The 72,089-nt window shown below is 35.2% G+C and overlaps 2 protein-coding genes, 2 long non-coding RNA genes and 1 pseudogene across 6 annotated transcripts; 2 read left to right on the top strand and 3 right to left on the bottom strand.

The window, feature by feature from the left end:
• Window positions 1-17,023: 17,023 nt before the first annotated feature.
• Window positions 17,024-20,286, bottom strand: LOC108333404 (uncharacterized). 3 transcript variants are annotated; one of them, XR_008246235.1, is made up of 5 exons: window positions 19,932-20,285; window positions 19,203-19,325; window positions 19,021-19,118; window positions 18,810-18,923; window positions 17,024-17,220 (listed from the first exon to the last, which is right to left on the bottom strand). It is a non-coding gene; the product is annotated as an uncharacterized LOC108333404 (long non-coding RNA). The 3 variants fall into 3 exon arrangements; XR_001832555.2 differs by having other exon boundaries at window positions 18,810-18,929; window positions 19,021-19,325; window positions 19,932-20,286; XR_001832556.2 differs by having other exon boundaries at window positions 19,021-19,325; window positions 19,932-20,284.
• A 7,401-nt stretch (window positions 20,287-27,687) lies between these two features.
• On the top strand, window positions 27,688-35,569 carry LOC108332669 (glutamate receptor 2.8). The gene is made up of 4 exons (XM_052870205.1): window positions 27,688-27,943; window positions 29,494-30,737; window positions 31,368-31,456; window positions 35,323-35,569. The coding sequence occupies exons 1-4, from the start codon at window positions 27,688-27,690 to the stop codon at window positions 35,567-35,569; spliced, it is 1,836 nt and encodes a 611-aa protein (XP_052726165.1).
• A 2,701-nt stretch (window positions 35,570-38,270) lies between these two features.
• Window positions 38,271-38,961, bottom strand: LOC108332668 (pathogenesis-related protein 5-like). Its single transcript, XM_017567983.2, has 2 exons — window positions 38,938-38,961; window positions 38,271-38,720 (listed from the first exon to the last, which is right to left on the bottom strand). The coding sequence occupies exons 1-2, from the start codon at window positions 38,959-38,961 to the stop codon at window positions 38,271-38,273; spliced, it is 474 nt and encodes a 157-aa protein (XP_017423472.2).
• Window positions 38,962-43,284: 4,323 nt separating this feature from the next.
• On the bottom strand, window positions 43,285-43,829 carry LOC108332667 (NAC domain-containing protein 30-like; annotated as a pseudogene).
• Window positions 43,830-46,509: 2,680 nt separating this feature from the next.
• Window positions 46,510-46,876, top strand: LOC128194708 (uncharacterized). Its single transcript, XR_008246039.1, has 3 exons — window positions 46,510-46,584; window positions 46,687-46,735; window positions 46,819-46,876. It is a non-coding gene; the product is annotated as an uncharacterized LOC128194708 (long non-coding RNA).
• Window positions 46,877-72,089: the final 25,213 nt, after the last annotated feature.

The following is a 72,089-nucleotide window of genomic DNA, read 5'->3' as shown; positions in this document are numbered from 1 at the left end:
GGGGGAACTAAATTCATTTGTTGTTGGGGAAGATGTAACCTTTAAACTATCTTGTATTTGAATTGATTTCGATTTATATATGCTTCTTTTATTAATTGTTAGGGTTATTCTCCTTTTCTCTATGCTTGTTATTTTTAACTCATTCATGGCGTGATTTTTGGTTTTCTTTGTTATTGACAAATACTTAGAAACCTAGAACTGGGAAATTTCTCCCATGGGAACTATTGCCTAGACATAGGGATAGAATGCTTGGTTGTCTTAAGCTTCCGTTCGTAATGCAATATTAATTATTGTGATCTAGTAATTAAGGATAGGCTTCTTTCGTCGAGACATCAGGTTCTAAGTAATTTAGAAAGTGACATTAACAACTAATAAAGAAGAAGAATTCATATATACATAAGAGTGATTAGGTGAAATCTAAACCCCAACAACATCTTCATCTCATAATACCAACATCATCATTAACTTTTTGCGTTTCTCTTCAATTGATCAAAATTGCATTCATATTTACTTTTCTTGTTTTTATATTTAAAAACCCTAAATTGTTGTTTAAAGTCTTAATTAGTTAAGCGATTACATGACTGTTTAGTGTCGTGAGTCTCTTGGGAAACGATACTTGGTCTTACCATTTATTATTACTTGATACGATTCGGTACACTTGTCGAGGTCGTAACAACAAGCAACGTAAGTTATCAACCGTATCCATACAAACTTGAAATGTGCGATATTTAGAGATCTTGCTTCTCAAGATCAACTTCTTGCTTTTGTCAAACACTTCCACTCGATCATTGTTTCCCATGATTACCATGAAGCCTTTCTCTACCAATTGATCAAGACTCAGCAAATTGCGCTTCATTTCTGGCACAAGAAGAACGTTTTCTATGGTTGCATGCAATCCATCCTTCTTCTTTATGACAAAATTTCCCATTCCTTCTACTCTTAATGTGTTGTCATCTGCAAATCTAACCTTGCTTTTCTTTGATTCATCCAAATTGATAACCTATTCTCTATTACACGTCATATGGTTTGAGCACCCTGAGTCTAAATATCACGATTTGCTCAAAGACGCAGAGCACTCAGGAAAAGTTGTAACCATGAGAATTAACGGCTCTGAATCAAAATCTTCCTTTGCAAGATAAGCCTCCTTATTCTGATATTTCTTGTTCTGCCTACCCTTATTCGAGTAGCACTCATAGGAGAAATGTCCCATCTTGTGGTACGTGAAACATTCTATGTTTCTCTTGTCTTTCTTCTTAAAACTCTTGTTCAAACCGCCTTTTCTTTCTGATGAATTAGTCCTATCTTCTTGATCATCTACGTTGTTATCATTCTTCCACCTTCCTTTTGCAGTAGACTTACCTTTTTAATTCTTAAACTTCTTCTTTCCTTCATTTTTGACATGATGAACCTTCAACGCCTGCTCATCGTGTTTGATAGGGTCTCTATCCAGAAGTCTCATTTCATGAGCCTCCAAGGAACTTTGAAGTTCCTCAATCTTTAACGTCTCTAGGTCTTTGGATTCTTCGATTGCAACAACAATAAAATCAAATCGTTGAGGCAATGATCTCATTATCTTCTCCATTATCATTAAATCACTTAACTTTTCTCCACATCCTTTCATTTGATTGGTAAGCACCAAGATTTTATTGAAATAATCATTGACCTTGTCATTGTCATCCATTTGTAGAAGCTCGTATTGTCTCCTAAACTTCTGGAGCTTTACCTTCTTAATTTTCTCCCCTCCAGCATGACAGTGCACCAAGATGTTCCACACTTCTCTAGTTGTAGCCACATTTTGTATCTTTTCAAAATGCATATCATCCACGCATTGATGGATAATTAGCAAAGCTTTATCATCTTTCTTTCTAAGCACCTTCTTCTGATCCTCTGTGTCACAGAAATCAAACACAAAATCCATTCTCTCTACCACACTGTTGACGTCTTGAACGCGAAACAAAACCCTCATCTACGTACTCCACTTGTTCCAGTTTTTGTCTGAGAACAGGGAGGTTTGTGATAGAGAAATCAGCCATGATCCACCCTTCTTTTATGCTCAAGAACTTCTTTCTTTAATCGTTCCAACCACGCTTGGCCAGCCGCACTGTACCAGATATACGAAGCTCTTTAGGTCCTTTCTCGACCAAGGCTCCTGATACCACTGATAGAAGTAGAAAAAATATGTGCAGAGAATGTAACTGGTAAACACAGAGAGGAAAGTGCAGAGAATGCACAAGAGAGAAATTGAAAGTAATACAGTAAGAGAGTTGTTTATTTCATCAGAGACGTAAAGTTTATATACACGAGTGAAAACACAGTAAAGTGGTACAACAGAATTAACTGACAAAGTCAAACTTAACAGACTTGAAGTATATATCTAATATTAATTAGGTACATGCTTAGTTATCTAATTTTTGTTTAATCTTCGCTTAGTTGATTAGAGTCACATATGCTTAATTTGTGGTGGCGTTAAATTGATTGAATGCGTGCAGTGCGTTTACTTAATTTGCATTTATGAAAACTAAATTGATCTTCACTTCGTTGATTACTTTGTGTTGGATTAGAGGTGAGAGGAATGAGTAATTATTGTTAATCTGTGATTAGAAATATTGTTATCGAACTAGTGTCCAACCATTTTTAATTAGTGTTTAAATTGAATTTGTTATTGAATTAATTTTATTTAGCACAATTCTTCATAAAAACCCCCCATTACGTGTTAATACTTTGACAGAGAGAATTGGTCCTTGAGAGACGACCTAGGAGTCACTTCCTAGTATACTACACTTAGTTTGCATATTAATTTTGATTCGGGTACGACCTCGATCAGCCGGCGACCGCGAAGCAAGAGAGAAACACCCTCACTCAACGGGACGCGTTCTCCCGGCCACCGACGAGGCCAGTGATAACAGTTGAAAAATTGTTGTTTTTATACTTAAAATTGACTTCAATTACAACCTTTATGACTTAAAAATTAGCTTGAACTCATGATTTTGTTGAATTATTGGAAATAACAAAGTTAGACAGGTTTTATGCTTGATTTCCTTGTTTTTGCAAGTTTTTAAATGAAATTGATGAAAGAAGTGAAGTAGGAAAGAGATAGAGACAGAAAAGGACACAAAAAGTGCAAAAGAAGAGAATCAGTAAGTACCGCTCAACGCTAATTACCGTTGAGCGGCACTTTTCAGTACTCGTTGGCACTACTGAGGGGAAAAATGGCGCTGAGGGAAAGAATTGACACGTTCTACTACCGCTGAGCGACACTTTTCTAGGCTTGGGCCTACTTTTCTGTATTTTTTAGAATAGTATATAAGTTTTAGAACTTTCTAGGGTTTGTATCATTGGGAAGGACGAAGCAAAAACACACTCTTTCACCCCTTGGAGGAGGATTTTGGATGCTAAGGCTCCTTTCTCAACATTCTAGGGTTCTATCCTTCACTTTTCCATTGTATTTCATCTAGTTTCACCATGAATATGGTGAACTAAACTTATTTTGTTGTTGGGGAATCAATGTAAATCCTTAGAAACTCTCTTGTATGGAATTTGTTCTTCAAGATGATTTTTATGATACATGCTTTATTTCATTAATAGTTAGGGTTTTTCTTCTTTGCTCAAAACATGCATTGTTTAACTCATTCGATGTCATGATTATTGGTTTTGTCGATATGGACACATACGGGGAAATCTAGATCTGGGGAATCTCTCCCATCAGTATATTACCAACCTAGACATAGGAGTATGATAGTTGGTTGCCTTTAAGCTTCTGTTCACTATAATGCATGATTAATTGCTAGGGAGACAAGACATTGTAAACTAGTGATTATGATTAAGCTTTCTTCGCCGAGACATCGGGTTTTAAGTAATTTAGACAGTGGCATTAACATTAATGAAAAGAATGATGAATTCCTAAATACAAGAGAGTGGATAGGATGAAATTGATAAACCCCAACAACATATTCATCCATATATTTCAATTGACGTGTTTTGTTTCTTCTTGCCCATTGATCATCACATGCATACATATTTACTTTTCAGTCTTTTGCATTTGAAACTTACAACAATTTGTTCACAAGTCTTAATTCATCAACAAAATCACACAACTGTCTAGGCCATGAGTCCTTTGGGAGAATGATACTTGGTCTTACCAGGTTTATTACTTGATACGATTCGGTTACACTTGCCGAGGGTTAACAAGTTTTTGACTCCGTTTTCAGGGATCGAAGATTTGTTCATCAGCCAGCCACGCCGGTGCCTCCAACGAAAGAACCTACGCCCTTCACGGCGGACCGACCTCTCCCGGTCGCGAACCCTAACGCCTTGGCACCCCAACCACCGCTAGCCAAAGACACCGCCGGTGACACTAAATACTTATGACATTCGTTCTCCCAACTAAGAAGGTGACACTGATCGTTGCCGCTGACAGAGGTTCCGTCAACGCCTTCGTCTTCATTTTTCACTTCTCTACGCGAGTGTCATCATCTTTCATTTTCAGGTGGATAACTAATTGTTTAACTGTTAAAAATCTTTTGCTACAGGTACAGTGCAGCCTCTAGCAATAAGAAATCTCCCACTGGATGTGTTGGAAGCTATTCTCCCTATAATAATAGCTTAGAAGTTACAAAGAAAGACTCATCTCATGATATTCAATCTCATTCAAGCGACAATCTTCCTAACCAAAATTCAAATGGTGCTACCGATAACATTGATATGGGTTCCACTACTAATAATGCTTATGCTAAATCTGAAGTTATAAGTTTGCTAGCAGTGGCTTTAACCAAATGTTTGTACCAAACATCCACTTTCCAGCCTATAAAAAACAACCTTATTTGCATCAATAGAAGTGTTTCAAGAAGCAACAATTGAAGCAATAGCCAAAATGGGAGCAACAATAGTTAATGCTGGACGAACAAACATGGAAAGCGACAATGGACTCTCTAGAAATAGTGGTAGTGGCGATGCTAGTGGAAGTAGAACTGTCGACGTTGGCGTGGTGGAGGAGGTTCATAGAAAAAGAGTTGACTCAGTTTCAGAAAGAGAGAAAATCATGTGGCACACCGTTAGCCAGCTCAGTCTGTTTTAAACGGCGTTAGTTTTGGAAGATGAAATATTACAGTTTCCTTAAGAATAAGGATCAAAGTCTACCAAAGTTTAAAAGAGAGAATAAAAACAAAATCGCAAAATAGTTTAGGGACTAGAAACATATTTAACCCAAATATAAATTGTAAAACCATTTCTTAATAATTTAAATAATTTTAATTTAACTTTAAGTCTATTGGAATTGATTTGTTTTAAATTTATATTTTTATTTTTATTTCAAATACAATCCACCTAGGTTTCGATTAAATTTCACTAGTGCAGAATTGACCTTTAACGTCACTCCATAGACGTCCGTCCACCACAACCCCAACGTAAATAATTGACCGGTGGCATAAATGTAAATAATTGAGTGTGGAGATGTCCGTCCTGGAGGGGGCCGGATGTCTATAATATAGTAGACGTCCAACCCCTCTAACGGACGTTCAAAAGGCTGACGGGAGAGTTGAAGATTCAGCCTTTTGAACGTCCGTTCTGAAGGGGGCCGGACGTCTACAATATTATAGATGTCCGGCCCCCTCCAGGACGGACGTTCATAAGGCTGAAGCAATCAACTCTTCAACCCCACCCGTCAGCCTTTTGAACGTCCGTCCTGGAGGGGGCGGACATCTATAATATAGTAGACGTTCGGCCCCTCTAACGGACGTTCAAAAGGCTGACGGGTGGAGTTGAAGAGTTGATTGCTTCAGCCTTTTGAACGTCCGTTGTGGAGGGGGACCGGACGTCTACTATATTATAGACGTCCGGCCCCCTCTAGGAAGGACGTTCAAAAGGCTGAAGCAATCAACTCTTCAACTCCACCCGTCAGCCTTTTGAACGTCCGTCCTGGAGGGGGGCAAACATCTATAATATTGTAGACGTCCGGCCCCCTCCAGAACAGACGTTCAAAGGCTAACAGGGTAGTTGAACCCGTCAGCCTTTTGAACATCCGTCCTGGAGGGGGCCGGACGTCTACAATATTATAGACGTCCGGCCCCCTCCAGAACGGACGTTCAAAAGGCTGAAGCAATCAACTCTTCAACTCTCCCGTCAGCCTTTTGAACGTCCGTTAGAGGGGGCCGGACGTCTATAATATTGTAGACGTCCGGCCCCCTCCAGGACGGACGTTCAAAAGGCTTACGGGTTCAACTACCCTGTCAGCCTCTTGAATGTCCGTTCTGGAGGGGGCCGGACGTCTACTATATTATAGATGTCCGGCCCCTCTACAACGGACGTTCAAAAGACGTTTAAAATAAGGACATACACACCAAAACGCGAACCCGCGAGGAGTTACGCGAACCCGTGAGAATTCCCTCTGCGCCTTGCATTTCCAGGTTGGTTTTTATCTGTTTTTGACCATTTAATCTTACTTTTATTCCGATTAAATTGTTCAGTGATGAAATATCTTTCATTTGGACCGATTAAAAATCATTTTCGGTGCGTTTTGGTGCAGTTTGTTGCGTGTTCTTGGGCGGCGTTTTTTGGTCTACGTTTTAGGTCGTGCACTCCTCCATTTTCCTCCATTTTCATTTCGAATCTGCTCTTCAGACTTGTGGCAGTGCACAAACAAACGTCCAAACCCCGTAATCCTAAATAACCCGTTCAGCCATATAGACGTCCGTTCCGACACAAACGGACGTCTATATAGACGTATGTTGTGTCGGAACGGACGTCTGTAAGACGTCTGTTTGTCCCATAACGGACGTCTATATAGACGTCCGACCTAGCACAACAGACGTCTGGTTAACGTCACCCACAAAGACGTCGGGTTCATGTCGGACGTCAAAAGGCCAAAATAACAGACGTCTAAAGCCCTTTCTGCACTAGTGTTTATATTGAATCATATTTTAGATTTTGAAAATTTAAAATCACAATGCATCTAAGTTCAACTCAAGTCAAATTAAATCAGTTTGAGTCCAAAGTTGTGTTAAGTTAGTTCAAGATGAAGGTTAAACCAAATTGACTTAGAGTCTGGTATGCTAGACCAAATCTCTTTAAGTCTCTTTCTCGTAGTGCCTTTTTTGGTTTAATTGATGGGTTATGCTGTTTTTATATTCTGTGATGTTTGTGTTTTGTTCTGTGTCGAATGTAGGAGAACATTCTCGTTGAGGAGGTTTTTGAGAACCTGATATGTAGGAAAGAAGATCTTAAACTTCTTTTAGTCTAGAAGAATGAAATTTGACTTAATGAATTGAATTGACAAGTTTTTTTTGGCTACATATATAAAGGAATATATGGATGAATGATGCATAGCTATTCTTAGGTATTATGGGTAGCTTGATGTGCTTGTTCCTCTCCTTTGTTTGATGAGTAGTGGATTAGGAAAAGCAAGTGTTGATGATGGCATGCATGTGAAGATGAAGGGTACCATAGGAGTTATTACAGACAACAATTCCCGTAACGGTAAAGAGGAAATAGTTGCTGTTAAGATGGCAATGGAAGATTTCTATCATTACAGCAATCAAAGTTTTGGTTTACAGATAAGGGACTCACATGGCGATCCTCTTCAGGCTGCCCTAGCAGGTCTTTCTTCTTTCCCACTACTCTTCCATTCTTCCATATTCTATTCAACTTGGACATAACTATTATAAACCTTCTGTCATAATAAATTATTAGCTTTAATTCTACATTATGAATAGTTGATAAATTACTGTTCTGTTAATAAACTTCTAACTAATAAATATTAACTAAAAATTAGTTAGTCTGTAATTGTAAAATTATATAAAAATAATCATATAATTTTTATTATACAAATGATTTGTTTTATTTCTAAATAACAATATCTTGTTCATAATTATTAATTTAGGTTTTTTAAATAATGGCATTCGTATTGTTTTTTTAATACTTCTATTTAATTCTTAATTTAATCTAACAAACAACGATAATTAAAACAAAATTAAAAAAAAAGTGTATTTAAAGATAAAGAATAGTAATAGAAACAATTTAAATAGGTTGTAAGTTATAAACTAATTGAAGTAGTATAAATTTAATTAAACTAATAAAATTTAATGAATTTTCGTGAAATATCAAATTTAAAAAATATACAAATTTAAATTTGAAAAATATACATAATGAAAGCATTAATATGTTGAACTTGTGTCTTACCAATAACATCAACCAACCATGCTCCCTTGTGTGTTGGTGGCCTTTTTTGTTCAACTTCCAACAAAGTATCCTGATTTTCATCTTGTTCATGTTCATCTTGTACATGAGAATTTCCTCCTACTTGAAGTGGTGAATGAAGAGCATCTTCATTTGAGGGCTACACAAAGGAAGATATATTAATTATAGTGGCATACTTCTTTAAATTCGCATTTAAAATCAGTACATCAAGTCAACATTGACTTAAATTTGTCCTATGTACAGTGAAGTTTGGATTCCCATGAATAAACTATATATATATTTAAATACATTAGACAAAATATAAATATGAAATAATATCTAAGATATTATTCAGAAAGAAATAAATGTTAAGGACAAACATTGTAGTATAAATATAAAAATTTAAATACATTAGACAAAATATAAATATAAATACTGTAGAATAAACCTGGAGTTTGCACATTTGGATTGGAGTATAGTGAAAGTAATTTTGAAGGTGAGGTGATGAGTAAACTGTTATGGAAGTTGAAGGAAGAACACCAAACTCTGCGCAACAAATTTGCAGAACTTGATGATGGCAATGAAAATGAATATGATGAGTGTGTTGAGAAGCGAGAAAAGAAGCGTGATGGTGTGGGAAAATATGAAGAGATAAGTGGTGTTTTGAGAGGAAGAGGTGAAGAAATAGAGAGTTTGAAGAAATAGGACTCCTTGAAGGACATGCTCTCTTACTTAATCTCCTTACTCTCACAACACATTACATATATGAAACCTCGATGGAAATTTCCAATTGCAAGCTAAAAGTTAATCTGAATCAGGATCTTAGACATTAGAAGCTTCAATGGTTTAATTAACCAAAAGTAAGGATAAACAACATCTCCTAAGTCAATTCGCAACCAAACAATAACAACGACAATGTTCCAAATCATGATGTGCTGTAATAATTATGTCTGAAAAACATGATAAAAATATTGAGAAAAGGAACTATAAACATGGAAACTATACAGAAATAAAAGAAAGTTAGGGATACACTAAACATAATATAAACAGTTTAACAATTTATTCAGATGCAGTTCAGATCATTAACACCCTAAATATAAAAATGACCACAAAATGAAATATACACAATCACAGCAACATCAACATTCCATGTTATTATAGCAACCACTAACAAATATAATATTCATAAAGCAATTTCAAATCTGAAACTATTACCTAGCCATGAGTTGAAAATAGACTGGTTTTTGCGTTGATATACCTTGCACAAGCTATGAGTTGGATAACAGATCGAAAGAGAAGAAATGTGCACATTTGAAACTATTACCTAACCATGTGAAAATATTCCGAAGAATTGCTGCAGGGAAATATAGTGTTTGTCTCTAAAACTAAGTTACTTTTTATATACATTAAAGCTAGATATATAATTAATCTGTCTTCTACCTTGCAACAATGCTTTTTGTTGTTGTTATTTTCAATGATTCATATACTACCACTCAATTGCAGCTAAATATGGACATAGGATTGCAACCAAATCAAATTCCTAATTTGAAAGAGTTTATCAACCATTTATCATCAACAACACATTCTTCAGTGCTTGGATCGCTAGTGATATAAGTTAATTATTGAAGGAAACAAAACACTTACATCAACTTGAACAGATGAATGAAAAACAAATGCATTTGGGGACTAAATAGGTGCAGGAGTCCATGTTGATTGAAAAACAAATGCATTTGGGGACTGATTATGAGTAGGAGTGCATGTGCTTTGGCTTGTCGAAGGTAGCTTTAGTTTGTATGTTCCTACAAATAAATGAATGTTAAAAAATGATAACAACATGAATAAAACAAGTATTAGACATTTAACAAAAGGGAACTTACTTCTTTGAGGGGCAGAAAGAGAGGGAGAGGATTGGACTTGAGGAGCTAGTGGATGATTAGTTGTGTGACCCCATGTATGAGAGGCACTTTGCTGTGTATGATGTTTTGTCTCCTTCTTCTTATATGTCATTTTCTTCATCTTCAAGTCTTGGAAAGTCACTTATAGTCCACAATATGGTTGCACGCATATCAAATACTTCATTTCCATATGAATAAAAAGTTTTAATTCCAGTGTTCCACAACTCCTTCAACTCTTCTATTAATGGTTGTAAGTAAACATCAATATCATTGGCCGGTGCTCGCTTTCCAGGAATGATCATGGACAAAATGAATGAACTTTGTTTCATACACATCCAAGGAGGAAGGTTGTATGGTATGAGAACAACTGGCCAAATATTGTGATTGGTGCTCAAGTTCCCATATGGATTGAACCCATCAATAGTTAAACTGAGTCTCACGTTTCGAGGGTCTAAGGCAAATTGAGGATGCATCAAGTCAAATTTCTTCCATGCTTCAGAATCTCTTGGATGTCTTAACATGCCTTCCTTCGTACTTTCTGATGCATGCCATCTCATATGCTCAACTATTTTAGATGACAAAAACATCCTCTGTAATCGAGGCTTCAAAGGAAAATACCTTAACACCTTTGCAGGAATCTTCTTTCGCTTATTAACAACAACATCCTCACCAATTGTATTTCTCTTTTTTGGCTTCCATCTTGATGTCTTACATTTCTTACAAGAATATTTATCTTTGTCTTCTCCAACATACAACATACAATCATTCGGGCAAGCATCAATTTTGGTGTAATGAAGACCAAGCTTGTTAATCACTTTTTTGGCTTCATAGAATGAATTTGGAATTTTAGCATGTTCAAATGCATCTGCTAGAAATTCCAGTATCATGGACATAGCTTTTCACTTATTCTGCATAGACATTTGATGTGATACAACTTCACCAAGAAAGAAAGTTTTGAATATTTATCACATCCTTCATATAAGCTTTATTGTCCATCTTGCATTAATTCAAAAAAAGTTGTCCCATCATGACTTCTAGTATGGCTTGACTCTGAACCCATATTATAATTAATCATTTCACACATATTATCATTAATTTCAACTCTTCCACCATCTTCTTCGACCATTACTTGAGGAGCTTCGGCCATTACTTGAGGAGCTTCGTCATTTACTCTTCTCTCCCCGTGTAGAAGCCACACTGTATAACCTTTTGGAAAAGGTTTAATAATTAAGTGCTCATATACTTCTTCACGACTTTGTCATTTCTTAAAATTGCATTTCTGACATGGACATACTATCTTTCCCCTAACACCACTATTAGTGAATGCAAAGTCCAAGAAGATATTCAATCCTCTCATATATTGATTTGTATTTTGAGGCATGTCTATCCATGATCTATCCATTACAACGACCTTTGTTCATGCCAAGAGGATTGGAAGGTTAGAATAAGTGACGATATTCAATGAAATACACTACGTGAGATGAATTTGCTAAACTTTGAGAACTAATCCAAGGAAAATCATTTATAATCGACTTTCCTTTTATGGGGAAAGTCAACTCACAATCCCTTAGATCAAGGGATTTATTTCAGGAGCTAATTTCACAATTAGCTACTTTATTAGGATTGATTTTGTTTCACTTTTTATCTGCCCAAATCATATTATAAAGCGCATGCAGATGTATAGTCGTAACTTACTACCTAAAAATGTGATTCCACAAAAGAAACAATCATACCTTGGAATCAGAACAACATAAGCAACCATTCACAATCAATCAGATTAAAGAAAACCAGGTAGCTATCCTAATCTGTGAAATTGACAATTAATTCCCCAGCGAACACCTGCAATAAAGGAAAGAGAATAGAAAAAAGTGAACTACAAAGTCTCATTAAATACATTACATTGTAATAAAGTAATACTAATTAAGGAAACAATTTCCCTCTAATTTATAAAATTGAAAACTTACGTTGCAGATATACTTATCAAACTGTTGAAAAAGTTCTCCCAGTATCTATATTTAAAAATATTTACGAGTGCATATTTATGCCTACATTTATGCTTTAAAATTCAAATTTTTGATGGGATATTTGTGCTTAAATGGTTGATTTTAAGTGAATTTTTGATGATTGGAATTGTTGGGTTTTGGAAATAAAGAGACGTAAAAAGTGAGTGTTAGTGCATAAATTATTCTTGGATGTTCTAATGTTTATTTGTGCAGCTCAGAATATAAGCTTTATTGGTCCAAATGGCAATTCAAGGCCCAAAATCAGATTTTATTTGGAAAATTCAGAAGGGGCTAAAGTACAAATAGAGGAAATTTCAAGGTATTTGTGCAATTATGAAAAGATAAAATTCAGTTGTTGAATATAATTTGGGAATATCAACTAAAAATATCTTCCAAATAATTTTATCATTATCTAAATCTTTTAGTTATTTGGAAGATATATGATATAAGATAATTGAGTTAATATCTATCAAATATTCTTTAAAATTGATTTAATCTAATGAATATTATAAAGATATAATATATCAATAGAAAATATCTTATCAACAAACTATTCAGAGTCCAAGCCCAATCAAGCCTATATAAAGAGACCCAAGGGAGGCAGACAAAGGGGACTTCACTTAATTCATTCATTCTCTCATACTCCTCTCACTTTTCTTCCATGTTGTATTCAACTCCATTCATGGAGAGCTAAGCATCTAGGGCTATTCTGCTGTAATTCCATGACAGATTCTGAGGTTACGTTCAGTTAATGCAATTGTTTACTTTGATTATTGATTTAAGTTGTTCTCTCTATGTCTTTCATATCTCTATCTTGTTAAAAGTAAATATTTTTGCATCATAATGTGTTTGAATCTACATGCATATTGATTATATGAGTTTTAGGGTTTCTAGGTTTAAATTGAGAATCTACTTTGATTTAATTTAGGAACTTTCATATTATTAAATGATTTTTACTATCAATTGAGAATGTACTTTGATTGATTAGCTTTTAAATTGGTTAGGAGATTTAAGAATAGACATGATTAAACACAACATAATTTGATTGAGAATGTACTTTGGTTGAATTTATTGTGAATAATCTAGAAAGGTTTTGCATTTGATTGAGAATTTACTTTGGTTAAATGCATGATCGCCCTCAAATTAACTGAGAATGTACATTAGTTATTTTCAAACTTAAACAATAATCAATTGAACAATTATTCGTGAATAACCGATGACGAATCTACCTTGGAAAAGTAGTGGAATTAGCCTATTTCATCGTAACTGTTTTTAAGTTTCTTATTTGTTCTTTAAACATTCTCCAATCATTACTTTTATCCATAAGCATTGCATAGTATTCGTAAGAGTCAGATATTCAAAAGCAATTTCGTGTTCGTTGGGAGACGACTCAAGGTTACTTTAGCCCTATCTACCTTCTTAAATACTACTTGGCAATACTGAAGTTGCCTTGAAAAGTAGTATTAATTTGATAGCTTCAACGACAGCGTATCAAATTTGGCGCCGTTGCCAGGGAATACGGTTAGTATTTTGATTATTTTGATTTTTATTTTGATTTTTATTTTATTTTTTATTTTTATTTATTTTTTTATCTTTATTTTTTTTTAACGCACATACATTTAATTTAATTTGAGTTAGTTTGTAGTCTTTAGTCATTCTTGTTTTAGCAAAAATCTTTTTTCTTGTTTTTATTAAGAATTTCTCTTGAGAAATACTTGAGGCTAGTTTGAATACACTCTGGCTAGGAAAGACTTGGTACTTAAGTTGTCCGTTGTGACGCACCTCTCATTCCTGGGAGTGGACCCAACAAGTCTCTCTTATCTCTTATTTGAAATCTTTATCTAAAGCAAGAACAAAAGAAAAAGAGAAGTAACAGAGAAACAACTTCCAGCAGATTGCGTAGTGCATTCCTATCCAGGATGACTTTTCCAATGAAGTCCTACTAGCATTCCTTCCACCATGAAGGAGGTAAGTTCCGTCATACTTTTTCTTTGCATTTTATAAGGCATACATTGAGGACAATGCATAGTTTAAGTGTGGAGGTGTGGGGAAACAATTAATTTTGTTCCCTATTTTGTTTGTCTATTTTGTTTATTTTTAATAAATATTTGCATTGGATTTGAGAGTTTGAATCAGTAACTGGAATGATCATGAGTTAAAAAAAAAAATGAGTCATGTTGATATGAGTGGATTGCTTTTATGATTTGCTGATTGAGTTGACTTAAGAATTTCCTAATTAAATATTTTGTGAAAGAAATTTGAAACCATGTGAGTTTTGGGCTTAATGTTAAGGATGGACCACCATGTGCCATACCTATTTTTTTTTGTGTGATTTGCCTATGTTTTGTTGATACTCTAATAGTTAGCTTGATTCTATGTTGTGCAACTGAGGTGAATATGAATGATTTGATATGATTGAGGCATTTCTTGTTTTAGCTACTTGGCCAAATAAATTTGTCCTAACATTAATCCATTTGAACCATCTTTGAGCCTTAAGCCTATTTTTCTTGTTTCTAGTCATTGTCAAATAAAAAGAAAAAGAAGAAAAATCATATGTTCCTTACCTTAGGAAAGAAGAAGGAGTAATGGATTCTGTTAGAAGTAAAGTGAGGAATAAGTGTGTGGGTGAGTACCTCACCCACAAAATAACAATTAAAAAAGCAAAAAGGAAGATGAAAAGTTGGAGTTTTCAAAAGAAACAAAAAAAGAAAAAGAAAAAGAAAAAAAATCTTCCTTAAAAGAGCAAGAAATAGAGTTGTTTTTGAAATCAAGTGTCATTACTCTTTCTATATCAATTTCAAAAGCTCAGAAATTCCAAGAAAATTTCCTACCTTTGCCTTCGCCTCAATACAACCTTTAAAAAGCCCTTATGATCAATAATTGCATGTTTTCTGAAGTATGTGAATGATAGAGTCTTGTTAATATTAAGGGTGTCTACTTACATGGATATTTTGAGTGTAAACACAAGCCAAAAACACTTGAGAGAGTTGGAGAGGAATAGATACAAATTGACTTGAGTGTTATCTTTCATATTTTATTTTCTTGGGAATTCAAAAAAGGTCAACTTATGTGTGAAGAATAGAGTAATTTCATTTGCATGTCCATGACAAAGTAATGTCTAGATGATTGATCTATGTCTAGCGCTACTCATTCTTTTGATCCAAATGCAAATATGGAATAAAATGACTCAGAACTAAGTCTTGGAATTAATCAAATTTTCCCAGGAGTGCAAAAGGATAAGTGTGGGGGTGTGATGAGTGCATATTTATGCCCACATTTATGCTTTAAAATTCAAATTTTTGATGGGATAATTGTGCTTAAATGGTTGATTTTAAGTGAATTTGTGATGATTGAAATTGTTGGGTTTTGGAAATAAAGAGACGTAAAAAGTGAGTTTTAGTGCATAAATTATTCTTGGATATTCTAATGTTTATTTGTGCAGTTGAGAATATAAGTTTTATTAGTCCAAATGGCAATTCAAGGCCAAAAATCAGATTTTATTTGGAAAATTCAGAAGGGGCTAAAGTACAAATAGAGGAAATTTCAGGGTATTTGTGCAATTTTGGAAAGTCATAAAATCTAAAAGATAAAATTTAGTTGTTGAATATAATTTGGGAATATCAACAGAAAATATCTTCCAAATAATTTTATCATTATCTAAATCTTTTAGTTATTTGGAAGATATAGGATATAAGATAATTGAGTTAATATCTATCAAATATTCTTTAAAATTGATTTAATCTAATGAATATTTGAAAGATATAATATATCAAAAGAAAATATCTTATCAACAAACTATTCAGAGTCCAAGACAATCAAGCCTATATAAAGAGACCCAAGGGAGGCAGAAAAAGGGGATTTCACTTAATTCATTCATTCTCTCATACTCCTCTCACTTTTCTTCCATGTTGTATTCAACTCCATTCATGGAGAGCTAAGCATCTAGGGCTATTCTGCTGTAATTCCATGATGGATTCTGAGGTTACGTTCAGTTAATGCAATTGTTTACTTTGATTATTGATTTAAGTTGTTCTCTCTATGTCTTTCATCTCTCTATCTTGTTAAAAGTAAAGATTTTTTTATCATAATGTGTTTGAATCTACATGCATATTGATTATATGAGTTTTAGGGTTTCTAGGTTTAAATTGAGAATCTACTTTGATTTAATTTAGGAACTTTCATATGATTAAATGATTTTTACTATCAATTGAGAATGTACTTTGATTGATTAGTAATAATTTCAACTATAATCAATTGAGAATTTACTTTGATTGATTAGCTTTTAATTTGGTTAGGAGATTTAAGAATAGACATGATTAAACACAACATAATTAGATTGAGAATGTACTTTGGTTGAATTTATTGTGAGTAATCTAGAAAGGTTTTGCATTTGATTGAGAATTTACTTTGGTTAAATGCATGATCGCCCTCAAATTAATTAAGAATGTACTTTAATTAATTTGAAACTTAAATAATAATCAATTGAACAATTATCTGTGAAGAACCGATGACGAATCTACCTTGGAAAAGTAGTGGAATTAGCCTATTTCATCGTAATGGTTTTTAAGTTTTTTATTTGTTCTTTAAATATTCTCCAATCATTACTTTTATCTATAAGCATTGCATAACATTCGTAAGAGTCAGATATTCAAAAGCAATTCCGTGTTCGTTGGGAGACGACTCAGGGTTACTTTAGCCCTATCTACCTTCTTGAATACTACTTGCCAATACTGAAGTTGCCTTGAAAAGTAGTATTAATTTGATAGCTTCAACGATAGCGTATCAAAAAATATTTACGAAATAAAACCCCTAGCCTCGCAAAGTCCAGGTTTTGCCACTCAATGGCCTCCCAATCGTGCCTCATAGGAAACACTGATGCTAGTAGAAGCTAGTTGGCGTAGAGTAATAGAAGAAACAATTCCAGTTCTAGTTAAGCTGCACAAAGCCCTTGGCCTCTGCTGTGAAAATGAAAATAACTTTGCTACAATGTCCTGAAGCGCAGAAAGTCTACAATCAAGTAACATTTAAATTTAAATTAATGTACAATTATAAATAAAATATTAATAAAAGATAGAAACTACAACTGTAGGACAGCTGCAACAAAAAAAAAATGAAACTCTGTGTGAACTGGTACAACAAAAACTTAGTAGAACCTACAAAAGCAACACCAGTAAAAAAAACGTTAGAAACAACAAGAGATGTTAGTAAAGTTAGATAACTGACTAAGGTAGCAAAAATATGTTAGTCACAGAAAATTAGAACAACTGAAACCGTTAGTATTGTCAAAGAAAAGCTTAGTTAGTAACACTAATTTGTAAAATAAAATTCAAAACTAAAGTAGACTAAACTAACTCCTACTTATAGCAAAAAGTAATCACACAAATCAAACTACTACAAGAAACATCTTAATAAAACCATTTAATAGAAATTACTAAAATCTAAACCTACCAATTTCAAAGGTTAAAAACTATTTAAACTACTTCAGTAAGACAGAAAACAGATTTAAAACTACTTATGACTATCTAAAATATAAAGAAAACTAGACACATGAAGACTTAATTATAATTTAAAATAACATCAGAAAGAAAGCTATGAAGAAGCATTAGCTAAGCATCAAAATAGGTTCAAAGCATAGAAAGAGAAGTTACATAAGTGGAAGGTGAATCTTGAATTTCAAAACATCTTATGCTTAGGTTTCAATGTAAGCAAAAGTCAAAATAATTTGCTTATACCAAACCGTCCAAGAAAGAAAATCTACTACAGGAATCCACAATCTTTACACAACAATAGAAAGGGACTTCAAACGTTGATAGTTCACTAGAGCGACAATCAAAGTGTTGTTGCTATAGCACACTATCCTGTTTATCACTCCAAAAAAAAGCATATATTGAAATAATTTTTCAACTTAAGCTTTGGTATAACGAATGATTTAATTAATGACATCTAATGTCATCATCCTAGTACTTATATTTAGATCCCCTACCACCGTCTTACCTCCAATGTTGCACTTGAGAAAGCAACTAAAACAAAACTGAACCTAAAAGCAGTTACAGTAGAAAAGATAAAATTTAATTACAGTAGAATGTTCTTTATTCTTCAAATTGTGGAAGAACAATATATTTAAATGAAGGATTAAAAGTTATTTTATTGGAACATCTGCATTGGATTTATGCAACTGACTTTGATGAAAACAAGATTAGCAACAACTTATAACATTAATTAAAGCTTCTAATTTCACACAGTTACATCTGACGTAGACTTTCATATTTGAATATTTCAATATATTGTTCTTAGGTCTTAAAATTTGAATTGTTTAAAACAAACCAAGGATCAAATCACATTGAAAATATATATAAAAGAGAAAACAATTATTCTTATATTGAGAATCTAACCACATTTATGATAGTTTCAAAGTGTAAAATGTAGCCTCCAAAACAATTTATGGATGAAAACATTAGAAAGCACTATAAATTGGGAGTGCAAATCCAGCTAAAGTACTCAAACTGGCTACAACAATGATAATCTTGAAAGAATTATAGTTGAACGGTCCCCATCATAAAGCACATAAAAAACTGAGATAATAAATATGTAAGGTATCACAGTTTGTCATAATAATATAAAATCGGACCATTTCCCTAGTAAAAGAAAAAGAAAAACCTATATAAGTTCTTAAGTGCATCATTAAGTGACAAAATATTCATCAGTTTCAGGAGATCAAATGAAGGTAAGGAAATAGGCACACCTTGACAAACAATAGGCAAAGGCCAGAACCGTTGATAATGATCTCACAAAATTCAGAAGCCGGTCCTTAACAACCTAACCTGGTTCTGAAGGTAGAATTAATGGCTCCAATGCTCTGCAGCTAGTGAATAAGTCAGCACACAAAGAATGGAGCATCAAAGAAAGAGATAACAAATTTAAAAAATTGATAAAGTTATTATCATAACAAAGACCTGCAAATAAGTATTGCTCCAGTCCATAATAGTAATGGCCGAAGTTAAGGAGTTACTATATAGTCAGTGGTACTTTTCTTCCAACTATTATCACTCCTCTACAATATCAGAGTTACGTATCAATTGCATTGAATAAGATAAATAGTTAATACAGGAAAAAAGAATAATAACAACAATATAACCTGGAAGAGTATTTTCCTTGTCTGGAACAATAATGGACCAACACCCTATATTGCAAAATTGATAACGCCAGTTGCAGGAATCAACTTCACTATGATAGGATTATTTGTAACAAATTATTATACCTGCAAAAAGCCACACAAGCGAATACTTAATAATCCATGGAAATATTCAATAATATTCTTTCATATTAACCTCTAGATTTCCTTATTAATAACTTACGATTGGTTATTATATTTCCTTATAAAATCATGATTTATTTTCTTAATTAGTTAGGATTACGATTAGTATAAATAATAGCGTTGAACCTTTGTTGAACATACAAACATTTTTATACAAAATAGTTAATATCAATTAGTATTTCATTATCATTTAGCAGTGTGTTTCAAACAATTTTATGGCTTTCATATCCTACTTCTGGCATTTTTTTAGTAGTGGTCTTTATTTTGATTGTCTCCTTCATTGGTTTGTTCAGTTATTATAACTTTCCGGCATGCGTTAACACTCATTGGCTGGAGGTGGAAGTTAATAAATTCTCTAAAAATGAAAAACAAACCAAAGTCTCCTCACAAAATGCTCTAACAAAATCTTCCAGATTTCTTGCTATTCTTGCACTCAGGTTAGAGAGAGAAAAAAAAAACCAAACAAAAACATAAAACACACACACATTGGACATGACAAAAACATCTCAGAGAGGCAAAAGCAGATAGAGCGAAGCTCGACCACATTACCTGATGGTTGGTGTGGGAGCAAACACACGCTAGAGCCCCTCGATTGGAGGCACCAGGACCTTCGACGAACAATTCCTTGACGGTCGAAGTCGTTCAACCCAGAAATGCACTACGTTTTTGTTCCTAAGCAACGGAAGACAAAAACGAACCCAAACCGAAGAGCTCCACGAACAATAAGAGGCTTTGCTTGAAGAATCATAGTAGAGAAAAGAAGCTTGTGGGTACAGCTTGCAGGAAAATCTCAGTAGAGAGAAGCTTGTGGATACACGCTCTAGGGCTTGCGAAAATTAGAAGATTGGGAAATGAAGGCACAGGAGGGAGAGGTGCTAAATTGGGGTGAATATGTGATAAACCACCTAAAATTTTTATAAAATAATATTGAAAAACTACCTAAGGTTTTAATCGCTGGAAATTTTCGGAGTTTCCAAAACCCCCCAAAAATTAACCCCTCCTAAAATATGTTATTTTTGTAGTGTTTGAAGTTGATTTAAATCCTAATTAATGTGTTTAACTACTAAACCTATATATTTATTATTGTGTGAAATATAGAAATAATTAATGAAGGAGGGAGAAAGAGGAATATAGAAGAGAGAGAAAGCTCGTGCCTAGGAGATAAGAAAAAATGCATATTCTTTCGACCTCAGTATAGAGGCATTTCTAACAAGGAGTATTAAACAGAAAAAAAATTCTAAATGTAAGCACCAAATAAGCAATTAAGCCTTTTAGATTGGATTGATTTTGTTCTTTGAAGAATTGAACTTTATTTTATTGAATTTTTATATAGTTTCTTTTCAAATTAGGTTCAAATATATAAACATATTAATATAAGATGAAGCCTTACTAAATGTTTATGAAAAATAAATACATAAAAAACAACTTTAGTTATAAAATAGTTTTAATTTCTATTTTAAAATAAAATACATTGAATCAAACAAGAAATTGGTTTGATTCATATAAACACTGTTTTCAATTTAATTCAATTAGAAAAAAAAGTGTTAGATTTTCTGACTTGATCCATTCATATTTAATTAAACAAAGTTATTCTATGACTTCTAACTACTTTATGAAGTCATAACTTCTTAACTAGTAAACTTCAATCAGCACTTTTAAATCATTTTATGATTCAAAAGGAGAAGAAACTATGGAAAAGGTTAAGAAAAGTTGCATTTTATAAGAACAATGATCATCTTAAGAATCACCCTAATAATTTTTTATTAGTTAATAATTGAAATTCGTATATCTTAATTAATATATATATATATATATATATATATATATATATATATATATATATATATATATATATATAATTCTAAACTGGTAGATTAACAGAAAAACATTCAAATTTGTTTCGTTTACATACAATTTTTACTGTAACAACTTATATGAAGAAGTCAATGACAATTACTCGAGTCAAAATTAAATTATTTATAAAATTTCAATAAAGATTCTACAGCATTTTTTTAATATATATGAATACATATATTGTAGAAGAATAAAAAAATTTACGAAAATAAAACATATATATATTTATATATTTATTTTAATGTACTAATTTATTTGTCGTCACTACAAAATTATATAATTTTTTCAGGAATTATTTTTAGAGTTATCAACGGTTTTAATTCCTGAAAAATTCGTTTCTCACCATTGCAAAAAAACTTTAGAAAAAGCAACATCGTTAAACATTATCTGCGATTTTGTACGAAACCACCACAATTTTCAGAATTTCTAGAAAAATCATTGTAATTTTTAGGAGTTTTTAAAAATCGTCGAAAATAGTTGAGATTTTACAGGAACCGTCAAAAATAGCCAGGATTTCTTATAACCGCTGTTATTTCTAGGAATTTCCTTCAAAACCGTCGAAAATATAGTGATAACTCAAATTTTTATTTTTATTTATCAATATATCACTAGTAAAAACGAAGTTTTTTAACGCGCGCTATATGCCTCGGTTTTACTGAAACCGAAGCGTATAAAAGCGCGGTGGCATTTTTGTAGTTTTAAACAACTTATATGCCTCGGGTATCAATAGAAGCGAAGCCAAAAAAATTTTCAACATCTGTTACGCGCCAACCGAAGCATATAACCCGTATATATTTTTAAATTTTAATTATTTTTCGAAACTTTAGGCACCGGGTATGTTGAAACCGAGTCAGTATGCGTCTCTTACCTCAGGTAAATATTAACCGAGGCAGTATACTCGTACATATCTCACTCTTCCTCTTCTTCTCTCTCGCTCACGCTCAGATCTGCTTCACTCTTCCTCTTCTCTCTCGCTCACGCGATCTCCTTCACTCTTCCTCTTCTTCTCTCTCGCTCACGCTCAAATCTCAAAGCCACCACTCTGCCGCTCCGCCGCTCAGATCTCCTTTCACGGTACCCTTCTCACTCTTCCTCTTCTTCTCTCTCGCTCAAATCTCCTTCTCACAGTTCCTCTTCTTCTTCTCTCTGTTGCTTTGCCACCACTCCGTCGCTCCGCCTCTCCGTCGCCACCACTCCGTTGCTCCGCCGTCGCCACATCTCCTTCAACGCCTCCGAAAGCCATGGCTGCCTCCCACCCCGCAACCCCAACCCGTCACGCCTCCCACCCTGCAACCCCAACCCGTCACGCCTCCCACCCCGCAACCCCAACCCCACCACCAATCGCCACCCAACCGGACTCGATCTCACTCCACCAGCGGACGCGATCTCAGATCTAGTGTTGTTCGTGGACCGCCTGGTGCCACAAAGCGGTGGATCGGAGTGATGCTTCCGTGATTCAGGCGGCAGAGGTGAGGGCAACGGAAAACAATGTCACACCGCCTGGTGGGTTGGCGGCTATGGCTCAATCTATGAAAATGAGTTTCTGCAGAGGATGAAAGTTGCTAGTTTGAAAAGTAGGGGGTTCTTTCTAACACAGAGTTGAAGATGTAAATGAGTTTCTGCAGAGAGGATGAGTGATTTGAAGAGTATGAACAATTTATTCACGATGATTTTTGGTTTTATCTGCTATGTATCTTATTCTGAATTTTGGAGTTGGTTTGTGTTTTGGACTCTGTGATGTATCTTATTCTAAATGCTTGAGTTTGAGTTCGAATTCTACTTTGAGATCCTGTATACCCTGAGTTTGAGTTTTCTGAAAATGCACTGGCATATAAGGCTGCTGTGTTAAAGGATTGAGGAAAAGACCCAGATGCATTGGCAGTTTTCTTAATTTTTTTTTATTAAATTTTCTATGATACTGACTCGGTTCAAAAGATAACCGATGCCAAAATCGATCCTTTTTTGACCCGGTTTAGAACCGAGACATTAAACGTGTTCTTTTTACCTCGCCTCCATATGCACCGGTTGTAAAACCGGTGCGTATAAACCAAATTAACCGATGCCATTTCTGTTTATTGTACTAGTGTATTCTTGTCCCAAATCATTCCATCAAAGTTGCCACCCAAAGAACCGCTGGTTCTTCTTTATCACTAACTTCCACACAATATATGTTTTTGTGCAATAGAAACTTCACTATGTATATAATATAACCACCTGGCAAATTATGCTTTTTCTGATAAAGTTTGATTACTTTACAAACTTTCTTAATTCTGAGGCTGTGTAAAGAATCTGCAGTAACCTTGCACTTTAGACTCCTCACAGGGACAAAATATTATTTAGCCTTCCATCAAGGAAGTGACAATGGAAAAATTCATTGGCACTGACAAATTTTTTAATAATTGGTAGAATAGTTTTTCCTTTTGTTTAGTTGGGAAAGAAAAAGATGTTGTTTGAATTTGACAACAGTAGTACTAATTCAAAGATTCATGATGAGGTCTCATATGATGATACCTCACCTTTATTGCGAGGGCGGGTTACTTTTGATTCAATCCTAGTTGAATAAATGACATTACCCAAAAATAAGCAATTATTATATTTTCTCCTATGTGCATTAAGCTTTTGACTTTTTACTTTCTGGTCAAGTTCTCTTTGGAGTGAGAAAAGAACCTTGTAACGAGCATGACTTGAGACTGTTGGTTGTAACAAAACATTGATTTGGTAGTTAGTGTTGGTTGCTATTAGTCCTATTTTGCCAGTACAAAATCAATAACACTACAAAGCTAATAACTTGAGTTATCTCTACACAAATCATGTTCAAATTTTTATTTTTATTTATCAAGGAAATTGAACTAGAACATTATTTGCATTTTGTTGTTCACCTTTTTATCTTTTACCATCTTTCCAGATCTTTTGTATAAAGTTTTGGAGGCATAAAGAGCATAACCATTATCCCCATAAACCATGATAATCACTGTCTTACAAGAGAAATTGTGGATTGTGAAAAACTTACATATACAGAAAATCCTACACCATTCACAGAAAGCTTAAGTTTCATTTACCATCATGACAGCAAAACAATTAAACTACAGAACATCTCCCAAATTCCATGAAAGCATCAGAACATATGACAAAAATCAATAGAATTCGAACATAATTTCTTACCTCTGCACCAAGCTTATTATAGATACCATTTTCGGTCAACATTACAATGAACAAGACAACACCATAAAATCCAAAACAAATGAAACTCATTCATCAGAAACAACCATATTAATATTTAGAAACAGCCATAATAAAACAACCATATTAATATTTAGAAACAGCCATAATAAAACCAGAACTATATTTAAGAAAGACTAACAAGGAAAGTGATTCAAAAGATGAAATATATATGGAGACTAGCTCAGAACTGATGAGGATGATCCCTCCCTTGTTTTCCAACTTTAGGAAAGAACTTAAAGCGATTAATCTCATGAAAGGTCTCTTTGAATCTAAACTTTGATCAGCCAAATCTACACAAGCACATTTTAATCAAAAACATAGAACAACAAACCTAATAACAAGAGATTACTCACAAAACAAAAAAATAAATGTAGCCCACATGCCAAGGAGAAACCTAAATATTTTGCAAATTACATTTTAAGTACAAGTAACATAATCATAACAGGTAGCCCACATGGCAGAAAACTCTTTGAACTTTACTTTCATTTCTTAGTTGAAAAGTGCAATATCTCATTATATAGTAATTCTTATTACATAACTAAACCGTAATTAGCTTCCATCATATTAAGCAAATATATATCATGATGAATCCTCATAAAACACTATAATTTGGCTCCTGCTCAACCTTTCTTTCATAAAAGCAGAGGAAATGTAGTAACAATAAGTAAACACATACAGATGTGTGAAACATAACATCTCATTTAGCTAGCGAAGTATAAGAACATTCAAAACTATTCAACATCAGCCAAAACAAAGACTATCCTAAACAACTTACCAAGCTATTGATCCATAACAGAAAACACATAATTTTTCGTGACTGGGATCGAAGTGGTTCATAAGTGGATGACTTCAAAAACCAAAACCAGAGAGGCAAGATCGAACACAATCTTACCTTGGCGGTCATTGATGAGCGTGCCAGAGCACCTCTACCTCACTCAACCCATAAGTGCCTCAACACCTCGACGCCTCCACCTCGATGCTCAACCAAGCAGGAGAAGACGAACACGAAGCCAAGCAGGAGAAGACAAACACAAAGCCAAGCAGGAGAAGATTGTGGTACATGGAAGGATTTGGGGGAAAATTTGATGAAGGCGAGGAGGGAGGTTAAAGTTTAGATAGTTTTAGAGAATTAGATTAGATGTATGACTGAAGGCGCGAGGGAGGAGATATGAATTGGGTAGGTATTCTAAAAAAAAAAAATAGAGCTGTCAAAACAGGCCATTCGACCCGACCCGGTCCGGCCCACCACGGGTTGGTCACTTAGTGAGCCAACCCAACCCGACTCATTTATTAGCAAGCTAGAAAAATTAGAATCCAGCCCGACCCACCACTGGTTGGTGGGTAAACGGGTTGGCTCACTAGCTTACTTAATTACAATTTTTTTTAAATAAAAAAAATGTACAAACTTTATATAATTCAAATTTAAACAAATTTCACTCTCAAATTTCACTCTTGTGTTTAATTAATTTTGAAAATAAGGAATTTAAATAATTTTTTCAAGCATAAAAAATAATAACTAGTTTTTTTATAAAATTAAAATTAAATTTTAATAAAATAAAATTAGGTAGGTAGATTAGTGGACCCACTCGGTCTACTACAGGTTCAACCCGCATGAGTCGGGTTTAAATGAGCCGGGTTGAAATCTGATCCGCATAAAAAAGAAATATAATTTTTTCAAAGCCAACCTGACTCAAACCCGTTATGGGTCGAGTTGACCTGCGGATTGTGACTCATTTTGACAGCTCTATAAAAACATTTTAATTTAAGGGTGGTTTTTGCTATTATTCGTCAAAAAGTTTAAAAAAATAATAAGAAAAAATACTTATGGTTTTAAACCATCGGAAATTATTCGATTTCCAAAATTGTCAAAAAAAAATAACCCTCTTACAATCAATTATTTTTAAAATCAATTATTTTTATAGTGAGTGAGACATTGACACGGAAATTGACTTCCCGTGATTTATTTGAAGTGGTCATATAGTCATTGAGGCGACTGTATACCAATTCAAATTTCTTGGCAATAGTGATTGTGTTTGAAGGTACCTAAAATAAATAATAAATATACTTATATTATGGAAAGTCAGCATGTGGAAGTTCCAACACGAAAGGAAGAATCTTGACAACACATAAAATAAAAATTAATCTTTCTCATCATATTTTTTTCTATTCCTCAAATAATCTTTCGTCTAGGAACCGTTTTAAGCTAGTTTAGAGATGTTTTAAATTTGGACACCAAGACCAGAAAGATTAAAAATTAACTTTGCATTTTAAAAAAAAAATACTTTTGTTATGCTAAATTAAAATTTGTATATCCAGAAGGTCCTTATTTATTATTTTAATTCTATATAGAAATATTTTTCAAATTTTAAAAAAATGTTAGCATGATCTTCATTAATCTTAACACTTTTATGAAAAGTTTTTTATATCGATTAAAAACAATTTTCTATACTATTTTTAAAATTAGTATAGATACAATGAATATAGAAAATTTGCATTTTCTATATGGTTTAGAATTGACATGCAAAAGTTGAAATTTAAACATAATCTGACTTGCATAAAAGAGTGGAAAATAATTGTAAGAAATTTCAAGTTATTTTCTTAAATATAAAGAATAAAAAATATATTCAAATACAAGTAACATGTATTCATTGACAATCTAATTCAAAAAAAAAAAAGGAAAACTCTCAACAAATATTAGACACATTTGTCGTTGGCACCTCTTTTTCGACGAAACTGGTTGCTGGCCAGAAGGCTTACTAGCGGCAGAATTGAGCCAAACCCCTCAATCGTTGTCTTGTTATCTCTTATACTTAAAATATGTGCTCTACGTTCTCTTTTGTTGTTGTCGTCCCATGCTCAACTCATAAACCAACAACTTAAACGAATATTATCAAGGATTAATCCTTGTTTGATGATTAAAGAAAAAAAGAAATATAAAGTTCGTAAAAAAATTAAATTTGAAAAATAATCACTAACATCATGAGGTCATTTTTTTTAATGATATCCCTTAACTTTTTTAAAAAGCTTTGAGTGACTCCATTGAACTCGACAACTATAATATAATTAGACAAGTCTATCTTAAAGGCGAAGGCAAGTTGTCACCCTTTGCCTCTAAACTTCTTTTCAATCTAGAAGAATGGAATTTGACTCAATGAATTGACTTACAAGTTTTTTTGGCTACATATAAATGAATATATGGATGAATGATGCATAGCTATTCTTTGATATTATGGGTAGCTTGCATGTGCTTGTTCCTCTCCTTTGTATGATGAGCAGTGCATTAGGAAAAGCAAGTGTTGATGATGGCATGCATGTGAAGATGAAGGGTACCATAGGAGTTATTACATACAACAATTCCCGTAACGGTAAAGAGGAAATAGTTGCTGTTAAGATGGCAATGGAAGATTTCTATCATTACAGCAATCAAAGTTTTGGTTTACAGATAAGAGACTCACATGGCGATCCTCTTCAGGCTGCCCTAGCAGGTCTTTCTTCTTTCCCACTACTCTTTCATTCTTTCATATTCTATTCAACTTGGACAAAACTATTATAAACCCTTCTGTCATATAATAAATTATTAGCTTTAATTCTACATTATGATTCATTGAACTTAAATGTAAAAATGTTATTAATAAATCAAAATCATAGACAATTATAATTTGAAAGATTATTACATAAAAAATTTTTAGGCTAAATTCTTTTTGAAGAACGGAAAAATAAAAAACTGTTATTAATAAATCAATAATTATATTTTGTATGTACAGTTAATTAAGACTTGTTGTCGTTATATATATATATATATATATATATATATATATATATATATATATATATATATATATATATATATATATATATATATATATATATATATATATATATATATATATATATATATATATATATATATAGATATAGATATTTTGTTAGAGGGCCTGCCGGCCAGGTTATTTAATGCCTGACAAAATTTCCAAACCATTCTTTAAATCAGTCCTAGGCGGCATTTAGTTGTATGTTATCATCATTATGAGCAGTGATAGCATGACACTGCAAAACTATAAATCAAGTTCATTAACACAGTTAAATAATAATATTTTGGTTATAATTATATTACTTTTAATTTAAAATCATAATATATATTATTATATTATCAAAAGTATTGTGAAATGATTTTTTTTAAAAAAATTAGTATGAAACTAGGTTTTTTTCTTTAAATATTGATAAAAGAAAAATAAGAGTTTAAGTTTCATATTTTACAGCAATTTCTGTTACATCTTTTCATGTGTAAGAAGAAGCTTTAATTTTCATCAGAACTGATTAAATGTTTTCACTTCTTTTCTCCCTCTCTTGTTCTCCAATTAAGTCATCTTTTGTTTTCAATGAAACACTGATGTTTTGGCTTAAAATCGAATTGGTTGCAGAAATGAGATTGTAGTGGGGATTTTCTAGTATTGGGTCACCAGGATGAATTTTTTTTTTATAGATATTCATTGAAAATTAAGTGATGAAATTTATTGGAGAAATTGTTTTCATGTGGCATCTCGAAAAGGTAATTTAATTCAACTAGAATTTCTTAAAAAAAATTCACTTCTTTAAAAATTAGTTTTAATTTATTTCATTTTATATAATTATTTTTTTATTAAATATATATTTAGACATGAAATTTAAAAGTTGAAATATTTAAATTTTAAAAAAAATATATAATTATTTTAATCAAATTATATTAAATATTTTTAAAACTTATTAATCTATTTCATTTCAAGTTATTAATTGAGTTGTTTATATTATTTAATATATTTTAGTTTTAATATCAATTGCAAAACATGTTTAACAAGTCAAAACAATTTAACTATATCTATTTTTAAAATTTTGAAAATCAAAATGTATAAAAAATTCAAACATATATTAATTTTAATTTTGTTTAAATATTTAAGAATTAAAATTATATTTAATCTTTTTTTTTAGTGTTTACAACAGTTTATTGAAATAATTAAGTTCTAAGCTATGTATAACAATGCCCACTCTTCTTCTGCAGCTAGAGATCTTATTGATACACAAAAAGTGGAAGCAATTATAGGGCCTGAAACATGGAAAGAGACAGCTTTAGTGGTTGATATTTGTAGCAAAAATATGACCCCAATTCTATCTTTAGCTGATGCAACTCCAAACTGGTCAACTTCGAAGTGGCCCTACCTAGTGCAAATCTCACCTAATCAGTTTAAGCAGATGAAAGCAGTAGCAGCTATTGTACAATCCTTTGAATGGTACAACGTTAACATAATATACGATGATACTGATTCTTCATCCACGAGAATGTTCTCTCATCTCTATAGTGATCTTAGTGTGTCAGGTGTTCATATAAGCAATGTTTTGGCCATCCCTCCGTTAAGCTCCTCTTCACTGCCTCAAGAACTAGAGAAACTTAGGAATGGCTATTGCAGAGTTTTTGTTGTTAATTTGTCAGTTCCTTTGGCCATAAACCTATTTCAAACAACAAAGAAATTGAAAATGATGGAGAAAGGTTATGTATGGATCGTTACGGATCCTCTTACAAGTCTTCTCCATTCATTGAACTCTTCCACTGTATCCTTAATGCAAGGGATAATTGGAGTAAAGAGCTACTTCCCAGAAATAGGGCTTCAATACGAGGACTTCTACTCTAAATTTAGAAAAAAATTTAGCTCAGAGAACCCTCATGAACTTAACAATGAGCCTGGGATATTTGCAGCACGTGCTTATGATGCTACTCGGACTCTTGCTCTATCCATGATCCAAACAACCAACAAAAAGGATCAAACGTTAATGGATAAGATTCTACTCAATAATTTTAATGGCTTAAGTGGAAAAATTCATTTCACTGACCAAAAGTTAGACCCTTCAGATACTTTTCAGATCATCAATGTGATGGGGAAAGATTATAAGGAAATTGGGTTCTGGACAAATGGACTAGGTTTCTCAAATACTATAGGCCAAAATGCTGCTTTCAATTCTTCAATGAAGGAACTTGGACAAGTTTTATGGCCAGGAAGACCTTGGGGAATACCAAGAGGATGGATTCCAGCATTGGATAAACCACTAAGAATTGGGGTCCCCGTTTTGGCCACATTGAAACAATCCGTAACTGTAATTCACGACCAAACAGAAAATACCACCACGTTCCAAGGATTCACCATTGATATTTTTAGAGCAACTATGGAGTTGCTGCCCTATCACTTGCCCTACAAATTCTATCCTTTCAATGACACGTACGATAATTTGGTGAAGCAAGTTTATTTGAAGGTAAGACTTGTTAACTATAGTATTATTTGTACCAAGTCTTTCAATCTATCCTTTCTCATTATTTGTACCATGTCCTATATATTTTTAATTTAGTTGTGTTTCTATGTAGTGTCAGTTAGTATTTTGAGGTCATGAAGAGAATAATTGATGGGTAAAGAAAATGTAGAGATAGTAAAATGTGAAAGTAATAATTGAAAGAAGTGTATTTTGTAGATGTTTTCTTACAGAGTACATGGACATTTATAACCTATAGATTAGTTTAAAACATGCTAGCCATTACTTATGTGAAATATCCTAGATTTTTACCTTTGTAGAATATTCTTGATTTTTTCTTCTTATCTTAGACTTTTCTACAATATTCTAGAACTTTTATTACATTTTAATGCTTATATCTTAAAATTTTCTATATTATTTTAGAATTTGCATTACACTTTAATACTCCTCCTTAATGCAAATCCAGTAATTCCAAACATTGCGCGTAGTAGTTAAAATCTTGGTCTTAATAATGCTTTTGAAAAAAATATCTGCCCTTTGGTCTTTTGTTGGGCAGTACTCAAGTCAAATTTGTTTACTTGTCTCTTTATCTCGAATTAAGTGATATTTAATGGCTATGTGTTTTGTTCTTTGAAGATGGACTGGATTTTCTACTATTGCTATTGTCGATTTGTTGTCGTAATAGATAATAGTCGATCCATCTTGTGGTTCACCCATATCTTTAAGTATTCTTCAGAGCCATATTGCCTAACTCATGGTTTTAACAGTTGCTACATACTCTACTACTGTTGTTGATTGTGCCACGGTTGCTTCTTTGATGCCCAAGATAAAATATTTTATCCTAGTGAGAAAGCGTATCCTGACGTACTCTTCATGTCGTCCATTGATCTTGCCCAATCACTATCTGTGTAGCCAATCATCTTTGAGTTAATCATGGTTTTGTACCATATACTAAACTCCTTTGTGCTTTGTAGATATCTTAAAATTCTTTTTCCTACTTCATAATGAATCTGACTTGACTTTTGCATGAATCTTGATAAAAGACTTGTAGTATACATAATGTGTGGTAGTGTGGCTGCAAGATACAAGAGACTTCCAATCAAACTCCTGCAACGTGATGCATCTACTTTTGTGCTCCATCATCTTTTTGTAGCTACTCGTTTACCACCAATAGAGTAGTGACAGGTTTACAAGCATTCTCATCTTGAACTTCTTTAGTAAAGCTTCAATATATTCCTTTAGGGATAGAAATATACCTTTTTTTTTGTTTCACCTCTATACAGAGGAAATAGTTCATTAAGCCAAGGTTGGTCATCTCAAATGTCTTCATTATGTCTTCTATAAATTCTTTCATCATTTCATATTGTTTCATGTATAGATAAGATCATCAACATATAAGGACATAATGAGATGATAATGACCTTGTGCCTTACTATATAGTTTTGGCTCACTCATGCTCTTCATGAGTCCTTGATCGATGAATTATTGATCAATCTTGCTATACCATGCTTGAGGAGCTTGCTTTAGGCTATATAATACATTTTTAAGTCTTAGTACTTTTCCTTTATTGCCTTTGTTGATGAAGCCTTGTGGGTGTTCCACATAAATCTCTTCTTCGAGCACTCCATTTAGAAAGGCTGATTTCACATTCAATTCATAAACGTTCCATCCTTTTTGTGCTGCAAGAGCTATTAAAACTCTAATTGTACCTAAGCGAGCAACTTGAACCAATGTTTCATTGTATTCTATTCCTAGTTATTATGAGTAGCCTTTAGCAACCAATCTTTCCTTGTGCTTTTGTATAGTTTCATCAAGATTGAGCTTTTTTTATATACCAATTTGAGTCCTATGATGTATTTACCATAAGGGTAGTTTATGAGTTCCCAAGTGTTATTCTTCTCAATCATTTTAATCTCTTCTTCCATAGCCTTGACCCAAACTTCTTGCTTTGATGCTTCTTCATAATAGTTAGCTCAATCATGGCCATATTGCAAGTTTCGTATATGTCTACCAAAGATCTTGCTCGTCTTGGACTGGAGTCAGGTGAAGAATTTTGTTATTGTGGAGGTGGAGAAAGTGTACCTGAATTTTCTACCTCTTTTGGAGATTGTTGCACTAGAACTAAAATGTTGCTTTAAATAAGTTTTTCTTCTTCCATATTCTAGGAAGCATTTTCATCAACTTCAACATCTTGATAAATGATGAGTTTTTTTATTTGTAGGTTGTAGACTCGGTTTCCCTCTTAACTGTTTTCTATATCCCAAAAATATTCCTCGTAAAGTCTTGTCTTCGAGCTTGTGCTTCCTTTGATCAGGAACATGTATGTAACAGATAGATCCAAATACTCGTAGGTGTTTATTTAATGGCCTTTTTCGACTCCAAGCTTCAATAGGAATCTGGTCTTGGATTGCCTTAGTTAGACATTTGTTTAGAATGTAAATTGCATTGTAGACTGCTTCAACTTGAAAAGTATTAGGCATACTTTTCTCTATTAGCATTACCATCTTTATAACGGTGCGATTCTTTCTCTCTAACACCCCCATTTTGTTGTGTTATATATATGATGGTAAGTTGTCGCTCTATGCCTTGATCTTCACAAAATTTGTCAAACTCGCGAGATGTGTACTCCTTACCACGATCACTTCTAAGTACTTTTATCTGTTTTCCACTTTGTTTATTGACAAGGGCCTTAAATTTCTTGAATACTTCGAAGACTTCTGAATTTGCCTTTAAGAAATAGACTCATTTCATTCTAGAGAAGTAATCATTAAAGATGATGAAATACCTGTTGTTGTGATGTGAAGGCGTCCTTATCGATCCACAAACATTAGTATGAATGAAGTCTAATAAGTCTTTTGCCCTCCATGCTTTGTTTGTCGAGAATGATAATCAGTGTTGTTTGTCGAGGAGACATCCTTCGAATGATTCATTATTCTCCTTCAAGAATGGAATATCTTTCACATGTTTTCTGATATATAAGCTTTAAGGCATGTGTGTTGAAGTTACCAAATCTCGTATGCCAAAGCAATGACTCATAAACTTCTACCTTCATGACAATATTAGTTCTAGATTTGAAGCTTACAGGAAAACTTCTATTTCTCTTCTCCATTTTTACTTTGCCAATTTCTATCATTTTACTGTCATAAACTTTACATGTATATTTCTCAAAATGAAGAGAATATCCATTCTCCATCATTTGGCCAATACTTAAAAGATTTTCTTTAAGATTTGGAACTAGTAAAACGTCCTTGATGAATTTCGTACCTTTCTTTGTCTCCACCATGACAGTTCCTTTGCTTATAGACTCCACTATGGTGTCCTTTCCCAGTCGAACTTTGACATTGACAAATTTATCAATGGCTTAGAAGATGCTTTGATCTTTCAACATATGATTGTTGTATCCACTATCGAAGTACCAACTTCTTTCTTCACTAAGAGATTCTTGATTGGCATAGAATAAGAGTTTCTCCTTATTATGTTCTCCCGTAAAGTTTGCTTTATGCTTATTTTTATTATGACAATAGTTCTCTAAGTGACCAAATTTCTTACAGTACTATTGAGGTTTTCCATGATGCCAACAATATTTTTCCAAGTGACTTGTGCTTTTACAAATGTCACATAGAGGATATTTTCCTTGACGAGTCACAAAGAAACTTCTAGAATTTTCTTTACTTCATATTCTTTATTCCATGACCATAACTTTAGTTTTGATTGAAAGATATTTTTGACTGATTCTTCTTTATGTCTTTTCAATATTTGTTCATAAGCTTAAAGAGAGCTCATTTGTTGTGTTACTGACAATGTAGCCAAATCTTGTATTTGTTAAATCATAGTTGTGATTGCATTATATTTTTGGGGAATAAAAACTAAAATTTTCTCAACGATATTTTTGTAAAGAATATTTTCTCCATAGGCCTTCATTACTATCTGTTTCTTTTATTCTAGAATAGTAGTCTTTAATGGTCTTAAATTCTATCATTCCTATTGTCTTAGAGAATGAAGTTTAACATTGTGTATCCTCACTTCCTTAAAACTGCTCTTATATTGTGTTCCAAGCGTGGTTTGCACTTATGTCAACACTAGTAAAAAAAGCGGATTCTGACGCCCCATATACGCTTCGGTTATTGAGAAACTGAAGCGTACAAGGTTATATACCTCGGTCCCCATCCAACCCGAGGTCCAAAAGCCATATTGCTTCGGTTAACACAAAACCGGTGCCTATACACCTCTATTGCGCTGTTTGAAAGGACCTGAGAAGTCTGACACGTAACTACTGCCTCGATTTGCTACGAAACCGGTGCCTAAACCCTTCCCTATTGCTTCGTTTGGAATGAGACTGAAGCCTATACACCTCTGCTGGTCACTGAAAAGTCTGAACCCCTCCCTATTGACTCGATTAAAGGTAGAATCGAGGCGTATTACCTGGTCAAATCAGTCACACCACACCTGACCCGCTTTTTCATTTTTTCCTCTTCTTTCCTCTAACACTCTCATCTCACTCTCATCTTCCCTCTCGTTCTCTCCTCATCTCACTCTCATCTTCCCTCTCGTTCTCTCCTCATCTCACTCTCATCTCTCTTTCATCTGGCAGATACAGAGAGGGCGTGATCTCTCTTCTCCTCTCCCACTTGACAGCCACGGTGCGAGAACGAGACGCGATGGTGGCCGGCGTCGAAAGTGGAGGGGAGGCGCGATGGTGGCCGGCGTCGAAAGCGGAGGGGAGGCGCGATGGTGGAGACGAGTACCGCAGCGGCAATGATGGGAGGCTCGCCGATCTAAGGCGTTTGGCGAGCAGAGAAGATGGTGCCTTGGAGATGATGGGAGGTTCACCGATCTAAGAGTTGAACGGAGTTCCTTGGCGAGGTGGCGGCGAGGTGGTGGCGAGGTCGCGACGAGGTTGCAGCGAGGTTGCGGCGAGGTCGCGGCGAGGTCGCAGCGAGGGCGTCCTGCAGCGGTGGCGTTGGTGAGCAACAAAGAGGTGCCGGCGAGGCGTCCTGCAACAGTGGCGAGCAACCTCCCTTCTTCCCCAAATCTTTTCTTCTTCCCTAAATGCTCATTGTATCAAAATCCATACTTTTTTTCTCTGTTGTTTTGGGAGCAATTTTGTTAAGGTTGGTGTAGTTGATTTTTCTGTGTTGTTATGATATTTGGTTCTATGTTCTGAGATTTGGTTATCTGAAAGGGAAAAAAATTCAATAACCCTTTGCTATTCTGATATTTGGTTCTGTGTATATCTTCTGATATTTGGTTCTCTTCTGATATCCTTTTCTGTGAAAAGGGGAAAAAATTCAATAACCTTTGCTTGTCTGGACTATGCAACGAAGAGGTAGAAATGGATTGTTTTGAAAAAAAAAAATACGCAATTGCCTCGGTTATCTAAGAACCGAGGCATCATCCTGTATCTTTTTAATCCGGTTCATAACCGAGGCATAAAGCCACCCTCTTCTACACCGTCCGAATATGACTCGGTTGCAGAACCGAATCCTATTTACAAAATTAACCAATGCCATTTCCTTATCCTGTACTAGTGCAACTATTATTCTTGAAAAAATTGTGTCATCAACTGCTTGTTGAAGTGCAAATAAAGCCCTTGAATCCTTCTTTTTGTTTTCCTTTAACTCCTTCTTCTGAGCTGCAATAAGAGTGGAGGTGTCTTTTGGAGTAGTGAATCCCTCTTCTATAATGTCCCATAAATCTTGAAAGCAAAATAATTTCTTCATTTTTACACTCCAAAAATCATAATTTTCTTTTGTGAAAATAGGTTCTAAAATTGGTGATGTTTGATTGGAAGTAGTCATGAGTTGAGAAAATATTTTGAAAGTAGTAATTAATGGAGTTATAGTTTTGTTTGAAGTAGATTAAACTTTTTTATCTATGCTCAGTAGATGACCAAACATAGCTTTGGTATCACTATTAGTATTTTGAAGTTATGAAGGAATAATTGATGGGGGTAAAGGAAATGTGGAGATAGTAGACTATGAATGGAATAGTTGAAGGAAGTATATTTTGTAATTGTCTTAGTTGTGGTAGATGTTGTCTTACATCAAATGATAAATTTTATGGGTATTTATAAACTCATACACTAGTGCAGAATTGGCTTTTAACGTCCTCCCAAAGACGTCCGTCCACAAAAGCCCTAACGTATATAATTGACCGGTGGCATATTCGTAAATAAGTGAAACTCGAGACGTCCGTCCTTGGTCGAACTGGACGTTTATAATATTATAGACCTCCGTGGGAGGGGGACGGACGTCTACTAGGCTCCCCATGTCAGCCCATAAACGTCCGTCCTAGGGCGAGACAGACGTTTATCATATTATGAACGTCCGTCTTGGGGGACGGACATTCACTAGGCTGAACACTGAACCCCATGGTCATCCCTTAGAACGTCCGTTCAGGGCCGAGACGGACGTTTATAATATTATAAACGTTCGTCTTGGTGGGACGGACGTTCAGTAGGCTGAACACTGAACGTTTCAACTCCCCATGTGTCAGCCACTTGAACGACCGTCCTGGGAGAGCGCGGACGTTTATAATATTATAGACGTCCGGGGGAGGGGGGCGGACGTTCACTAGGCTGAACAAGTGAACGTTTCAGTCCCCATGGTCATCCCTTAGAATGTCCGTCCTGGGGCGAGACAGACGTTTATAATATTATAAACGTCCGTCTTGGTGGGACGGATGTTCACTAGGCTGAACACTGAACGTTTCAACTCCCCATTTGTCAGCCACTTGAACGTCCGTCCTAAGAGGGCGCGGACGTTTATAATATTATAAACGTCCGTGTGAGGGGGGCGGACGTTCACTAGGCTGAACATTGAACGTTTCAACTCCTCATGTGTCAGCCACTTGAACGTCCGTCCTAGGGGGACGGACGTTCACTAGGCTGAACTCTGAACCCCATGGTCATCCCTTAGAACGTCCGTCCAAGGCCGAGACGGACGTTTATAATATTATAAACGTCCGTCTTGGTGGGACGGACGTTCACTAGGCTGAACACTAAACGTTTCAACTCCCCATGTGTCAGCCACTTGAACGTCCGTCCTGGGAGGGCGCAGACGTTTATAATATTATAGACGTCCGGGGGAGGGGGGCGGACGTTCACTAGGCTGAACACTGAACGTTTCAACTCCCCATGTGTCAGCCACTTGAACGTCCGTCCTGGGAGGGCGCGGACGTTTATAATATTATAAACGTCCGGGAGAGGGGGGAAGACGTTCACTCACTACAAAAAAGAAGGGTATTACCGAAGGCCAGAAGCCCTCCGAAACAACCCAAAACCGTCGATAAAAGGTAATTACCGAAGGCTTATCGACGGCCAAAGAGCCCTCGGTAAATCCCTTGTCGCTAACATTTACCGAGGGCTTTTGCCCTTCGGTAATTACCGAGGGCTTTTGCCCTTCGGTAATTACCGAGGGCCAAAAGCCTTCGGTAATTACCGAAGGGCAAAAGCCTTCGGTAATTTGCGAAGGGCAAAAGCCTAAGGTAATTTGCGAAGGGCGGAGAGCGGGATTTCAGATTTGGGCAGAGAGCGGGATTTCAAATTTGGGCAGAGAGAGGGATTCCAAATTTGCGCAGAGGAGAGAGGGATTCCAGATTTTGGTAATTTGGGGAGAGAGCCCTCACTCCCATTCCCACGTTGTAACCGTCCACGAGACTCACATCGTAGAAGTCCTTGTTATCGTTGCCGGAGCTTCCGATCTTGAACTCCACTAGCGTCACCGGCAGGACTCCTCCGCCGATGCATTTAAGTCCCCCCGCACAGTCTTCGGTGGCGCATTTTCTGGCGCCGGAGTCGTCAAAGGTGCATCCAGTCCGAGCCCAGAAGCGGCTTGACCAACCGGACGGAGCTGTGAGGTGGACCGACGAACCGGGCTGCAGGGCAAAACCGCCAGAACCGAGAATGTCGGCGCCGTTGTCGGAAAGCGTCCCCTGCAAAACTGTGTAACTACAATGATTCTGGAGAGAAAATACCGTGGCAGATGCTACCTGAAAATGTATAATCCAGACATTGATTAAGAAAAAAAATTAGAAAATCGAAAATGCTTGGGTCTTGGGGTTTGGTGTTCTCGTTGGAGAGGAGAGGAAGATGACGTTTTGGAGGAGCAAAGAGGAAGGGTTTCTGAGGAAGGGTTTTGGACGACGAAACTTGAGCTACTGGAAAATGAATTGCAAAGAGGGAATAACTTGATTTTAACCAAAATACTTCGAAGACATTACCGAGGGCCATAAGCCTTCGGTATTTTATTTCACCACAGCATTACCGAGGGGTCGTAGGCCGTCGGGAAAATGCCGCCGGAAAAACCCACATTTCTTGTAGTGACTAGGCTGAACACTGAACGTTTCAACTCCCCATGTGTCAGCCACTTGAACGTCCGTCCTGGGAGGGCGTGGACGTTTATAATATTATAGACGTCCGGGGGAGGGGGGCGGACGTTCACTAGGCTGAACACTGAACGTTTCAACTCCCCATGTCAGCCACTTGAAAGTCCGTCCTGGGAGGGCGCGAACGTCTATAATAGTAATAATATTGTAAACGCGAACCCGCGAGCAGTTACGCTCGTCTTCCCCCCGCGAACGCTGTCTGCTCCATTGATTTTCCAGGTGCGTTTTCTCTTTTTTGGACCGTGTATATTAACTTTCAATCCGATTACATTGCTTTGTGATGAAATACCTTTGATTTCAACCGATTAAAAATCGTTTTCGGTACGTTTTTTTGCAGTTGCGTGTTCTTGGGCGGATTCTTTGACTGTTTTTGGGCTACGTTTTATGCCGTTCCCTCCTCGATTTCCATCCCTTTGACTGTTTTTGGGCTACATTCTTAGGCCGTTCCGACAATGCACAAACGGACGTCCAACCCCCCAGCCCCTACCACTAACAATACAGCCAAGTAGACGTCAAGGGTTGAGGCAACGAACGTTTATATAGACACAACGAACGTCTATATAAACGTCCGGCCTGACACAACGAACGTTTATATAAACGTCCGGCCTGACACAACGGACGTTTATATAAACGTCCGGCCTGACACAACGGACGTTTATATAAACGTCCGGCCTGACATAACGGACGTCCACATAGACGTCACCCGCATAGACGTCCGTTGGAGGTCGGACGTGAAAAGGCCCACAGAACGGACGTCTATAGCCCGTTCTGCACTAGTGATAGATTATTCTAGAATATGCTAGCCACAACTTATGTGAAATGTCCTAGATTTTTATCTATGTAGAACGTTCTTGATTTTCTCTTCCTATCTTAGGTTTTTCTACAATATTATAGAACTTTGATTAGATTTTAGTACTTTTATATCTTCGGTTTTTCTATAGTTTTTTAGAATTTAGTGTCTATGTCCGTATTCGTATATTTATTCATATATGGACTTCATAGCTACTGACACTTGTTCCCACATTTTCATTTGTGTATGCATGAAACAGAATTTCGATGCAGTAATTGATGTGAGCATAATTTCATATCGATATCAGTATGCAGAATTCACTCAGCCATACACTGATCCAGGAGTGGTGATGGTAGTTCCCCTTAAATCAAATGTGGATCAGAGAGGTTGGTTATTTATGAAACCTTTTACAAAGACTATGTGGCTTTTAATACTGGCCATGGTTATCTACAATGGCTTCATTCTTTGGATGTTGGAAAGACGCCACAGTCCTGAAATTACAGGTTCTATGCTGAATCAAACTGGGACCATGGCTTGGTTGGCATTGACCCCTCTAATCAAGTTAGATGGTAATTTTAATTTAAGATTCTATGTTCTTGTATGCCATCATTTATCTCATTGTTGAATACTTGGCTAATTCTAATTCGGCTCATTCGACTGAACATAGGAGACAAGCTACATAGCAATTTATCAAAGATGGTTATGGTGGTTTGGTTGTTTGTGGCACTTATCATAACACAGACTTACACAGCTAACCTTGCCAGCATGCTAACTGCTGAACGGCTTGAACCAACTATAGATAATATTGATCAGCTACGGAATAGCAACGTCAGGGTTGGATACAGTTCAGGATCCTTTCTGAAACATTATGTGGAGAAAGTGTTGCGGTTCCACCCTGAAAACATGAGGAATTATGGAGAACTTGAAGAATATGCTGAAGCTTTCAGAAGAAAAGAAATAGGAGTTGCCTTTCTGGAAGTTCCTGCAGCCAAAATTTTCCTAGCAAAGTACTGTAAAGAGTTTATTCAAGCCGGGCCTTTGTTCAAAGTTGGAGGATTTGGGTTTGTATGTGATGCAACAATATTCTCATAGCTTTTATTTATGCACCTTTTAAGGATATACTTTCTGATAGATTCTTTTAAAATATACCATTTGTTGGCGAAACACTTTTCATTGACAAGTTTCAGTCATAATGTATAGTTCCTGATGATAAAGTTTAACCAACAATAGGAAGTGTTTTACTAGTCTCTTTCTTTGGTTATGGAAGTTTGTTTAACTCTTTCTGTATTGTGTGTGTTAGGCATTTGCAAGGGGGTCTCCATTGATTCCTTATGTAAACAAAGCACTTCTAAATTTAGTAGAAATCGGCAAGGTAAGTGAAATAGAGAACAAAATGCTTGCATCAGAGGAATGTGAAGACACAAAGGTAAATGGAGAAACTGCAAGTCTTAGCCCGAATAGCTTCTGGGTCCTCTTCATATTGACAGCAGGCACATCAACATTTTCTCTCTTGGTTTATGTTTTCCGTATGAATTATGCAAACAGTGAAGAGAAAACAATCTGGAGACTAACCACAATGATCATTCGACAATGTAACCATGCAAAGAGAAGAATGTCAAGAAAAGTAAGTGATGTTGCAGAAAGCCCTACGACCTCTTTAACCACACATGTTACACAAACTCAAGTTTAAACATGTCAAAGGTTGTACTTGGTTGAGGAGTGGAAAGTGTTGTTATAGAACTGAAAGTTACATATATAAAATTACTAAGTATAAGTTATAACGTACTGCTAACAATGTAACTGATGCAAAGGAAAAATGTTGTTGTAAATATCACTGTACAGTTCTTGTATTAATAAACAAAATTTAAGTTAATAAAACTAAATTTGTTTATTATGTTTCACCCTTAATTAGCAGCACTCCTTCATAACTTTGACTGATTTGTTTGGAAATTTCGTTTTCAGTCCAAGAATATATATTTTGCTGCAATGCACAACAAGCGAGTTCTATACCACTTATTAGCAAATATAATTGTGTGTTTTGAAAATTTCTGAAATTGTGTAATTAGATTAAGCCACAATGAATTTTCATCTTTATTTCAAGTACCTGCATATCTTTCTGTAGTGAGTGATTATTGTTGGATGCATTAGTTCACACTATTATAACTCTATCTTATGAAAAATTAGTATAAATATGAAACTCTCGTATCTCATCAGTACAAGTGGGACTGATCCAAGTTCAAAAGGGTCACACTCCCCAATGACCAATGAGATAGCATCATAATTCAATAATATCTATGGTGGTCAAAGCTAGAAGGAGACTGTATTTGACCAGAAAAGTTAACTACCTATTTACTTTACTTTTATATATAAGTAGTTTTAGATATGAAGAAGAAGAATTACTGGTGAGTTATCAGAAAGAGGATTTTAGAAATAGTTAATCCTACAAATTTATCCTAATTTCATAATAGAAAATAAGTTTAGATTTAGATAGGATGCATTTGGAAGAAAGTTTTAAAAATTTAAAATAATTATTAAACTTTGATATCCTTATTTAAAATACACATAAAAATAAATATATATCTAAAACCGCAAGTACTTTTTTTTATTAATTTTAAATTTTTCGACGATTAATAACAAAAACCGTCCCTAAAATATAACTTTTTTATTTTCAAAATACTTACCCAGTCCATATTCCCTCCCCGCGTCTTCATCTATCTAATCAAATTCTCTAAAAATATCTAAACTTTAATCTCCCTCCCCGCCTTCATCATTTTTTTCTCCAAATCCTTTCTCGCACCACAATCTTCTCCTGTTTGGCTTCGTCTTTATCTTCTCCTGCTTGGCTTCGTGTTTGTCTTCTCCTACTTGGTTGAGCGTCAAGATGGAGGCGTTGAGGCGTCGAGGCATTTGTGGGTTGCGTGAGGTCGAGGTGCTCTGGCGCTGTCGCTAACCGATCTTAGGTCGAGGTCGAGATAAGACTGTGTTCGATCTTTGCTATCTGATTTTGGCTCTCTCGTTCTTTGTTCAATCTAGTGATGTTCGATCTTTGTGTTATAACTCAAAAACATTTCGTCTCTGGTTTTGGCTTTCTAGTTTTGGTACTTACGAAAAGTTAATGAAACTTGTTGAAGGTACCAAGAATCTGCTCGGACGATTTTTATCACTACAGGGCAAAACATTATGTCTCGAACCCCTCAAACTCAAATCCTTCTTGGTATGTTCATCTTATCTCTTCCATCTTCATGGTTTAGTAGTGATTAACGAAGATATTATTCAACAGAAGAATTATTATGAAACACAGTATGGGTATGTTAGATACAGTATGGTTCAGAGGTTTGATGCCTATATTCATGCATAATCCAGTCTGTTTTCCTTCCATTAGGGGTACGTCCTGGAGAAGACCAAGGTCTTCCTCATCCCTATGATTTTATTTTTGGTCATAATAGCCTTGTCCCTTCTAGTTGCTTTCAAGAATCCAGCAGTAGTCGCCTTGTTAGTTCTTATTCTTGCAGGATACTTCTTATCTTTATGGCTGAAAAAGTACCACTCATTCTGTTGCTCATATCCTAGCTTGCACATATCTACATAATTTCAAACAAGCACATCAACAACTTTGTAAGTATATAATGTCATAACTCGCTCCATCTACAACGTTATGATATATAGTTAATAGATGAAGTTGATTAAATTTTCTGAACTTGAATTATGATTTCTTAAAGATTATTCATGTCCCTTTAATTTAAGAAAGCATTTCTCGGTAATTAATATACCTTGTTTGTCCCAGGGTTCCATTTTGTAGAGATCAATCTCAACAATAACATCTAGATCGATTTTTAGGGAGTTTGTCTTCCTCTTAGATAGTACCCCATAAGCTCCTCTTTTGTTGGATGAAATCTGAATCCTAGAGGCACACATGATTCCATATCAACTGACACTATGATAAATTTTTTTTTATACATGTTAAAAAATGGAATTTTATACTTGTTTTCGAGCATGTATAGAAGCAAGAGGTATAAAAAGTTTTCGATTTTTTATACTTACTCTAGAACTAGTGTAAAAAGTTTTACTTTTTATACTTGTGTTGTTTATAATAGGTATAAAAGTTTGATATTTACACCTAGTACTATGGGATAAGGTATCACTAGTGCAGAATTGGCTTTTAACGTCCGCCCATAGATGTCCGTCCATAAAAGAACCAACGTAAATAATTGACCGGTGACATATTCGTAAATAAGTGAAACTCTAGACGTCCGTCCTTGGTGGGGCCGGACGTCTATAATATTATACACGTCCGTGAGAAGGGGATGAACGTCTACTAGGCTGAATAGCTGAACGTTTTAACTCCCCATGTCAGCCCTTAAACGTCCGTCCTGGGAGGGCACGAACGTCTATAATATTATAGACGTTCGACACTCTCCAATGGACGTTTAGGGTTCTGACCTGGTGGTTGGAGAATTAATTGTTTTTATCCCTTTAAACGGCCGTCCTGGTAGGGGCCAAACGTGTATAATATTATAAACGTCCGGCCCCCTCCCAACGGACGTTTAGGGTGCTGACAGGGTGGTTGGAGGGACGAACGTTTAAGGGGCTGACATGGGGCAGTGAAACGTTCAGTTGTTCAGCCTAGTAGATGTCCGTCCCCTACCCACGGACGTCTATAATATTATAGACGTTTGGCTACCCCAGGACGGACGTTTAGGGGGCTTACATGGGGAGTTGAAACGTTCAGTTGTTCAACCTAGTAGACGTCCGTCCCCCTCCCACGGACGTTTATAATATTATAGACGTCCGGCCCCACCCAGGACGGACGTCTAAAACCCCCCGCGAATATCAATTTTAAATCCCCAAAGACGTCATATTAGTGATGGGCCGGACGTTTATAATATTATACACGTCCGTGCCCTAGAGTACCGGACGTCTAACGGTATTAATATGTGAAACGCGAACCCACGAGCAGTACGCTCACTGTTCATCGTCTTCCCCTGAACGCTGTTTGCGCCATTGATTTTCCAGGTGCATTTTCTCTCTTTTGGACCGTTTAAATTGATTTTCAATCCGATTACATTATTCTGTGATGAAATATCTTTGATTTGAACCGATTAGAAATCGTTTTCGGTCCGTTTTTGTGCAGTCTCTTGCGTGTTCTTGGGCGGCTTCTTTGACTGTTTTTGGGCTACGTTTTAGGCCTTTCCCTCCTCGATTTCCCTCCCTTTCATTTCGAATCTACTTATCAGGTTAGCTTGTTGGTTGATAAATTTTTGTATGCATGTAATTGGGTTTTGTGTATGCATATTTTTTACTCTAAAGTGTGCATGTGTTATTGGCTTTTGAATATGCATGTATTAGTTGTGTTATTATAAGTATCAAATAATTGAGTGACACTTAGTTCCCGTTTGAAATTTAACACAAACGATTAATCTTTTACTCGTTTGTGTTAAATTTTGAATTGTCCGATTGGACAGTTTGAGAAAATTAATTTTCATAATTTGCAATAACATGTCAATTGGAGTTTATGGATAAGATTGATAAAATTTCGGTTCAGTACTTGTGTTGTTCTCCGGATGCATATTTGATTGTGCTCATCTTTGACTACTCTTATTTCGTGTATTTCGGAGACCAATGCGAAATGCTGCCGAAATCTTATCAATTTTATGATGTAGACTTCAATGCACGTGTCTGAGCAAATTATGAAAATTAATTTTTTTGAATGGGTAGGGCCTAACCTTGTGAGAGTTAAAAAACTTGAACTGATGATTTTACGAACATAGTATGGATCGAAGCTAGATGAACAAACGTCGCATCAGTGAAGAATATGATAAGGGTGTTTCGAAGTTCTTGCAATACATTGAACAAAATGCTAAGTCTGTCAACGGGACATATTTTTGTCCTTGTGTTTGTTGTCTTAATCAAATACGGCAAGACTTAGGCAATGTGCGTGACCATCTATTCATGTACGGCATAATGAGGACTTATACCGTTTGGACTTGGCATGGAGAAGTACTGGAGCAGCCAATTCATGATATAGTCATAGATGAAGATGATGAGATGGCTGAAGCGGAGGATGATCCTCTATCAAAGTTAATGATAAAATTACCCAGATTGAAGAAAGCATCATTAGAACTATACTTGGATTTGAGAGTATTTGGTCTTCCCCCACATGTTCCAGTTTATATCACATTCTCTGATGCATTGGAGGTGATTGGGGGAGACAGGATGTTGAATATTTCCATCATTCAACTGTGGTGCATGTAAGATAGTCAATTTGGTCTTTCATATTACTTTTATTTACATTGTTATAGTTTCTAACAACTTAACTTTGTTGCTTTAGGTACATGGACACAATCGTTGTAGACCAAGGTCGGTCTTCCATGTACGGATTTGTTGAACCTCAGACCATTCAACGGTCTGGTCACACACTTCAAAATAGACAACATTATTTGCAAACATGGATGGATGAGTCAAAAAGAGACGTATACCTTGTGCCATACATTGAGGGGTAGGTGTTGTTATATGTGGTCAGTTCATTATTATAGTTTCGTTAATTAGTTGAATAACTATTTGTCCTTCGTGATAGGTCGCACTGGCAGCTGATGGTCATCATTCCAAACAATGTAAAATTATATGGTTTTGTTCGTTGCACAGGAGGATGAAAAATGACTTGAGAACCATGCTTCAAGGGTAAGTGTTTCTCCAAAAATGACTTTGAATTTGATGTTCACCTTCAACATTTATGATAAATATAGTCATATTAATTATACTTTGTGTTTTCAATCTGTATAGAGTTATTGGTAAATCTCGTGGTCAACTGGTTCAAATTTTGTATCCAAAGGTTGTAAGTCATTTATAGTTTCTAATTCATTTTCTGTGTTATTGAATGATCTAAATTCTTAACTATTTAGTTTGTGATTTTAGTGTAACCAGCAGCTAGATTCATGGGAATGTGGCTTCTATGTGATGTGTTGGATTAAGACCATCATTCGAGCCGTCATTACAGATGACTAGAATGAGGTAATGATGTATACCTTCAATACATTACAAATCAAATTCATCTTCAACATATATGAAACCATAATGAATCTTTCTTGAATTTTGTAGCGCTTTAAGAGTACATCGCCTATTCCAGAGGACACAATTAAACAGATAAGGCAGGAGTGGACCGCTTATCTTCTGCAAAAATGGAGTTAGGAATAGTTTTATTTCTTGTTGAAAATTGTTTAGTTTTAGTTTAAGTTTTATGTTGATAGTTTTGGTAGTGGATTCAACTCCACATTAAGTAGAAATTTGTTTATATGAAACGCATATTTATATTATTGCAAAATTGTTCTGGGACATTTTTCTGCTTTTCAAGTGTGATTTTATTGAAAAAATAAATAAATTTAAAAAAAAAACGCCCAGTAGACGTCGGTTAGTGCACAGTCGGACATCTATAGACGTCCGACAGTGCACAAACGGACGTCCAAACCCCCAGCCCCTTTCACAAACAATTCAGCCCGGTAGACGTCCGGGCAGTGAGGAGCCGGACGTCTATATGGACGTTCGGGGTGACACAACGGACGTCTATATAGACGTCCGGCCTGACACAACAGATGTCTATATAGACGTTCGTTGTGAACCACCGGACGTCTGAGTAACGTCACCCACATAGACGTCGGGGGAACGTCGGACGTCAAAAGGCCAAAAGAACGGATGTCTATAGCCCTTTCTGCACTTGTGTATAAAAAGTCTCCTTCGTTGTTAGAGAAAAAAACTCTCTTTTTATACCTGCTGGTGCTATAATAGGTATAATAGAGTCTCACTTTTATACTTGGTGGTATTATAACAGTTGTGAAAAACATGACTTTTTATAACTGATGTGGCTTTAATCGGTATAAAAAAAGACTTTTTTTTTAATATTTGATTTGTATGTGCTACTATCCATATCCAAACATGCATAAAATTCAATCTTAGAATAGAGTTTAAATAATCAATAAGAAGTAAAATAATCAATATTGTTTCCATTAACACACCAAAATGTAATATTTACCTAAAAAAGTTCCTAAATATATTTACCTAACATAGTTACTCCTAACATAGTTACTTAACATAGTTACATATAAAATAGTTCCTAAACTCAAAATGTAGTATTGAAACATCTAATCATTTACAAATGGTTAAAAGAAATGTAGCCCACTGCTCCCGAACATCCTTTATGACATGTGCATCATGACATAATATCGGCACTCAAAGCTTCCGGTTGACGTGAGTACTACAAGTTAAATTTATAAAATATCATAAAATTTATTATTGTATTTATAGTTTGAAAGATTAACTACTTAAAGTTGGTGCAATAAACAACAACTTCTTTCTAGAGACGATATGTGTTCCCTGCAACCTTGAATATGTCTCAACCACTCTATAAAGTTAAATGTATATTGAAATGAGTCCTAAGGAACTTAGTAAAATCAGTTATGTGTACACAACAAATAAATTGTTAAAAAACTTACAATATTAGTGTACTTTTAATTTCCAAACTGTGAGGTTTTTTGTGCAATGAACATAAGAGAACTATAAGAAACTATTGAGGAAGAATTAGTAACAATTGCAAGTGACCGCTGCAGATTCAAACAATAATAGTGTTAAATAACATTTACATAAATATAATTTTATTAATAAAAATTATATACTTAGTGTTGCAAATAAGGTGCTAAGTACACTTGATTTTTTCTGTTTACTAAAGCCTCTAAGAGGTACTTTTGGACCTCTTCCCCTTTATTCCCAACTCCTTGAATGGCAATAGGGTCAATAAAACCATAAATGATCATTCTTCTTTTCAATGCTCAACCGATGTAAATACCTTAAACATTGAAAATGAATAATGTTAGAATAAAATATTGAATATTTTTAAACTTCAAAAATGTAGAAATTTACTTACAACAACCAAAGTTGTAGTACTGATATACATAACATATCAGTGCTAGAGAGAATTTCAAAAATATCCCTCTGACATATGAAGAAAGAGAGCAAAGATGTCTTGTTTGTGCCTTCAGAAGGCATTTGTAACTCTATAGAAGAAAGGGAGATCTTCACTTCCAACACACCAAGTTGTTCTAGAATTATTTGTTGTGGCGGCTACGACGATATTTGTAGTGATTCATTCATATCTTCTTGCCCTTGTGCTTCAACCTGGTATACATATTTAAAAACTTGCAAAATACTAATAGTACCAATAAAATCAACAAAGTGCCTAATTAAAACAATTACCTCCTTCACAATTGTTCTTGATAATCTAAGGGGCCAAAGGATAAAATTTCCACGAGCCTGTTCCATTGTCTGAACATCCTAAGAGGGCACAGGGACTCGAGCTGTAACATCTCATACGTCTACAACCACCACTCTCATCATATCAGCTGTAATGGTTTCATGGTGTATGGTTGACCCCAATGTATACATTTTACCTAATTTATCCAAATAATATTTGTAATGTATCAAAGAATATAATTCAACAAACAAGTACATCTAGACAATATAATAAGATAAATTACCTCAAGCCACCAAGAACTATAGGGCATTATCATTAAAAAACTCGTCGTCTGCATCAATAGTGGGAGAAGCGTTTTGAGGAGAAACATCACAACTCTCCTTTGTGCTTATACAAAGATGAGAAGGTTGAGGGGGATTCCTAGGCTGAGTTGAGAAGGAGGCTAATTCTGCTCGCACATCTGCTAACAATTGTGCCCACATATCAGAGTACTCCTTCTTCAATTGTGCTTGCATATCACCGTACTCTTTCTTCATCTCGCTTATCTCCTCCTTCCTTTCCTCCCTCATCTCCTATCTAATTTCTTCTCTTATACCCTTGAGGACCTCCTCACTGAATGGGCTTTACTATGATGACTTGTTGGAGGACCCAAGAATTGACGGATCCCAATAAATTTACCAACACCTCGAACACGTCCAGAATGCTCTGAATGACCAATGACAATTGCCAATATGTCCTTACGGCCCCCAGGAGTGAATGTACCCTATGTGCTCTGCTCTACCAACTCATCCTACAACCAAATATTTAAAGTTAAGTTAATCACATATGGGAGATCATATGTTGTTAATATATGGACTTATAATGTGCCTAGCTATGCTCGTTGTTTCCTTATATGTGTACTCCTAGATGGTCTTTGGCGAGCTCTCTTCCATGTAACATGGCGTGGAGGACGCATTATGGTACTCGTATCAGAGCCCCCAATAAGATTAGAGGCAAATGCCTCTTTCATGATCTTCTACTCTAATTTCTCATAACCCACAGGAGACAATATGTGGGGTGGACATTTTTCTTTGGGATATCTTGTGTAGCTCTCCTCTTAGCCTATGACATCAGTGTATAGATAATTAATTATGTTAGTAATATGTTAACATAAATAGTTAAACTATGATATAAAATGAATTTACCTGAAAGGAAGGATCTTATTACTTCAACTTAAAGGCTTGTCATGTTTCCTCATCAAGAAATTGATACCTTTCACAAGGACTTTTATCAGTTTTGGAACCATAAATATAATGACTTGTAAGCATAATCTTGAAATTCTTCCATCTTTCCCCGACATATGAAATCCATTTCGTCCTCAAAAGATTAGTGTTTAGGACGTCATATGTGACTTGTGCAATAAGAATGAATGAGATATTTTTAAAAAACTCAATGCACTTGAAAGTAATATAGGGATGTATCTACTGTATTTTGATTTTTTTTATTGCAGTTTATAAATATAAGATTTTTTTTCTAGTATAGAATAAGTTGAGGACTGAAACATATTCGCCATTAAATTTATTTCTCATGATGAGTCAGTTTTGATTTTTGTTTAAAACTGATAGATGAAGGATACTGATAAAATGAAGCAACTCTATTCTTTATAGAGTTTCTATCTTTTCTAAGTACCTTTATGCTCCTTTTCTAGATGAATATGCTCGTATTTGAGCTATTAGATACGTAACTTTAGGGAAGGTAGGTTTGTTGATTGATGAGTTGGAGGGGAACGGGACAAGTGGGGTTGGGATACGTAATTTTATTAGATACGTAATTTATAGTGGGAAATGAACACGTGGATGTAGAACATTGCTAACCTACTCACTCTTCCTATTAAACAATTTATAAGGATTCTAGCACCTTACCGGAAATAAATAGTGGGAAATAAACTATGGAGAGGTTGTTTTCTATTCATTGGAAGCATAATTTAATTCTTTATGTTCAATATGATATTTATTACCTAATCTACTCATGCAGGCAGGTGACAGTGATAATTTGGCTGTCGCCTTCCTTCTATGCCATAACATTTCTCATGGGATTAATCTACATAAAACTCCAGTTTTGGATTAAAATTACTTATATATGTTAATGACACATTATATAAAAGTTAAGATTTCATACCAGGATGCTCTACCATATTTGGTTCTTCACGTTCTCTAGAACATGATCCCAATCATCACAAAGAATGGATGCCTTGCTTCTACCGAGCAAGGCTACATAATTGATGAATTTCATGCTAGGTGTATGAATGTCGTGCGCACCTTGTGAAGGTGGAAGGTCACCAGATGGTACGTCACCAAGCATTTCCCTACATAAATCATTAAGTGTTAATAATAATTAATAGATAAAATAACAAAGCAAAATATATAATACATCTAAAATTTCAATTTTTGCATTGTCAAGTTGCATTGTTCTCCTACAACCCTTCATGGTGATCATCACGTATGGCATGGACGTCGTCTACTTCATTATTGACATTCAAGGTTGGCATATTTGATGAGAAAGATGGAGTTTCACTAATAAGAAGAACGACTTCATCATTTTCATTAGTATAATGAAATGTACTATCATGGAGAACCACTGACCATCTATTGTCTTTGGGACCAGTGACATAAAACACTTATTTTTCCTAACACGCCATGATAAATAGCTCTTCAGTATAACCTTCATTTTCTAGGTCAACCAATATAAAACCTAGATCATTGATCCTCACGCTAGTATTACCATTAACCCACTTACATTTAAAAACAAGTACTTTGAAACTTGTGTAATCTATCACCCAAATATCTTCAATTACACAAAAGTAGCACATGGATGCCATCACAGGATTTTTGTCCTTTGAACTCGAGAAATGCATTAACTCGACCACAACCATTACTCCATTATTTTGAGTGGTGCTTTTTTCATCTTCTTTTTGTGTATGAAATGCGTAGTTATTGATATCGTTCCCACACCAACATATGACATCAAAGTTTGGCTCACTTGATAGCCAATTTAATGTATCAAAAGTTGTACGGTCAGCTTGAACTTGTTGTTTGAACCACTTTAAAAAGGTTTTGTTGTGCTCATTAATGACCTACTTTTGAAGCATTCGTGGATTTTTTTCTCTTAACTATATCTTTATGAGCACTTAAGTAGGGGATGACTTCTTATTTCCTTTCGAGTCCACTATCAATCTCGTGAGTTTCCATGAGTTTCTCCCAATTCTGTTTTAAATTTTCAATTGAAATACGTTATGGAGATTTCCTTTTATCATTGTGATTAATAAGTTGCAGAAGATTTCTAGTTTTGAAGGTTGGGAAATAAGACCCGAGTTTTGTTTTTGCTTTATTTCGTTCCTTTATTCTTTCCTTTGATGTTTGTGCTAAGTTATTCCTGATTTTTTTTTTCCTCGCAGATACATTTTTTGTGAGAAAAAAAGGGGTTTTGAAGCTCTGAACTTTCTGCTTGTCCTGTAATTACAAAGACGATCATTGCTTGCTTGGGTGTAAAGACTAAGTTTATATCCATCATCGTTGATAGAAGCTTTCAAATGTCATTATTACTTGAATTTTCAACATAGATTTACATTTTCCATAGCTTCAGAACTGAAATCCCATCACTTTTCCTACAACCATAAACGAAGTTCTGGCCGGACCTGATTTTGGTGAGAGAAACTAATGTACTTAATCAAAATTAGAACTGAATAAATTGGTTCTGATCACAACCTTGTAGTCTTGGTTGCAACAGTTAATTCTGTTTTGATGTTCATATGTTCTTGCTATTGTTCTCTAATTTCTCTCTTCTTCATAATTTCCTGCAGAAAAACGAAAAATCCCCTTGGTTTTAGAAGGAATTGATTCATTTTCTAGTTAGTGTTAATTGTGTAAGGTAAACATCCAATTTTTCTGGATTTCTTTGGACTAAATCGTGTTTTTGGTCCTCTTCCTAATCTCAACCGCTCACAGTAATATCCGAGTGTGGCTTTTAAAGATACGAGGCATTGAGCAGAACCGCCCAAGAACAGTTGAATTGAATGGATTGATGTCTCGTTTTCACATTATCCTAGCTGTCTTGTAGAAATACTGAATTTCAACCTTTTTTTTCCATGTGCACCGAACATTTCCACTGTCTTCGGTTTCTCTCCCTCTTGTTATTATCATCGTCTATTTTTGTCTTGACCCAGATATAGAAGATGCTCAAACTGTATCTTTTTTTGTTCGGAATCCGTGGACCATTCGATGCACAAATCCTATTAAATAGTGTAGTAACCTCAGTTAATTGGAATGTGGACGAGAGAGTGATTGGGCTATCTTGATGTGCAAATAAATGTAGTATAGTGCTAGGAAGTGACTCCTAGGTCGTCTCTAAAGGACCAAATGTGGTTCGAGGCTTAGGTCAAACACGTAGTGGAGGGTTTTGAAAGTGTTTTTGTGATTCGAAATGAACTAAATTAAAACTGGAAATTAAATACAACCAAACATAATTGAAAACATTGAAATAAATGGACAAAACATGAAAGACCGAACAATCCTACAAATGACCAAACGGTTCTACAACATTGTGGCTAGTATGTTCTAGAATAATCTATGAGTCTATAAATATCCATGAACTCTACCATTTGATGTATGAAGCCAACATCTACCATTTGTATGAACCAACATCTACTACAACTAAAGACAACTACAACACTTCTTCGAACTACTACTTCTACATTCAACTATTTCTACATTTGCTTTATCCCATCAACTACTCATTTCACAACCTTAAAATACTAACAGTGTTACCAGAGCTACGTTCGGTCATCTACTCGGCGTAGATAAAATTTTCAACTACCTCAAACAAAACTATAACTCATTCTACTACTTCCAAATATATTCTCAACACATGGATACTACTAATTAAACATCATCAATTCCAGTACCTATTTTCAAAGGAGAAAATTATGATTTTTGGAGTGTCAAAATGAAGACATTCTTCCGCTCTCAAGATTTATGGGATATCATAGAAGAGGGATTCACTATTCCAGAAGACACCTCTACTCTTACTGCAGCTCAAAAGAAGGAGTTGAAAGAAAACAAGCAGAAGGATTCAAGGGCTTTATTTGTTCTTCAACAAGCAGTTGATGACACAATTTTTCCAAGGATAATTGATGCCACAAGTGCAAAACAAGCTTGGAACACAATACAAGAGGAGTTTCAAGGAAGTGACGAGGTACGCAATATGAAACTTCATTCTCTAAGACGAGAGTTTGAATTATTAAGAATGAAAGAATTTGAGACCATTAAAGACTACTATTCTAAAATAAAAGAAATAGTTAGTCAGATGAGAGCCTATGGGGAAAATATTCTTGACAAAAAGATCGTTGAGAAAATTTTAATATCTATTCCCCAAAAGTATGATGCAATCGCAACCACGAGTGAACAAACAAAAGATTTGGCTACATTGTCAGTCACACAACTAATGGGCTCTCTTGAAGCTTATGAACAAAGATTGAAAAGGTATGAAGAAGAATCGGTTGAAAATGCCTTTCAATCAAAACTAAAATTACGGTCTCAGAATAAAGAATATGAAGGAAATAAAAGTAGAGAAGAAATTTCTAGAAATAAAGAAAATCCTAGAAGTTTCTCTATGATTCGTCAAGAAAAATATCCTCCATGTGGCATATGTAAAAAGACAAGTCACTTGGAAAAAGATTGTTGGCATCATGGAAAACCTCAATGCCACTATTGCAAGAAATTTGGTCACATAGAAAAGTATTGTCGTAATAAAAATTAGCATCAAGCAAACTCAACGGAAGAAGATAATCAAGAGAAACTCTTATTCTACGCCAATCAAGAATCTTCTGCTAGAGAAGGAAGTTGGTACCTGGATAGTGGATGCAGTAATCACATGGCAAAAAATCAAAGTATCTTCAAAGACATTGATAAATCTGTCAATGTCAAAGTTCAACTAGGAAATGGCACCACAGTGGAGTCTCGAGGCAAAGGAACTGTCATGGTGGAGACAAAGAAAGGTACGAAATTCATCAAGGATGTTTTACTAGTTCCAAATCTTAAAGAAAATCTTTTAAGTATTGGCCAAATGATGGAGAATGGATATTCTCTTCATTTTGAGAAAGATACATGCAAAATTTATGACAATAAAATGATAGAAATTGGCCAAGTAAAAATGGAGAAGAGAAATAGAAGCTTTCCTATAAGCTTCAAACTTGGAACTAATATTGCCATGAAGGTAGAAGTTGATGACTCATGGCTTTGGCATAGGAGATTTGGCCACTTCAACACACATGCCTTAAAACTTCTATATACGAAAAACATGATGAGAGATCTTCCATGCTTGAAGGAGAATAATGAATCATGTGAAGGATGTCTCCTCAGAAAACAACATCGATTACCATTCTCGACAGACAAAGCATGGAGAGCAAAAGACTTATTGGAGTTGATTCATACCGATGTTTGCAGACCGATGAGAACACCTTCACATCATAACAACAGGTATTTCATCCTCTTCATTGATGACTTCTCTAGAATGACATGGGTCTATTTCTTAAAGGCAAAGTCAAAAGTTTTTGGAGTATTCAAGAAATTCAAGGCCCTTGTTGAGAAGCAAAGTGGAAAACAACTAAAAATACCTAGAAGTGATCGTGGCAAGGAGTACACATCTCGCGAGTTTGACAAATTCTATGAAGATGAAGGCATAGAGCGACAACTTACAGTCGCATATACTCCAAAACAAAATGACGTGTCAGAGAGAAAGAATCGCACAGTTATGGAGATGGCAAGATCAATGCTGAAAGAGAAAAGTATGCCTAACACTTTTTGGGCTGAAGCAATCTACACTGCAGTTTATATTCTAAACAGATGTCCAACTAAAGCAGTCCAAGACAAGACTCCTATTGAAGCTTAGAGTGGGAGAAAGCCATCAGCTAAACACCTACGAGTATTTGGGTTAATTTGCTACATACATGTTCCTGATCAAAGGAGGCACAAGCTTGAAGACAAAACTATACGAGGAATATTCTTGGGATATAGCACACAATCAAAAGGCTATCGAGTCTACAACCTACAAACGAAAAAGCTCATCATCAGTTGAGATGTTGAAGTTGATGAAAATGCTTCTTGGAAATGGGAAGAAGAAAAAGTTGTTAAAAGCAACATTTTACTTTCAGTGCAACAATCTCAAGAAGAGGTAGAAAATTCAGGTATGCTTTCTCCACCTCCACAACAAGATTCTTCAAAGCATCAACGCAAGAAGTATGGCCATGATTGAGCCTAACTGTTATGAAGAAGCATCAAAGCAAGAAGTATGGATCAAGGCTATGGAAGAAGAGATTAAAATGATTGAGAAGAATAACACTTGGGAACTCGTAAATTGCCCTCATGGAAAAGACATCATTGGAGTCAAATGGATATATAAAACAAAACTCAATCCTGATGGAACTATACAAAAGCATAAAGCAAGATTGGTTGCCAAAGGCTACTGATGACAGTTGAAAAACTATTATTTTCATGCTTAAAATTGATACTAAAAGCAACCTTTAACACTTAGAAACTAGCTTGAAATCATGCTTTTGGTTATATTTTTAGGAATAAGAGAGTTGGACAGGTTTATGCTTGATTTCAGTGTTTTATGCAGGTTTTAAGGTGAATTTGGTGAAAGAAGTGAAGAAGGATAGAGATAGAATCAGAAAAGACATCAAAAAGTGCAAAAGGAGAAGCCGCAAGTACCGCTCAGCGGCAGTTTACCGCTGAGCGGCACTCAGAAACCCACGTTGGCTCCGCTGAGGGGTGAAAAGGCTGCTGAAGGGAGAAAAACAACTCACGCACTTACCGTTGAGCGGTAGTTTACCACTGAGCGCGGCACTATTTTGGGCTTGGGCCTAATTTTCTGTATTTTTAGAATAGTATATAAGCTTTAGGACGTCCTAGGGTTTGTATCTTGGGCTGAGATGAAGCAAACACTCACTTTTCCACCCCTTGAAGGAAGATCTTGGATGCTTAGGCTACCTCCTCCTCTTTTTAGGGTTCTATCTTTCATTCTTTCATTATTGTTCATATAGTTTCACCATGAATATGGTGAACTAAACCTTGTATTGTTGTTGGGCAATCAATGTAGTCTTGTGAAACTCTCATATATGGAATTTGTTTTAACATCTTATATTAAGATACATGCTTTCTTTCATCTTTAGTTAGGGTTTTTCCTCTTTGCTTAATGCTTGCTTTGTTTAACTCATTCATTGCCATGATTATTGATTTTGTCGATATGGGAACGTACGGGGAAATCTAGATTCGGGGAAATTCTCCCAATAGCATATTGGTTGCCTTTAAGCTCCTGCACTTCAGAACTAATTACTAGGAATGCTAGGAATTGTATGAACTCGTAATTAAGGATAGGCCTTCTTGCATGGTGATTTAGAGAGTGGCATTAACATTGATGAAAAGAATGATTAATTCCTAAAGTATATGAGAGTGGATAAGATGAAATTGATAACCCCAACAACATACTCATCTATCTAATTCATTAAAGTGTTTGTTTTCTTCTTTTCCATTGATCAAATTCATGCGTACATGTTTAATTACTGTCTTTTGCATTTAAACCTACAATCAATTGTTTACAAGTCTTAAATAATCAACAAATCATATAACTAACTAGGCCGTGAGTCCTTTGGGAAAACGATACTTGGTCTTACCTAGTTTTATTACTTGATACGATTCGGTTACACTTGCCGATTGTTAAACAAGTTTATGGCGCCATTTTTCGGTGTTCATAAATTTGTCATCAGCTACTCACAGTAACCAGGAATAGACTACAATGAGACATTTGCTCCAGTTGCTCGCTTTGATACAATTAGAGTTTTAATAGCTCTTGCGGCACAAAAAGGATGGAACATCTATCAACTGGATGTCAAGTCAGCCTTTCTAAATGGGGTGCTCGAAGAAGAGATTTATGTTGAACAACCACAGGGCTTCATCAACGAAGGCAATGAAGGCAAAGTACTAAGACTTAAAAAAACATTATATGGCCTGAAGCAAGCTCCTCGAGCATGGTATAGAAAGATTGATAAATACTTCATCGATCAAGGATTCAAGAGGAGCAAGAGTGAGACAACACTATATGTTAAGGCACAAGGTCAGTACCATCTCATTGTCTCTATATATGTCGATTATCTTATCTATACAGGAAACAATATAGAGATGATGAAAGAATGTAAAGAAGACATCTGAAATGACCGACCTTGGCTTGATGAACTATTTCCTCGATATACAGGTGAAACAAGAAAAGGAAGGTATATTTATCTCTCAAAAGAAATATATTGAAGCTCTATTAAAGAAGTTCAAGATGAATGGTTGTAAACCTGTCACTACTCCACTGGTGGTAAACGAGAAGCTACAAAAAGATGATGGAACACAAGAGGTAGATGCATCATGCTACAAAAGCTTAATTGGAAGTCTTCTTTATCTCACAGCCACACGACCAGACATTATGTATGCTACAAGTCTTCTATCAAGATTCATGCAAAAGCCAAGTCAGATTCATTATGGAGTAGGAAAAAGAATTTTAAGATATATACAAGGCACAAAGGAGTTTGGTCTATGGTACAAAACCATGACTAACTCAAGGATGATTGGCTACACAGATAGTGATTGGGCAGGATCAATGGATGACATGAAAAGTACGTCAGGATATGCTTTCTCACTAGGATCGGGTATTTTATATTGGGCATCAAGGAAGCAAGCAACCGTGGCACAATCAACAATAGAAGCAGAGTATGTGGCAGTTGCTGAAACCACAAGTCAAGCAATATGGCTAAGAAGAATACTTGAAGAAATGGGTGAACCACAAGATGGACCGACTATTATCTATTGCGATAACAAATCGGCAATAGCAATAGCAAAAGATCCAGTCCATCATCAAAGAACAAAACATATAGCCATTAAATATCACTTCATTCGAGATGAAGAGACAACTAAACAAATTCAACTTGAGTATTGTCCAAGAGAAGACCAAATTGCAGATGTATTTATGAAGGCATTGTTAGCAAAATGATGAAGATGAAGTTTTGATGATGTCCAAATCAAGTCAAGACCAATCAAGAATCAAAATGAATTGAAGACTTGAAGTGTGATGAAAAGCTTTTGTAATACTCTTAGAAATATGTATAGGACTTAGATTAGAAAAAGAAAAGTGTTTTGTAAAATTACTGTAGCAAAGTACTGTAGCAGTGCTAATCGATTAGCAGAGGCTGCTAATCGATTATTCCAGAGAAAAATGAAAAAATACAGCAGTGCAGTGCTAATCGATTATCAAGGGGTGTTAATCGATTAGCGCTAATCGATTAGCAGAGGGTGTTAATCGATTAGCAAGGTGACCGTTTGAAAAACTAGCCGTTTTCGAGCCGTTCGACTATCCGTTATTTTGTCTTTTAGTGACTAATCGATTAGCAACTTAAGATAATCGATTAAGAAAGGCTGAAAACGAAAATGGAAGAGCTTTTGGATGAGTCTATAAATAGACTATCATTTCCTCTCAACAAGAACTTGAGAAACTCTTCCCTTGTGCTCAAATACTAAGAAACTCTTGAGAATTGTGTGCTCTTGCTCAGCTAAGGAAACTCTGTCTGTAGAGTTGGTGAAATACTGCTACGGTGATAGAGGAATAGTTGGTTCATCCTTGGTGTGTCTAAGGAGGTGTTTGGAAGAGGGAGTTCATCCTTCGTGAAGTATTCGGAGGAGGTGTTCATCCTTCGTGAAGTATTCAGAGGAAGTGTTTCATCCTTTGTGAAGATTCAAAGGAGGTGTTGTTTCATCTCTTGTGGTATCAAGAGAGGTGGTTTCTAAACTCTTACAAATTGTATCTTTGTGATTGTAGTTTGTAATTGTTTTGTGTTAGTGAAACTGTTTATCTTGTTTTGAGATAAGCGACTGGACGTAGGATTGGTAAGATCCGAACCAGGATAAAATCATCTGTGCAAATTTCTCTCAACCTTACTCTCTTTATTTGTCAATATTAATTGCTAAGTAAGTTTAATTGAGTAGAAATTAAAAGACACATGTTTGAATTAAAAACCCTCTTGGTTTGTTATTCCACGCTAACCATTCCGCTGCAGCCGATTCTGACAATTGGTATCAGAGCTTGCTTTGATAGTCATTCAAATGGCAGGATCACATCAAACCTTTGCAGAGGGTGCTTCTATCAATAGACCACCACTATTCACAGGTGAAAATTACGCATTTTGGAAGGTTAGAATGCAAATTTTTATGGAATCTATTGATATAGATATTTGGGATGCTGTTGCATTTGGTCCTTTTGTTCCAACTAACAATATGAAGGAACCAAAGCCCCGTGACCAATCGACTGCTGAAGATAAGAAAAAATTTGGTAATGATGTAAAAGCTCGTAATATTATTTCATCTGCTTTAACTGTTGAGGAGTTTTACAGGGTTTCTATTTGTAAAACTGCACAAGAAATGTGGGAAGTACTTAGAGTAACCCATGAAGGTACAAATGATGTTAAGAGAGCTAGAAAGAATACCTTAATCCAGGAATACGAAATGTTCAGGATGAAGCAAGGGGAAACAATAGTAGATGTTCAGAAACGCTTCACCAACACCGTAAACCATCTTATTGGACTAGGTAAGTCTTTCGATACTGATGAGCTTAATATAAAAATTTTGAAATCTTTAGACAGGTCTTGGCAACCAAAAGTGACTGCAATCTCGGAGTCACAAAATCTCAACACCATGACTATGGCGACACTTTTTGGAAAGTTGAGGGAACATGAACTTGACCTCGGAAGACTAGATGAAGAAGAAGCAAAAGCAAAAACTAAGAAAAAGAGTCTAGCCTTGAAATCTGAGGTAGAAAGGAGCAAGAGCAAAATGGAAGATGAAGATTCAGAAGATGAAGAAAATTTGAGACTCATGATAAAAAGGCTCAACAGGTTCATGAAATCAAAAGACAAAGGAAAATTCAAATACGAAAAGAATGATAATCCAGTATCTTCCCCAACTTACCGATGCTACGGCTGTGGAGAAAAGGGGCATCTAAAAGCAGACTGCCCAAATCAAAAGAAAAGTGAAGAATTAAAGGAAAAGAAAAACTTCAAGAAAAAGAAAGTCTACATCGCATGGGACGATGACAACGAAACAATTTCCGATTTGAGCGAATCTGATGAAGAAGCAAACATCTGTTTAGTGGTAAACGACGACGCTGGAAGCCAAGTAAGTACATCTAGCGATTCTGATAATTATAGTCAAATTAGTGAAGATGAATTGCATGAAACTTATGCTGCTTTAATAGTAGAATCTGAAAAATTAGATAAAGCTCATAGAATTTTGAAAAAGGATTTCAAAAATTTAAAATTAAATTTTGAAAATATTTCTGAAGAAAATAAAAATTTGAAATCAAATTTTGAAAATATTTCTGAAGAAAATAAAAATTTAAAATTAAATTTTGAAAATATTTTTGAAGAAAATAAAGATTTGAAAAATAAAGTTTTATTTTTTGAAAAGGGTAAATTTACTAGTAGTGATGAATGTGCTTCTTGTGAAAATTTTAAGAAACTACTAGAACACACAACCTTAGAAGAATGTAGTAAAAATAATGAAAATAAGGTTGTTAAAAATAAGTATGTTCCTAAAAATAAACATAATAATAGAACCCGTAAAACATGGGTAGAAAAAGGAACAACTTATAGGAACACAAATGTTGTATCATGCTTTTATTGTATGAAAAAGGGTCATACATCTAACAAATGTAAAATTAAGCATTATGGTGTTCCAAGTGGTAGATATATTTGGGTTGTAAAATGATTTCTTTTTTTCTAAATCTAACCCAATGGACCCATACAAGTAGTTGGGTACCTATTGTTTAATATTTAGAATTTCTTTAAAACAAAATTTAAGAAAATTTTATTCCAAGGCCGATGAAACTATTTTTTTTGGATATCTTCTAATATACAAAGCATATATAGTTTTCAATCGGAAAACATTTGAAATAGAAGAATGTGTGCATGTTGTCTTTGATGAAATTGTAGACCTTGAGGCAAAACCTCTTGAGTCAATTGAATTACATGCAGGCAATGTTGAAGAATTGTAGAAGACAACAATTGAAAGCGAAGAATGATGAAGATCTAAACAATGTTTTATAAGTTCTTTATCCTAAAATTATTTGCTTTAAATATCCTATTGTGCATGTTTGAATGAATCTTTAAATTTGAAATATTTTTAGCTCATATGCATTCATGCCTTTATTAAGGGGGAGTATTATCTTAGGGGGATTAGCATGGGCTGTTAATCGATTAGCATGGGCTGTTAATCGATTAGCAAAGTGTCCGTTTGAAAAACTAGCCATTTTTTAGCCGTTGGACTATCCGTTGTTTTGTCTTTTAGTGACTAATCGATTAGCAACTTAAGTTAATCGATTAACACAGTAAGAAAGGCTGAAAACGAAAAATGGAAGAGCCTTTGGATGAGTCTATAAATAGACTCTCATTTCCTCTCAAGGGGAGCAACCAAAAACACAGAAACTCTTCCCTTGTGCTCAAATACTCAGAAATTCTTGAGACTTGTGTGTTCTTGTTCGGCTTGTGAAACTCGTGTCTGTGGAGCTGGTGAAGTGCTGCTACGGTGACAGAGGAAATAGCCGGTTCATCCTTGGTGTGTCTAAGGAGGTGTTCGGAAGAGAATCATCCTTCGTGAAGTATTTGAAGGAGGTGTTCATCCTTCGTGAAGTATTCGGAGGAGGTGTTCATCCTTTGTGAAGACTCAAAGGAGGTGTAGGTTCATCTCTTGTGGTATCAAGAGAGGTGGTTTCTAAACTCTTACAAATTGTTTCTTTGTGATTGTAATTTGTAATTGTTTTGTGTTAGTGAAAAAGGTTTATCTTGTTTGAGATAAGCGACTGGACGTAGGATTGGTAAGATCCGAACCAGGATAAAATCATCTGTGCAAATTTCTCTTAACCTTACTCTTGCTTTATTTGTCTTTATTAATTGCTAAGTAAGTTTAATTGAGTAGAAATTAAAAGGCACACGTTAGTATTAAAAACCCTCTTGGTTTGTTATTCCACGCTAACCCATCCGCTGCAGCCGATTCTGACAGGCATTACCAAGACCAAGATTTGAACTACTACGCACAATGCTTGGAGTTACCGAATTTGCATTAAGGAGGAGTATTAAAGTGTAATGCAAATTCTAGAAGAATGTAGAAGCTCCTTAGATAGAAGAATTGAAATGTAATACAAGTTCTAGAATATTCTAGAAAAACCTAAGATAGGAAGAAAAATCAAGAATATTCTACATAGGTAAAAATCTAGAACATTCCACATAAGTTGTGGCTAGTATGTTCTAGAATAATCTATGAGTCTATAAATATCCATGAACTCTACCATTTCATGTATGAAGCCAACATCTACCATTTGTATGAACCAACATCTACTACAACTAAAGACAACTACAACACTTCTTCCAACTACTACTTCTACATTCAACTATCTCTACATTTTCTCTATCCCATCAACTACTCCTTTCACAACCTTAAAATACTAACAGTTTCCAAAGAAAGAAAAAAAAAGTGCTTCCTTGTCCGTGTGCTTTTCTCCCCTTTTCCTAGGTGGCGGCTGCCTTCCTCATATTCAATTCCCCTTTGCTTGATGCTCCAAGTATAAGTTTCCCATGGGCCTCGTTGGATAGCACACACACAATTGAATTCAGCCAATTGCTTTTTGAAGCTCCTCTCACATAGACGTGGCTTCCTTTTAAAATCTAAAGACCCATGTGCACCTCTCCAACTTTGAAAATGAACGTGTGTAGGCCGTGGCAGCTGTGTGCTTCCAATGATGAAGCACCCTTTATTCTGCAAGCTTGGTCATCGCCTTTGCTGGATGTCACTCCCCTTCTCAATTGAAGCACCTCTTTCTCAAAAGCCCAAAGAGTAAAATCACCATAGTGTTGAATTATGTGGCAGCCCCTTTAATGTCTCAAAATATTATCCAACAATTTTCCTGTAATTAATAATGCAAATAATTAGCCTCAAATAATTCAAATTAATTAAAATAAGAATTTCTGATCAAATTAAGCACAATTAGCAAAAATGGGAAAATACTGGACATTCAAGCATAATTCCCTGATTAAATATAGCACAATAACCTAAGTGAAATAAAGAAAATATTGACCATCAAAGAGACATTGTATGTGTTTTTGAAGGAACACAAATCCAATTTCAATTTCAATTTAAAAAAGTAGCAATTTGAAGGACTAAATCTTAATTTTAATTACTTTTATGGTAGCTAGTAGTTAAATTAACCTAGTATGGTGATGATGACAATGATGATGGCAGGAAAAGGTTGAAGAAATGGAGAAAGATTCAAGTATTCGAAGAAGTAACACTATGTCTGGTTGTAGAGATAAGCCGAGGGGATAGGTCGTTGTTGTTTAGGGTGAGTTCCGATGGCGCTACATAGGGAATGACATCGGATTTGGTCGTTGTTATTAAGTGGAGGATGGGACATTGCAGGAAAAGCAAAGAAAAAAAGGAGAGAAAGAAAATATTTCATAAAAATGTAGAAAAGAGAGAAAAAGTTGGGACATTGCAGGAAAAGTAGAGGAGAAGAAAAAGTGCAGATTCCTTCACCACGTCAACTGGGAGTTAACTCTGTTTCTGCCAATCTAACGGAAGAGACTTGATTCATACAATTTTGACAACTTTAGGATCCAATGTATGCAACTTTAGGTGACTGTGAGTGGGACTCTTTATAACCAGAGTTGTTTCAAATGCACTAATGAAGAGTGTGTTATTAGTCCCTCTAATTATGTTGCATATGATGGAAACTTTACTGCAAGCACCACCACATGAAACTAATCAAGGAAAAGGGAAATTTAAGCAAGCTTGAAGGTGACCATGAGAAGAGTGCAATTCAAGAGAAGACCAACTATGAAATAGTTGCAGCTGAGAAATGAAATGAAATGCTGAAATGATATGAAATTATAGAAATAACATTTTTTAATAGCTCATTATTAAGAACCATGAAGAATTATTAAGTTGACAAACTATTTGTATTTTTAATATTCATAGTTATTTTATATAGGTTTAATGTTTCGACAAGTCCTAATTTTGGGTGAGAATCTCAAATTGGTCCTCTTCTTTTTCGGCGTCTCAATTAGACCTTTGCCGTTAAATTGGACTTAATGGTGTTAATGTACACTTGACGTGACACGATGGACTATATTTTTAATTGACGTATCTTGAATCTTGACCATGTCCTATAGAGGCATACCCAAAGTCAAGGACTTTGTTCTTCTGTATCCCTATTTTGCGGTTTCTCTACAAGGCGTGTGCATTGGAACTTCCCATTTCCACATTTTGTTTGCTACAAAATTCAATATCAAATTTCTCCAATAATAAAACTAACACCACTACTTTTCTCTTTGATTTTTCCAACCTGAAATATAGTCCATAAATACTACACTAAACTAAGCAGCTTGAATAATCTTAGACAAAACAAAACAAAAAAATTGTTATTGTTCCGGCATAAGGAAGAATTGGCTAAGATACTTTCAATATGAAGAAAAAGAGACAGCAACCGACACAAGAAACATTCTTCTAATCATGTTTACTTTGGTTGCCGCAATGACATTTCAGGCTACAGTGAATCCTCCCGGTGGAGTTTGGTAACAAACTAAGGATGATAAAAAGGTAGGAGAGGCAATATATGCTTTCAATAAAAAGGCTTACTATGTTTTCCTCATCTTCAAAATTTTAGCTTTTTCTATTTCAATGTTAATCATTATGTCACTAACACACAAGTTTCCTTTCCAATTGAAGATTTGGGCAGCCACTGTTTCGATGTCTGTGAGTTATGGATCAGCCATTTTTGCAGTCTCTCGTGACATTTGTAAGAAAATCAAAATCACTCTTTAAATCAACACTGTCATCGTCATTGTTACTTATTTCTTCAACACTGATGAAAGATGAAGATAGTCAATGATGGTGATTTGATTTCGCAACGGCATTTTTATCACAAGTTGCGTTTTTGTGTTGTGGTTGCAGGTGGTGGCTAATGGCGGCATGCTCGCTTGAGAGAGGAGATTATGTGGTAGCGGCGCATGGTGTTGAGAAGGTTTATGGTTGCGGTGTGGATGGTTGGTGAGACAATGCCAGCGGCTAGAATTACGTTGGCGGCACAAGGAAGGGAAAAGGAATTAGGATCTGGAGGTGGAAGCAGCAAAAATTAGAAATTACACGTCACAATAATCTAATTACCATATATACTGTGCCATGTCATTTAAAATATTACTGTCAGCATGTCACGTTAAGGTCTGTTAAACAGTGTTTGTCCAATTTGACGGCAAACCCAATTGATATACCGAATAAGTAGGGAACCTATTTGAGATTCTAAACGAAAATAAGGACATACCGAAACATTAAACCTTTTATATAATATTAATTATTTTTGGTTTCAAATTATTATATGATTTATTAATAATCATATTTGTTATCAATCAAATTAAGCAAATAATTTGAATTATTAAAAAAATTAAATTAATTGCATTACAAGTGATTTTTGAAACCTTAAGTAAGCAAACTCAGAAATTTTCGGCGGTTTTGGACAACCTACACAAGTCCCGACGATTTTAAACAATTCACGTAAGTCCTGGCAGTTTTTAGTAGCCTCAGTAACTACTGGCGGTTTCTATAAAAAGCCCCACAATTAGTGACGATTTTGAACAAAACCGTTGGAAATTGTTTGTAACGGTGATTTTCTCAGTGATTTTGCCAATCGTAGGAAATGACATTTACCAGGGGTTAAAATCGTCGATAATGCGAAAATAAACCCCTCGAAAAATCATAGATTTTTGTAGTGAAAATTTTCAGCACATAATATTTTTCCAAGAAAGTTTGCAAAAAGTTATTGTGATATTTCAATCCTAATTCTAATATAACTATATATCTATTAACAAATTATCTATCATTCAACATTCATAAAATAAATCATAAAACTTCTTTTTCTTGTAGGTTTTTATTAGAAAATATGTAAGAAAAATCCTTATGATGACCAAATTCTAGCAATAATAGGTACTTTTTAACACAATATATAAATATACTTTAAAGTAAGTACGGATAGAAAATATAAATTGTAAAACCATTTCTTAATAATTTAAATTATATTACTTTAACTTTAAGTATGTTTAAATTCATTTATCTCAAATTTAAATTTATTTATTTTTATTTCAAGTGAAATCCACTTAATTAGGTTTTGATCATATTTATATTAATCATATTTTAGATTTGGAAAATTTAAAAATCACAACCCTAAATGAAGGTTAAGTTAAATAGTCCTATGTAGGGTCGAGTCTACTAGACCAAATGACTTGTCAAGTCAACTCATGCTGAAGGATAGAATCATGTCAACAATAAAAAAATCAAGCCAAGTTGACCCGATATAAAGGTCGAGAAGAGGATAAAGAATTGAGACAGGTCCTATTGATCCAAAGGTTGACTCAAGTAATCTCGAATTAGAGGTTGAGTCGAAGCTTGAGCTGACTCCAATTGTAGGTTAAGACAAGTCATCACAACCTGAAGGTCAAGATGAGTCGATCTTAGTCAGAAATCAAGGCAAGCCGACTCATTCCAAAGTTCAAGATGATTCAGTTTAAACTGAAGGTCAAAACAAGTCGATTTAGATAGAAAGTCAAGACAAGTCAGTTTAGGTCTAAGATCAAGTTGAGTCAGCAAGAGCCCAAGTTAAATCAAGTCAGTGTAGGCTCAAGTTGAGTGAATCAGATTCAGGTTGACACGGGTTGACATAGGTTTAAGTTGAGCTGAGTGAACCAAATTCAGGTTGACACGGGTTGACATAGGTGTAGGTTGAGCTGTGTTGGCCCGACTCATCACTAATAGACCTAATAGTAAAATATAATAAATCAAGCTCACTTGGATTTACTCTAAGTGATAAGGGAGATTTAATATATATTTAATCTAGACTAATTTGGATTGGAAAAGCTCTAAATCTAGTTGATATAGTCAAAATAGATTATAATTAAAGATCCAATCTATTTTATTGGATCTAGATTGAATCTAAATTGGATTTTGAAAAATCCAATCCATGACCACCCTTCTTTGAAGAAAATACAATTCTTCCAAACTATAAGATATTAAATGTAAGATAGTTTATCTCTCAGAAAATAAAATAAGAAATACGAAAAACCTTAAAATACATTAGTCAAATTCATGTAAATATTCTACAAATTATATTAAGTAAATCGTTTTTGTTTTATATTATACAACATGGTCATTTTTTACGTGTAAGACCTTATTGTTTGGAATATGCTTTAGTGGAAAAAGAGGAATCAATGACGAATTATTATGATAGTCGTAGTCCACTTGTCATAATAAGTTGATCGGTGACCTTTTCATAATAAAAGTGAAATTTATTATGACTCGTAAAAGGGGACCTACCATAACAATTGTAGTGGGCCTGTCATAATAAGTGGGGCGCGGTTGTAAGAATAGAATTATGTAGAAAACGTATTATTCAGTAAAAGGAGATATATCAATAAGTGAAAACGGAAAACCTTTTATGACAAGTGTAAGGGACCTATCATAGTAAGTAGGTGCGATGACAAATATGAAATTATGTTAAAAACGTATTAGGAAAGATTTAGGAAGACCTATCATAATATGTCTGTATTAGTTCAACACTTCTCATAGTGTCGAAATCCCTAATTTTACAATTGTCCCTTAGAAACAAACCTTAATTCCTCCTTCTACCACTAGTGCAGTCAAGGGAAACGACAACGGTTATTTTCGTCAATAGACAGCGGTTCCTAAACCGAGGCATATACAAGCGAGGCAAAAAGGGGTAGGCATTTTGCCTCGGTTCAGAACCGAGGCAAAAAGGGGTAGGATTTTGCCTTAGTTCACAAGTAATTGAAGTAGTAGGGTTTTTTCTTTTTGTGTTTTTGAAGGACTTTTTGCCTTGGTTCCTTCTAAACTGAGGCAGTAGAGCGTTTTCTTTTTACTTTTTTGCTTTCTATATCTTAGCTCCAAACGACGATCAAGCCTTTTTTAGTTTTTTTTTATACTTTTTTCTTTAAATATTTGAGATGAAGCCTTTGTCCATCATCTCAAATGATGTATTGGGTCTTGAGCCTCCTACATATTGATTTGATTTGATAGGTCTTCTAGATCTTTGAGTAGCCTGCAAAAATAAATAGAAACTAATCAATACTTCATCAAATTAAAAAGTCGATGAAGATTACAAGAAGTATATATCCATAGTAAAAAGTGAAAATATCATGATTCTTACCACTCCTGTTCATGCGCATTCCTCTTAGATTTCAATAACCTATTATTAATTCAATAAAGTAAACAAAATGAATATTTCCATTGACGAGCATATTTCCATTTGGCCATGAGACACGATGACCAAGTTCATCTTTGTTTTCCTCTCCTCAGGTGGTTGATACCTTCCAATATTAATATTTGTTCTCAACCATAACTATAAAACTCTGCATCAATACTTAACTTCATAATTTTGATTCCCGAGCAACATATACGTATTAATATTACCACTGATTGTATCATACACATCAGCCACAGATTCTCCAGCTGAAAATCGGTAGAAGAAACAGCCATAAAGCTGCCGAAGTGCCTTTTCCACTCGCATCTTTTCTCTATTTGTAAAATTCCCTTTTGAATCACCAAAAGTATATATTCGTTCCTCTCCTGTCTCTTAATATTCTCATTATGCCTGATGATCATAGTTAGCTGGTAGCCTTCCACATGAACCTACCATGTGCCGCCGACAGCCATTACCCCAACCTAGCACCACCACTAATCATCTTCACCGCTAATGTCGTCGATCAAACGTTATTCGCACCACAATCATCAACACAGTCCTGCAATCAGAAAAACCCCAATTGAAAGTCACCGCACTCATCTTCTTCACCAGAAACCTCCATTGACGCACCATTACAAAGCTCTGTTCATCACCAGCTAGCGTCGCCGCCAACCTCATGTTCGTCTCCATGGCGCAACCCTGTTCAACCTCCATTCATCATCATCAGGCAACATCAACCTACAAAATCAAACCAAACCCAGAAATAGATACATCCTAAATCCCAAGTCGCGCCTCCATGACCGAAACCACAAAGCTTCAACCTCCAACGAGAAAAGCACCAGACAAAATTCGAAACCTGCAAGGGATGGTCTGAACCCTAGAATCACAGTGAAGAGGGGGACCCTTGAATTTTTTGGTGTCGACGCCGAGGACGGAGCCTCCGCCGTGGAAGGATTCCAAGCTCTAACAAGCCACCTAGAGCCACCCTTCGGAAGCGCAACCGAGGTCGAGAACGGTGGTGCCACGGTTGATTATGGTTTATTGCTTATGAATCTGAAGTAGTTTGAAGGCAGAATATCAGGATTCAAAAAGCAATTTTCCAGGTGTTAAGGCATTGGTTTGAATTTTAAACGAGGTCATACAATGTATATGTCTTAGGTCCCTAATGAACCGAGGCAGTAAATCATGATTCAAAAAGTTGTCAGGCCAAAAGTCAAATCTGCAAGAATTTTTTCAGGGTGTTAGGCATCGGTTGAAATTTTAACCGAGGTAATATGGTGTATATGCCTCAGTTCCCCTTGAACCGAGGTAAAAAAGTTCGACTAAACTACGAAAATGCCATCGTGTTCTGATAGGCTTCGGTTGCTAAACCGAAGCCTATTGTGCGAGTTTAAATCCTCCTTTTTTACTAGTGTACAAAGAAGCAAAACCTTAAACTCTCGAGTCATCTTCTTCCTTGCAAAAGACATAAAGGAAAACTCTTCAATCCTCTTCTTCCTTGCGAGAGACACAAAGTGATGGAAGCTCCTTCAACAATGTTGATGAAGACTCAATTATGAAGACGTTAATGGTTGATAATGATTGAAAAACCGTTATTTTTATAATTAATTTTGACATTGAAAACACCCTTTATGACTTAGAAACTAGATTGAAATCATGTTTTTGGTTAAGTTGTGGAAATAAGAGAGTTGGATGGGTTTTATGCTTGTTTTTCCTTGTTTTCACAGGAATTAAGATGAATTGGATGAAGAAGTTGAAGTAGCAAGTAGTTGGACTCAGGAAAGGAAGGAAAATTGCAGAAAAGAAGAATCGCAGTCATCGCTCAACGCCATTTTCACCGCTCAGCGCCAAGCTTGCTGTTGAGTTCTCTGTCTGACGCTTAAGCGCCATCGCTGAGGGCTAATCCAAGTATCGTAGTCACTACTCAACAACAGAGTCTGCTATTGAGTTCACTTTTTCGCGCCTGGGCACCATCACTGAGCGTCATTCTGAGTGTCGCACGTACCGCTAAGCGTCATTCTTTTCATTATTTTCATCTAGTTTCACCATGTTTATGGTGAACTAAAACTCCATTGTTGTTGGGGAAACGATGTAATCCTTTGAAACTCTCATGTATTGAATTGATTCTTGATTATATATGCTTTACTTCATTAATTGTTAGGGTTTTTCCTCTATACTCTATGCTTGCTTTGTTTAACTCATTCATAGCATGATAATTGATTTTGTCGATATGGACACTTACAGGGAAATCTAGAACTGGGGAAATTCTCCCAAAAGCAATATTACCTAGACATAGGGATATGAGGGTTGGTTTCCTTTAAGCTTCTGTGTGAATGTAATGCATGATTAATTGCTAGGGAGACAAGACTTTGTGAACTAGTAATTAGGATTAGACTTTCTTCACCAAGACATCGGGTTTAAGGTAAATTAGAAAGTGACATTAACATTAATGAATGAGATGAATTCATAAATACATGAGAGTGGATAGGATAAGTCAGAAACCCCAACAACATAATCATTCCATATTTTATATCAATCACTTTTGCATCTTTCAATCCAATTGATCAACACTTGCATTCATGTTTAT

The sequence above is a fragment of the Vigna angularis genome, chromosome 11, assembly GCF_016808095.1.
Source record: "Vigna angularis cultivar LongXiaoDou No.4 chromosome 11, ASM1680809v1, whole genome shotgun sequence".
Classification (NCBI taxonomy): domain Eukaryota; kingdom Viridiplantae; phylum Streptophyta; class Magnoliopsida; order Fabales; family Fabaceae; genus Vigna; species Vigna angularis.
This window is presented reverse-complemented; position numbering and strand designations above follow the sequence as displayed.

What these genes read in the sequence shown, in the direction of transcription:
- LOC108332668 (XM_017567983.2), bottom strand. Translation starts at nt 38,961, where the DNA reads ATGGCCCTCGGTAATGTCTTCGAA. An exon ending in CCCTCGGTAATGTCTTCGAA is followed by an intron (nt 38,721 to 38,937) that starts GTATTTTGGTTA and finishes ATACATTTTCAG; the next exon opens with GTAGCATCTGCCACGGTATT.
- LOC108332669 (XM_052870205.1), top strand. Translation starts at nt 27,688, where the DNA reads ATGGGTAGCTTGCATGTGCTTGTTCCTCTCCTTTGTATGATGAGCAGT. An exon ending in TGAAGCAAGTTTATTTGAAG is followed by an intron (nt 30,738 to 31,367) that starts GTAAGACTTGTT and finishes TGTTCTTTGAAG; the next exon opens with ATGGACTGGATTTTCTACTA. An exon ending in TGGTTCACCCATATCTTTAA is followed by an intron (nt 31,457 to 35,322) that starts GTATTCTTCAGA and finishes TTCATCTGGCAG; the next exon opens with ATACAGAGAGGGCGTGATCT.